Raw genomic sequence first — 72,089 nt, forward strand, 5'->3', positions numbered from 1 at the left:
TTCATCTTGAGGCTGAGTTGGTTTAGGACCATTCCTTTGAGGATAAGACTTCTTAGGATTCTTTGAATTTGGTTGCTGCTGGGCGGCTAACGCTTTCGAGGAAGAGTTTCCAAGATTAAGAAGACCAAGGTGTAAGAGTTTTTCTTGTTCTCTTATTAAGGAATCACAAAAGGAGTCAAAGGAAGGGGGCTTGTAGTCTTTGCCTTGACAAATGAAAGCTTCCCTGGTAGAATGGAAAGTGGAAACAAATACAGAGTAGGCTGGTCCCAACTTAGTAAGGATGGAATAAATAAGGTTACCATCTTCTTTCTTAACTTTAACACCTTCCAAGAGATATCTAAGGGTCTTGAATTTGGACAAGAAATCTTCAATGCAAGAAAAATTATTAGGATCCAAAGTAAGCAACTCATTTTCAAGTTGATGGGCTCTAATTTCATTTTTAATCCCAAAAACTTTAGCAAGTTTTTCTAATGCTTCATGAGGAGTTTCAATTTCTGCAATGTGGAATCTAAGATCAGGAGAAACAGACATTCCTATCAAACCACGTGCTTGATCTTGTCTATTTTCCCATTTTTCGGCCTTGTCTTCATCTTTGGTTTCTTCTCTTGGTCTGTGGCTATTCTGAAGAGACCTTTACTTCTAAGTAAATCTCCCATGTAGGCTACCCATTGGAAGTAGTTAGTGCTGTCAAGAATGACTTGGCATGGACTTTCCATTTTTTGAAAAACAACTGAAGCTGAAGATGCTGAAAGTAAGTGGTCCAATGGATAGATCTCGAAAAAATAGGCGGTTTTAAAAAAAACGGCTCTGAAAAAGGCTTCCGGATGAAGAAGTTATGGCTTTTTGAAAAAAAATTGTTGACGTTGCCGGCAAAGTGCGCGAATGTGCGGGAATGAAAAAATCCGCCCCCACAAAATGGAGACTTGAACCCAAGACCTCTACTCTCTTAAAAGGTCTTTGAACCAATTGATCTATACAAAATATTTGAGAGAGAGAGAGAGAGGGGGGGGGGGGGGGGGGGCCTCGATTTGCGTGCTTGCCTTGGGAAGACTCTTTTCCCCTACAAAACACAAAACACAAAACCCAACACGAATATCCAAAGAAAAACGAACCTTACGGCTCGAAGTTAGCTTTAGCCAAAAAACTAGAAATTTTAAAAAAAATCTCAAAGTTAGCTTTTAGCCGAAAAACTAAATATTTTTCTCAATGTTTCTGATTTTCCGAGATCACACTAAGGTGCAGGGAAAAGAGCATACGCATGAGAAAAATCCTTTCTTTCTGTTTCTGATTTGCCCAGATCGCACAGAGTCGCAGGGCAAAGAGCATACGCAGAAATGAAAGGTATAGATCCGGAAAAAAAAGGCTAAATAAACCGAAACCGAAATAAGCAGAGAGAAAATGACAGTAAACTGCAAAAAAAAACACTGTATACCTCCCGATCTGAAAAATGACGCAGCTAGGGCTACCGGAAACCTTTTCGCGTGAAACGAAAGGGGTTCCTCACTGAAACAGATGCTCCGAACGCAACAGAGCAGTCCTCTCGGCCCGAAAGCAGTCAGAAACAGCAGATCTAGGAAACGACAGCCGCATGCAGTTCTACCGGCTTCAGATTTGGATCACCAACGGACGCGGCCCTCAAATAGCTCTGATACCATGTAGGAATTTACAGGGTAAGTTCCTCAGAAAGAATACCAAAAGGACACCGCTCACAACCAGATCTCAAATCAATACACCAGTATTTTTGACGTGGTTAAAACCCTCAGAGTGCAAGGAGGGAAACAGTCCACGGCCTGTCCCAACGTGGGTACAGACAATTTATTAATCAAAGAATGAAAATTTACATAAGCTTCTCTCATGCACGGATTACCCGAACAATGACCCTCCATGCGCTTTAAATAGAACTCATGGACCAATCGGGTGTCAAGCCACGGATCAAGTGTCGGTAATACCGAGGTGAGAGTGAACCGTCGGATCACTACATATCGTGACCGTCGGATTGTAAGTTACAAAATGTACAACGGTAAAGAAACACACTTTACCTAACTCTAACCTAACTCTATACTAGACCAAGTTGAACTTAACTATATCCTATGTGTCGGAATATCCTAACACTCAGACCTTTTCTTGATGATTTTGTTATTGTGTATCTGGATGACATTCTGATTTTTAGTAAAACGTGGGAAGAGCATTTCAAGCATGTTAAGCAGACATTAGATGTTTTGAAAAGAGAAAAACTTTATGTTAAACTCTCCAAATGTGAATTTGGAAAAACCTCTCTAAATTATTTGGGTCATATAGTAGGGGGAGGTGAATTGAAAATAGATCCCTCTAAAGTGGCAGTCATTGTAAACTGGCCTAAACCCAAGTCTGCTACAGAAGTAAGAAGCTTCTTAGGAGCAGCACAGTATTGGAGGAAGTTCATTTCAAATTTTTCCTCAATTGCAGCTGCCTTACATGCTTTGACAAGATTGAACAAGGTGTTTCAGTGGGGAGGCAAACAGCAGAAAGCCTTCGACACCTTGAAAGAAAAAATCAGTACAGCACCTGTACTAGCACTGCCAGATCTACAAAGACCATTTCAGATCCAAACTAATGCTAGTGACTATGCCATGGGAGCAGTGTTGACATAGCGTGGTAAAACCATATGTTATCATTCTGATACTTTTAATCTTGCAGTAGTTAACTATCCTACCTATGATAAAGAATTGTATGCATTAGTTCAGAGTGTGAAAAAGTGGAAACATTACTTAATGGGCAAAGAAACAGTAATACATACTGATCATCAGCCACTTCAATATCTACACTCCCAAACTAAGTTGCAACAGTCAAGACATTACAGATGGATGGGTTTTCTACAACATTTCATTTAGTCATCAGATATAAAAATGGCATACATAATAAGGTTTCAAACATGTTATCTAGAAAATTATGCTCAGGATATGGACTTTAAAGATGTATATGAAACTTTGAGTCAAGGAAAAAGAGTAGAAGAATTGGACTATCATGTGAAGGACCGACTCTTATATCATTGTGGGAAACTCTGCATTCCACAAACTGAGAGAGCAAAGATAATTAGGGAAGCACACACTTCTCTGATATTAGGTCACTTTGGGGTAAGTAAAACAGTTGCACAGCTGCAAAGGTTCTGTTATTGGCCGAGAATGAGTGAGACAGTTTCTAGATACGTAAAGGGATGTGCTATGTGTGCTAAAAGCAAGCCCAGCAACAGAAAACTAGGCTTGTACACTCCATTGCTAGTTCCTTCTCACCCTTGGGAAAGCATTTCCATGGATTTTGTTGGAGGACTGCCCAAATCTAGGAAAGTTCATGATTATCTATATGTTGTTGTTGATAGGTTCAGCGAAATGTGTATTTTGATACCCTGTAGTAAACAGATTACGGCTGAACAAACTGTAAAATTATTCTTTGAACATGTATGGGTTCATTTTGGATTACCCACTTCTATTATATCTGATCGAGACACCTGATTTGTGGGAAATTTTTGGTCCAGTCTGTGGGAACTAATGGACACCAAATTAAAGAAAAGCACAACTTTTCATCCACAAACAAATGGCCAGACAGAAGTAGTTAACAGGATAGTGATCCAGTTACTGAGAGGATATTGCAGCAAACACCCTAAGCTTTGGGATGAACACTTGTGTTATGTGCAACATGCTTACACTAGAGCCAAACACTCTTCTACCCAGAGATCTCCTATTGAGACCTGCTTTGGTTTCATACTAAGGTCTCCCTTGGATTTTGTCTTTGGTAAAGATACCATGGTTGATAAACACAGTGATGTGGATAGGGCAACTAGGTTCATTGAACAGATCCAGGAGATCCACCAGGCTGTACAGGAATAGTTGGAAAAGAGCCAGGCCAAGTACAAGGCTAGGCATGATAAGCATCGGATGGAGCATAGTTTTCAAGTTGGAGACCAGGTATGGTTGTATATCAGCAAGGACAGAATGCAAGATGAAGGTAAAAAACTAAAACCTATCAGGTATGGACCCTTCAGGATACTTGAGAAGATTGGTGAAAATGCTTTTCGCCTTGATCTGCCAGCTTACATGCACATCTACTCAGTCGTGAATGCAGATTGCTTGAGGTTATTTGAACCTTCAATGATTGAGGACCCTGAAGAGCAGAGTCAATTACCTTCTGTTGATGACCTGCTACCTGAATATATTAATGAGTTGCAGGAAGATACAGTGCTGGATAGGAAGGTAAGGACGACACGCAGTGGACAAGTGGAATACCTCAGGATTGGGCTTAAAGGTTCGAAGCCGAGCAGTGCGAAGTGGATTGAGATTGGACAAGTGAGACAACAGTTTCCTCACTTAGTCGATGCTTGAAGAAAACCAACTTTTGGTGGTCCAAAAGATTTTTAGTAGGGAGGCCACGATCCAAATTGGATCCATAAACGACTGTCAAAGAACCCTGACTGTATCGGGATGAAACAAATCCTTGAAGAATCCAAAACAACAATCGGAAACACCCTGAACCAATGGCCATGGCAGCTGGCACGGAACGACAAGGACCTCGGTCAAAGCACGCTTACCGAGGCCCATGGAGACTGCGCTGGAGGTCGATGTATCCCCTAGGAGCCTTGGAACGAGAAAAGGGGTTGATTTTCGATGCACTGGGCATACAGGGCCGAAATGGAGGGGCCTTAAGCCCTTGGTCACATTGGGAGCCGGAGAACCGCAGGTGGAGAAATGAAAAGCACCAACTTTCGAAGGTGGGATCCATGACGTGGAAACCAACAGTTTTGATCGGGGTGCCCTTGAACGGTAAGAGGTTTTGGAGGAGAGCAGAGCGATCCCACTCAGCGATCGACGCATGGCAGCAGAGGTGAGAGAAAAACCGCCATGATCGCACGTTATCGGTCGAGCAAGTCAACCACGCTCGATGTGCGTATGACGTTGGATCTTGAGGAGCCCAGATCGGACGGCTAAGATTGCGCCCGATAGACAGAAGCGGAATTGACAGGGAATTAAGCTGTGATTTAAGGGGATTTGGAATCCATTGACTGCCACGGTGGAGAAAGAACGTATCCACGACATAACCGAAGAAACGAATCGACAAGCAGGCTCGTGCTATTCTGATGGAGACGCGTGGCTACTTCCCACATGTTCATGATGATGCCGAATAGGGAACTCCAAGTACGTAGGTGATAGGCGAATCGACGTAGGTAGGAGAGGAACCAAACAGGCATGGAGATCGAATGGCTAAAGCCATGAATAGAGACAGTCGAATAGAGATTGAGAGAAGAGAGGAATAGAGAAGAGTCCAAGTGACCAAGAGAGACAGCGAACAATGAACCCTGAGATGAGGACTAACCACAAAGAGCAGTAAAGCCAAGCAGAGGAGACAGAGGGCCGAGCTGACCACAAGCAGCATCGAGCGCCAGAGAGCTTGAAGAATCAAACCTTCCCATAGAGGAATCTGTCTGGATTGAGCACCATAGTTGGCTCTTTCCACTGTAGACCAAGGGTCACAGAGCCGGTAGGAAGAATAAGAGTCTGTGTACTCCAAGTGGCTTGGGGAATCCAAGAACCACCCTACCAAGAAAAATCTACCTCAGGAGAACCCATATTGAGTCCCTGTATTGTAATTTCTCTGCTGAAAGACACAATAAAACAAGGCCACCACTGAAGCTGGACCGAAGACGTAGCCCTGGAGAATAGGGTGAACTCCTTATTAAAAACTGGTTGTGTCTTTGTGTTGCTTACAATATTTCTCTGTTGCCTTTCCATTTATTTTCTGTGTATTGGCAATCTGATCGATCCGTTGTTTCAATAACACAGAACACACACACCATCACATGAGTCTATAATACCTTTTTGTTTAATAAATATTTAACTGAGGTCACTCATAGGGTGATTATCAGATCATCCACTTAGTTTCTTCCAGCTTTGGAAGGATTTTATTTTACCTTAAAGGTATTTTAACCATTCATCCTCATTGTTAATGAAAATACCATTGTTATTTTAGTCAAAAAGTTCTTATGGCATTACATCCAAAACCTTCAAGTCTTCTTGGTATTCTTTTGCTTCTACTTTTTCCCATACTGTAGCCACCTTCTTAACTCTAATCAAGTTGTTAGAGAATTGAAGCATTGCAAATTTGCCAGTGAAAATTTTATACTTTATCTAATTTCTTAGAATTAGATGTCTAAGGCTTTCCTCCAAGAGCTAAGAGTGATTAAACGTAAATGGAAATGAGTCATTTTGATTCTCCACCTCAAATTAAAATAGGGTAGGTAGATGGTATCAAAACCTACCAAATGATTTTTATCTATAAATATCCTCAAGGGTCTTCTTAGAAATAAGAAAATGATTCAATTTTTCCAAAACACTAACCTTGCTACTTTTGGAATTTCACCAAGTTGAAACAGCCTTATGATGAGCCCCAATTTTTGGTACAATTTGGGCTCATTTGGCCTACTTGCTCTGCTCAAACCATTCATTTTTTATTGCTTATGCATTCATTTCTTGGTTTATTCGTGTTGTTTGTAGGAAGAAGGGTAGACATTCTATCTACGTGACTAATGCATGATGCTTTCAGGTTTTTGGCATTAAAAGGGAGAAAAGACCACGAGAAAGGAGACAAGGAGACAATGAGGTGGCACTGCTGGTTTTTAGGAGAGGATGTCCACGGTCTTGGGGACCTTCCTCGTGATTCCCACCATAGCTCCGAGCTCCAATCCATCTCCCCACCGAGCTTAGAAGCAGCCAGCTGTTCTACAGGAACAACAGTTATAACTGTTCTACAGGAACAGCAGTTATGACTATCCTACAGGATCAGCAGTTTAAACTTCAGTTGGACAACCGAGCTCCTCAAATCAAGGACACCTGTTGGATGATCATTTTGCATAAATACTGAGGCCGTAGCCTTGGATAGGAGCTTTTTTGAACTTTTGTATTACTCTTGTAATTGGGAAATACGAGCTACAGCTCGGTTTTTGTTCCTTTTGTAAGCCAATTTTGGCATGTCATCAGACTTCGTTTATGAATAAAGGCAGGCAGATTTTGATCTCATTCTGAGTTTCTAAGGGAGCTATAGCTCTCAGGTTAGGGCCCAACCTGAGAGCAATAGATCTCCTCGGTGTTGTAATGTTGTTGCATTTCGTTCCAGCACTTTGAGTTTTTACTTTAACATGCAATTCGAATTTACAGTTTGTTAATTTAGTCTTTTTCATGAGCTTAGATAGGATTAGTTTATGGTGAATTTGCTTTCAGTTGCTTAGATTCGATAGGAGGATAGTTATAAATTATTGGAGCTCCAGCAAAAGGTTGTTAAGGCTCACTGCCATCTCTCTTAGGGATTGGGGTGCAGTCCATAACCAACCACCAAAAAGAAACGCAGTTCTTCTCATTTCCATGCAAGCTGCAACATAGACATTTTCGTTGAAGATCCATCCCTGCATTTTTGACATTGAATCATACTTCTACATTCCACTTCCACGCATAAGTTTCATTTCTTGGTTTTCCATTGCTATTCATAGGTTTCATGGCACAGTTATCATAGGTTAATGAATTTCTCGTTTTTGGTGCATAAGTCATTTGTTTCATTTACGCTGCTCCTTATCATTCCACCTTCTTCTTCTTCTTCTTGATCTCTCCTCAATCCACCTACTCAGCCTCTGTCCAACTCATTCACCCTCCAACTCATCCATTATTCACTTAGCTCCATTTACTTCAACTTTCGTTGATCTCATCCTTCCAACCATCAAACCACTGCATACACTCTTCCTCCATCTGATTTCTCTGCTCCTGAGCCATCACCAGCTCCATCTCCATCTCACCTATCCTTCCACACCACTCCAACACTCCTCCATCTCCCAAAACCTCCACGGCCAAACATCCTGTAGAATTGCACAGACTTCCTGTAGAAACCCCTGAGTTTCCTGTAGGATCCCCTGCAGACTTCCTGTAGAAACCTGCAAACTCGGTTGCTGAGCATCCGAACGTGGTAGGCTTCTGTGGACTGATGCTGGAGACCCTCTGGGACCTCCCCTAGCCATCCTGACCTTGCCCATGCTTTCCTTCCATTCAAACCGCTCCTGCACCACCAAACCCTAATCAAAAGCATCATCACAATAAATCCAACCACTTAATGAAAAAGTACAAAAACATGACTTTTCAGATGCAAGTAGCTTAGATGCATGTATTTCAGTTCACTACAAGTAATGGCATTAGTGGTAGTAGTTTCATTCACAGTTTTTCATTGTAAGGGTCTAGCTAGTCAAATTAGGGTTTATTAGGGTTTTCATGCTTTATTGGCTTTCAGTTTCTTTCTGCAGATTAGACTAGTCTCCTTTGAGTTAGCTTTCGTCCATCATTCATAAAGCTTCTTCTGTGAGCCTATAGAAGTTGGCTTGAGCCCTAGTGGACTTGTGCCAGCTGACCAAGTGACAGCTGCGACAAGAGCTAGTACTTGTGCATACAGCACCGTCGCTTCCAAGTTTGTACGAACTACCGGGTTGATAAAATTAGAGATAGGAAGCTCCAGGAGTTGTAGCATTATTGCTACAATACTGGAGCCCACCATCTTTTTGGCGCCGTTGCCGGGGAAGCGTCAGAGTATTAGTAATTGTTGCTTTTCTTCTACTTCCTTACTCTTGCCTTCTGCTAAGTAGTTTACTTCATTTCCATTCTGCAAAAGTAGATTAGCATTTCCTGCTTTCGTAGATTAGCATTTCCTGCTTTCATAGACTAGCATTTCCTGCTTTCATAGATTAGCATTTCCTGCTTTCCTAGATTAACATTTCCTTTCTGCAAGCGTAGACTAGCATTTCCATTCTTGCAATTTCCTTTGAGCAACGTAGATTAGTTCTTTCCTGCTTTCAGTTAATTTTGCATCTTTCATAGTTAGTTGTAGATAAATCTGTCTCAGTTTTGCAGGTACCAAAAAGAAAAGCAAAGCAAAAGCAATCAAAAGAAAAAGAAAGTCTTTTCCATTTCATGCCTCGTAGGAACCGAGATAGATCAGGCAAATTCCTACCAAACACCCCCACCACATCACTGAGTCACCCTTCTCTCTTCTTTGGTGACAGTGACCCAGAAGAACCTATAGGTGAACAACCTGAGATATCCAAAGACCCTATAGTAGAAGAAGAGTTAGAGACCAATCCATCTGAAGCTATGGCTGACAATAGAAGAGAAGATGAGAGAATAGAAGGTGCCTTCCCCATCCGAGAGACCAATGGAGAGATGAAAATGAAGAACATTAGCCCCTCCGCCTTACCTCACTTCCATGGGCTGACCACTGAAGATCCAGACACCTTCCTATTTGAGTTTGCTGTCCTTTGTAGAACCTATGACTATACTGAAGATGAGCAAAAGTTGAAACTTTTCCCTTCCACTCTCAAGGATGCAGCACTACGCTGGTTCATGGGCTTACCTGGGAATAGTATCACCACTTGGGCTCAGATGCAGCAAGCTTTCAACACCAAGTACCGGGATTACTGTAGGTCCAAGGAAACAAAGGGGGAAATCTTTCGGATGTCCATGGGAAATGATGAGTCCTTAGAGGATTATGAGGAGAGGTTCCAACTAAGCTATAAGCGGGCCAGGTGCACACTTGACCCTGAATCCCTCAAGTTGGTCCTGTTCCGAGGAGTCCCTGAAGACCTCTTAGATACCCTGCACATGTTAGCTGGGGGGGACATTTACCAACTGCCTTATGAGGACATCAAGACTGTGTTTAGAAACCACTCCAGGGCAGCTCGGAAACGAGGTAGAGGAAACCACCTCGCAACTAGTGTCCCTTTCTCCAAACATGAGCTTGCAAATCAATTAGAAGATCTTAAGAGTGAGGTGAGACAAACCATTGCCATGCAGCTTGACACATTCAGGATTTAGCAAAAGAAAGAAGAGGCTGAGAGAGCCTTGGCTGTCTTCTGCCCTAGGTGCACAAGGAGGCACCCTAAGAACGAATGTCCATTATATTCGGTTGAAGTGTGTTTCGTTTGTGAGGAGGACCATCCCACAAATCAGTGTCCAACCTTACCTGGGTTTAAAGCCATGTACCAAGGGACAGAAGCTCCCACAGAGCCTCTCTATTACCTCAACCAAAGGAGGCCACAGGGATCTAGACCTTATCAGCAGGGGATGCAAGGGGCATCTCAAGCTTATTACAGCCCCAACCAATCGACTCCTATGCCTTCCTGGGGTCCCTCTGCTCATCCTTCATGGTCCATGCCTCCTCCATGGTCTTATCCACCTCAGTACCCCTCTCCACCTACTTCTCATTCATATCACTCACATACCCAGCCACAGCCTCAATGGAATGCACCTCAGTCGGGGTGGAGGCCCCAATACAACACTCCTCCTGCCATCTTGCCTCCACCACCAGTTCAACCTCAGCCATTACCTCCTGCTCCTCCAAGGCAACCTCAAATGCCTGCTCAACCGAACCCGAACCCCAACAATAGACAGGCCCATCAGGTATACACTGGGGAGACCTCATGCCCTACCTATGCTGTGGAGATCCAGGAGATCAATCTCCGATCTGGAAAGACTCTACCAGATCGCCAACCTCCTCCCCCAGAGGATGAGGAAGATAAACAGGAAAGTGAACCAAAGGTTATTCCACCCTTTCCTGAGAGACTAACAGCCACCACACAACCCAACCCAGAGGAGGATGAGCTTCTGGGTGAGCTCAAGCAGTTGTGTGTAAAAATACCACTTCTCCAAGCCATCAAGGATGTGCCAATATACAACAAGCTGGTTAAGGAGAAGTGTTTCAAACACCTAGGCAGACGGAAGAAAGATGCCTCAACTATCAATGTCATAGGACAACTGTCTGACCTTATGTTAGGACAAGTCATCTGCCCAAAGTACCTAGATCCTGGAAGTCCTGTAGTAGATGTTCACATCAATGGCACCATTATCCCTCACACCTTGATTGATCTGGGGGCTGCCATTAATGTGATGACCAGGGATACCATGCTTAAGCTTAATCTTCAGGGTTCCTTGAGGAAGACCTCGACAGTGCTGCAATTAGCAGATCGCTCCACCGTGACTCCCGAAGGGATTGTGGAGGATGTCTTGGTCTCTATTGACTCTTGGGAATACCCTGCAGACTTCCTGGTTCTGCAACCAAAGGCCAAGCTTACTGGATATCCTCTCATTTTGGGAAGGCCTTGGTTAGCTACTACAGATGCTTACATAAGTTGTCGTGCAGGAAACATGACCATCAAAAATGGTCCCATGTCCAAGCAGCTAATCCTATACCCTCCTGCCCAACCCTCCTTAGAGCATGACTTACCACTCTGGTTGGAAGAAGGAGAGGAAGACGAGGTGTACTCAGCACCTCTGTGCACCTTAGATACCACTAGAAGAGACCCCCCAACTGAGGATGACTTGATCGAGACCTTGATCCAGAATCCACCTTACAGTGCACTACCCTTAGAGAAGTTGGTGGAGGATGCCCAAGCTAGCACCTTAGTGGATCTTTGTACAACCAACCCTGTTACTCCCAGAGTCAAGAATGTGGAGTTCGGCCCTGAGAAAGCATTGAAGATCAGCTCCTCCCTATCTCCTTCCCAGGAAAAGGAGCTGTGTAGTCTGTTGGCCAACCACCTTGATGCTTTTGCTTGGAGCTATAAGGAAATGAAAGGAGTCCATCCTTCGGTCTGTACCCATCATATATACATCAAAGAGGATTGTAAACCGGTTAGGCAACCTCAGAGGAGAATGAATCCAGCCCTTAAGGACATTGTTAAGGAAGAATTGCAAAAACTGTTGGATGCCGGATTCATTTACCCCATCTCAGATAGTGAATGGGTGTCCCCTCTAGTGTTGGTTCCCAAGAAGAATGGGAAATGGAGAATCTGTGTGGACTACCGAGAACTGAACAAAGCTACCAAGAATGATTTCCCTCTACCTTTCATAGATCAAGTGTTGGATGGACTGGCAGGAAAGAAGTTCTTCTCTTTCCTGGATGGGTTTAACGGGTACAACCAAATCCAAATCAGCCCGGAAGACCAAGATAAGACCACCTTCACTTTTCCTTGGGGTACCTTTGCCTATCGAGTCCTTCCCTTTGGGCTATGCAATGCTCCTGCTACCTTTCAGAGAGCTGTCTTGAGCATCTTCTCAGAGCTGGTCCATGATGCAGTAGAAATCTATATGGATGACTTTACTCCTTATGGGGCCAACTTCCAGGAAGCATTGTCCAACCTGGGAAAAGTCCTAACCAAATGCACCGAGATGAACTTGTCCCTTAGTCCTGAAAAATGTGAATTCCTAATGACTGAAGGGACCGTGCTAGGCCATACCATTTCTTGCCAAGGATTGCAGGTGGATCCTAACAAAATTGCTCTCATCAAGAGGGTTCCACCTCCTCAAAAGGTCAGGGATGTCCGGAGTTTCTTGGGATTAGCAGGATACTACCGGAGATTCATTAAAGATTTCAGCAAGCTAGCCTCGCCATTGTTTGGCCTGTTGGCAAAAGATGTGGAGTTTAATTGGACTGACGATTGTCAGAGGGCTTTAAATGAATTGAAGGACAAGTTGGTGTCAGCCCCAATCCTGAGAGGTCCAAACTGGGCCCTACCTTTCCACATCCACACTGATGCCTCGAACAAAGCCATAGGTGCAGCTTTAGGACAAGTTGAGCAAAAACTTCCATATGCCATTTACTTTGTTAGGAAAAACTTGTCCAAAGCTGAGCTGAATTACACTGTAACCGAGAAAGAATTCTTGGCTGTGGTCCATGCATTGAACAAGTTCCGACATTATATTACTGGTTACCAGACCTTTGTACATACTGACCATGCTGCTATTAGATATTTAATGAATAAACCAGATGTGAATGCTCGTATTATTAGATGGTTACTTTTATTGCAGCAGTTTGATTTGACCATTGTTGACAAACCAGGTAGAGAAAATGTTGTTGCTGACTTTTTATCTAGATTGGATTTGTCTGCAGATGAGGATGGAATAGTGGACGACCAGATGCCTGATGAACATCTGTTTGCTATTTCAGTACTCTCTCCATGGTTTGCTGATATAGCAAACTATCTTGTTTCAGCACAGTTCCCTCCACACCTATCTTCCAGAGAGAAGAGCAGAATCATCAGAAAAAGTGCCTCATTCACTTGGATCGGGGGCAATCTGTTCAAGCTTGGCCCCGATCAGATCCTAAGGCGTTGTGTAAGGGAGGAGGAAGTCTTTGATATCCTCCTCACTTGTCATGATGGGCCTTGTGGAGGACATTTTGCAGCAAAGAGAACTGCCTTCAAGATCCTGCAGGGAGGCTACTATTGGCCCACACTTCATCAAGATGTCAGAAGATATGTCAGTCAGTGTGACCAATGCCAAATAATGGGGAAACCGACCCAAAGGGATGAGATGCCTCTCCAACCTCAAGTGACTCTTGAGCCATTTGAGAAGTGGGGCATGGACTTTGTGGGCCCCATCAACCCCTCTTCGAGGCAAAGGACTTACATCATTGTGTGTACTGACTATTTGACAAAGTGGGCAGAAACCAAAGCAATCAAAGCAGCAACAGAAGAAAAGGTGGCCCAGTTCCTAAGAGAGAACATCTTCTATAAGTTTGGCTATCCAAGAGAGCTGGTCACCGATCAAGGGAGCCAGTTCACCTCCAACCTGGTTGAAGATCTCCTAGCTCATCACAAGATCAAGCATAGGACTTCCACCCCTTATCACCCTCAAGCAAATGGGCAGGTGGAAGTCACCAATAGAGCATTAGAAGGGATCTTGACTAAAGTGGTGAGCAGCAGTAGAAAGGACTGGGCAGATCGCCTGGTTGAAGCCACATGGGCTTACAACACCACTTGGAAGACCACCACCGGCTTCACACCGTATGAGCTGGTCTATGGGAAGAGAGCTTTGCTGTCCATTGAGTTTGAATACAACACTTTGAGGATGGCAGCTCAGCTGGATCTAGATCCCAGCCATGCAAAACAAGAAAGGCTGCTGCAGCTGAATGGCCTGGATGAGCACCGAATGCAGGCCCTCCTTCACTCAGAAGTGGTTCAACTTCAGAGAAAGGTGTGGCATGACCAACATCTCCATGACAAGCAATTTCAGCCGGGAGATTGGGCTTTGTTGTATGACTCAAGATACAAAGATTTCAAGGGGAAGCTGAGAACCAGATGGCTAGGACCATATGCAGTGGAGAAATGCCATGACAATGGATCTGTCCTCATTCGAACCATTGATGAGGAAGCCATTCCCATGCTTGTCAATGGGCATCGTTTGAAGATCTACAGGAGACCTCTCTCAAGACAAGAGTTCATCAAAACTATGGAGAAATCTGTATTGGTCATAGAGGAGGGTTCTGCCTCTGCTTTTGGCATACCCTGAAAAGAAAATGAAAAAGAAAAAAAAAAAAAAAAAAAGAAAAAATAAATAAAGATCCGTGGGTGAAAACCTCTCTGAGGCGCCCAAGGCAGGTAGTAGGGGTGAAAACCTCATTGAGACGCCCCTATTGTCTTTCAAAAAAAAAAGGAGAAAAGGTTTGAAAAAGATCCTTGAGTGAAAACCTCTCTGAGGCGCTCAGGGCATATGGCACGGGTGAAAACCTCTTTGAGGCGCCCCTGTTATCTCTCAAAAAAAAAAAAAAAAAAAGAAAAAAAAAAAAAAAACAATAAGAAAAATATGGTAAAATTGCATGCAGGTTGCAGATGTTCTGTGGAGGAGAGGAAGCCCTCCAACTCAGCCAAGGGTCCTTATCATGCTCACAAGCACCTCCTCCAAGAGTACCCATGTTTTTTTCAAGGTATGTGCAATTTTATCATGGTTTGAATCTTCTACAGGAAGATGCTGTCTTTCTACAGGAAGGTGCAGTCTTTCTACAGGAAGGCGCGGATTTTCTACAGGAAAGTGCAGACTTTCTACAGGAAGGCCGAACTTCCTACAGGAAGCTCTGTGTTCTACAGGAAACCTCCTGTAGGAGTTTTGGACGGCCAGAATTCATCTTAAACAGAGATTTCGCGACTATGGATTGGTTTGGATGCATGCAAGCCTCTGTTGGCACCCTTGCACATTGCTGTCACCTTGCTCCACCATCCTTGTCGTCATGCGACCAAGTTCCCTGCACCAACAAGGAAGATCGATGAGTTCTCGCGGGAAAAGCCATTTTCAAAGTTAAACAAATGCTGGGATCTCATACCGCAGGCATCAAAAGCTCCGGGAACGTGATTGAAATGCCAGAACCTCCGTCGTGCAGCATGCACCCAAGGAGAAAGGACTGTTACGAGACACCTCGCGGGAATCCCATAACAGTTCAACCTGCTCGAGTGGATACCATTCACAGCACCGCCATCTGAAATGAAACGCGGGCGCATGCAAGCAAAACATCCACTCCATCATTGGCAGCCTGTAACCACGAGCCTCCGGGTTTGTGTAAGTCGCATGCAGCAGGTAGATCCACTCACCATCGTCCAAGAACTGGAAAAATCGTGTGCAGCCACGCAGGTAAGTGTCTCAACCCTTCCTTCCATCAAATCGCATGAATCTTACTTTGAAATTGTTTGCAAAGCGTAAAATTGAATGGTTGAGCGGCCGTATGGCCAGTCGACTGGCCACGTCGGCTAGTTAAAGTGTAATTGGATGTTTGGGTGGCGGCCACGACAAGAAGAATGAACGGCACGCACGTGAGAACACTCTCGTCAGAGCATGAGTTTAACAGAAAAAGGCGGCGGCAAATCTGTGGGAATGAATGCGGCAGCAAGTGAATACGCAGGCGGATGATGGATGACGTCGCCCAACGGTCCGGCGGGGAAAGCTCATCCCCCGCGCCACGGATTGCGCCGATTCAAAATCTAATCGGCTAGATCATGCGCATGCATTTATCATCCAACACTTCAAACTCGGGTGGCTATTCTGATCTCCTCTGCACTTTGATACGCTGAGCTATTGGCTACCAGAACGTCGGTAAAGCACACCTCGAGCGCGGGCCAACTACAGTCCTCCCTGAGAATTGCGCACTGCTTCTACAGGAACGCAGTTCTACAGGAACGCAGTTCTACAGGAACGCAGTCTACAAGAACGCAGTCTACAGGAACGCAGTCTTCTACAGGAAAGCGGGTGCCTCACGAAAAAGGTGGCCAATTAAAGAGGTAACCCTGAACTCTTCATGCAACTGGTTAGTAGAAGTGGCAAGACCATCGTCCACAGTCGGGTCATAAAGATATTGGTGGAATTGTTGTTTGTTGTGCCTATGCTGTCGTTCTACAGGATGTCAGTTTAGGTAGACTGTGTTGAATTTTGTGGATTATATGCATGCTCTGCCTTAATAGACCAAATCTCTTTTGCATTTGCCACCTTTAATTAAAACGACCGTGTTCATCATGCCGGGTGGGTTTATAAGACGGGAACCCACTGATTCAACTAAACTAAGGAGAAACCCGACAGTGGTAGAGCTCTTCACCAGAGCACAATGGATGCCTTTTTGTGATAAGCTGCAGGGCTACGATGATGAAGTGGCCGAAGAATTCTTGCAGGCTCTAAAGCCTAAATCTCAGACACTGGCCACAGTGAACTTCAGAGGTCTAAGCCTCAAGCTCACCCCAGAACATATCAGTCGGATCACAGAACTTCCTATGGGTCTGCCGTGGGATAAAGAGGAGAGAAAGCTGAGTCAGCAGGCAAAGAAAGAATTCTTTCCACCTGAGGAAGAATTCTCGGAGGACAAAAACGGGGTGCGAAGAACGAGCCTGTCGCCACCTTGGAACGAAGTCAGTTTGCAAATCATGAAATATATTACTTGTGAAGGTCGTTTTAGCATCGTGTATGCATATCACTTTCGGCTGCTCACTGAGTTGAGGCACCGAATTGACCTTCCTATAGAACAAAAACTGAGCATCCCCTATTACCTCCTGTAGTCTCTAATGGAGTGTGCTACAAAGCTGAAAGAGGGTATACCAGATCAGATAGCCCACCATGGGTTGATCAAGCTTCTTGTGGAAGATGCATTGCACTCATATAAGGTCCCCCTCTCATGGGAATCCTTCCGGAATTTAACAAAAGATGGGGACATTAAAATGTTGATCGAAGAAACGGGTTCCTCCAGCAGTGAGGAACACGAAGCAGTGGCCGAGGAACAGAGAGAAGAAGGCCAAGAGACCCCGACAACAGTACAGAAGGGAGAACAGAGGAAGAAGCATGAGGGAAAGGAGGACAAAGAAAAGGGTGGCACACCTATCCTGTCAGCAAGGGAAAAGAGGATGAAGAGCAGAATGGACAAAGCAGAGGTGGCCCACGTCAGCCCAAGTACCTCAACAGCACCTGCAACCAAAGTAAAAAGCAAAACTCAAGCAGGCAAGCAAGCAGAGGTGGAGACACCTGTGTCTACAGGAAAGCAAAAACAGGCTTCTACAGGAAGCCCGAAAACACAAACACAGGCTTCTACAGGAAGCCCGAAAATCATTGAAAAACAGGCTTCTACAGGAAGCCCAAAAACAAAAACAAAGGCTTCTACAGGAAGCCCGAAGATCAGTGAGAAGCAGGCTTCTACAGGAAGCCCAAAAGCAAAGACCAAGGCTTCTACAGGAAGCCCGAAAATCGTTGGAGAACAGGCTTCTACAGGAAGCCCAAAAACGGAGACAAAGGCTTCTACAGGAAGCCCGAAATTGCAAAAACAGGCTTCTACAGGAAGCCCGAAGACAGAGACAAGGGATTCTACAAGAAGCCCGAAATTGGAAAAAGGGGCTTCTACAAGAAGCCCGAAAGTCATTGAGACACAGCCTCCTACAGGAGGTCTGAAGACAGAGAGAGGGCCTTCTACAGGAAGCCCGGGAGTGGCTAAAGCCGGGTCTTCTACAGGAAGCCCGAAATCTGAAAAGGAGGGGCCCTCTACAAGGAGCTCTGAGAGAGAAAAACGCAAGAAAGAGAAGGCTGGCATTCTCGAAAAGGAGGCAGCAACGGCGCTGGCCGCCCTCAGTACACCTCCAAAACCGAAGGAGAAAAGGGAGAGGGAGACCCCTCTACCATCTGAAGCCAGGAGAAGCAAGAGGATGACCACGGGCAAGCCACAGCCTCCACCCAACAGCCAAACCATTTTAGAGGATGTCCCTACTTCACCCAGTACAAGAACCCCCTCTAAAACATCAGCCACCCCTGAGAAGGGAAGCCCAAAAATAACTTCCTGGACACGAAAAATAGGCCAGTCGCCTTCCGAAGCCCGGCTCAAGGAAATAGGAAAGGGGGAAGAAGCATCACCTTCGTCACCACCAGGGGCAGCAAAGGCAGGGCCGCCAAAAATAGGAAAGGAAGAAGCACCACCCTCGGTAGAAAAGGAAGGACCACCAAAAACAGGGAAGGAAAAGCATGCTCTGGGCTCTAGTTCTCGGCCAAAGACGAGGAGCCAGGGCAAAGTTGCTCAAGGATGAGCAAATAGTTTAGCTGGGGGGTGATGATGAGCCCCAATTTTTGGTACAATTTGGGCTCATTTGGCCTACTTGATCTGCTCAAACCATTCATTTTTTATTGCTTATGCATTCATTTCTTGGTTTATTCGTGTTGTTTGTAGGAAGAAGGGTAGACATTCTATCTACGTGACTAATGCATGATGCTTTCAGGTTTTTGGCATTAAAAGGGAGAAAAGACCACGAGAAAGGAGACAAGGAGACAATGAGGTGGCACTGCTGGTTTTTAGGAGAGGATGTCCACGGTCTTGGGGACCTTCCTCGTGATTCCCATCATAGCTCCGAGCTCCAATCCATCTCCCCACCAAGCTTAGAAGCAGCCAGCTGTTCTACAGGAACAACAGTTATAACTGTTCTACAGGAACATCAGTTATGACTATCCTACAGGATCAGCAGTTTAAACTTCAGTTGGACAGTCGAGCTCCTCAAATCAAGGACACCTGTTGGATGATCATTTTGCATAAATACTGAGGCCGTAGCCTTGGATAGGAGCTTTTTTGAACTTTTGTATTACTCTTGTAATTGGGAAATACGAGCTACAGCTCGGTTTTTGTTCCTTTTGTAAGCCAATTTTGGCATGTCATCAGACTTTCGTTTATGAATAAAGGCAGGCATATTTTGATCTCATTCTGAGTTTCTAAGGGAGCTATAGCTCTCAGGTTAGGGCCCAACCTGAGAGCAATAGATCTCCTCGGTGTTGTAATGTTGTTGCATTTCGTTCCAGCACTTTGAGTTTTTACTTTAACATGCAATTCGAATTTACAGTTTGTTAATTTAGTCTTTTTCATGAGCTTAGATAGGATTAGTTTATGGTGAATTTGCTTTCAGTTGCTTAGATTCGATAGGAGGATAGTTATAAATTATTGGAGCTCCAGCAAAAGGTTGTTAAGGCTCACTGCCATCTCTCTTAGGGATTGGGGTGCAGTCCATAACCAACCACCAAAAAGAAACGCAGTTCTTCTCATTTCCATGCAAGCTGCAACATAGACATTTTCGTTGAAGATCCATCCCTGCATTTTTGACATTGAATCATACTTCTACATTCCACTTCCACGCATAAGTTTCATTTCTTGGTTTTCCATTGCTGTTCATAGGTTTCATGGCACAGTTATCATAGGTTAATGAATTTCTCGTTTTTGGTGCATAAGTCATTTGTTTCATTTACGCTGCTCCTTATCATTCCACCTTCTTCTTCTTCTTCTTGATCTCTCATCAATCCACCTACTCAGCCTCTGTCCAACTCATTCACCCTCCAACTCATCCATTATTCACTTAGCTCCATTTACTTCAACTTTCGTTGATCTCATCCTTCCAACCATCAAACCACTGCATACACTCTTCCTCCATCTGATTTCTCTGCTCCTGAGCCATCACCAGCTCCATCTCCATCTCACCTATCCTTCCACACCACTCCAACACTCCTCCATCTCCCAAAACCTCCACGGCCAAACATCCTGTAGAATTGCACAAACTTCCTGTAGAAACCCCTGAGTTTCCTGTAGGATCCCCTACAGACTTCCTGTAGAAACCTGCAAACTCGGTTGCTGAGCATCCGAACGTGGTAGGCTTCTGTGGACTGATGCTGGAGACCCTCTGGGACCTCCCCTAGCCATCCTGACCTTGCCCATGCTTTCCTTCCATTCAAATCGCTCCTGCACCACCAAACCCTAATCAAAAGCATCATCACAATAAATCCAACCACTTAATGAAAAAGTACAAAAACATGACTTTTCAGATGCAAGTAGCTTAGATGCATGTATTTCAGTTCACTGCAAGTAATGGCATTAGTGGTAGTAGTTTCATTCACAGTTTTGCATTGTAAGGGTCTAGCTAGTCAAATTAGGGTTTACTAGGGTTTTCATGCTTTATTGGCTTTCAGTTTCTTTCTGCAGATTAGACTAGTCTCCTTTGAGTTAGCTTTCGTCCATCATTCATAAAGCTTCTTCTGTGAGCCTATAGAAGTTGGCTTGAGCCCTAGCGGACTTGTGCCAGCTGACCAAGTGACAGCTGCGACAAGAGCTAGTACTTGTGCATACAACACCGTCGCTTCCAAGTTTGTATGAACTACCGGGTTGATAAAATTAGAGATAGGAAGCTCCAGGAGTTGTAGCATTATTGCTACAATACTGGAGCCCACCACCTTAATTGGTTCAAAATCCATCAATATTAAGTCTTCAAATATATGAGTGAAATGTTTTTCTAGAGGATCGGATCTACCATCCTCACCCTAGTATTCTCTTGAATTCAGAGTAAGATTTAAGTCAACTCCTATTGATCCAAGTGGATATTGGTGGCCACCTCCCAAGTCCACCTGGACCCCCACCATTGTTTCTCTCAGCATTTTCAATTTCCTTAATTGTAGCACAACTTACTATTTTTGGCAGTTTTTCAGGTCCTGAACTTCCGGAGCCGTTTTGAGGCCCTAAACTACGTTTTTTGGGAAATCTGGGGCAACATGGGTCTATGGACCCATGTTGCCTCCCAAAGTGGTAGTGCTCGGATAGATCTTTCTAACGAGCTATTGTACGCGTCAAACGGAGATCGTATGCCAAAGTTACGACCCCGGGAAGTTGGTGTACCAATTTACCCAAACGAGGCCCACAGTTTGGTGTTTCATCTTCTAGGGTTAGGTTTTGGAATGTTAAGGGTTTTCCATTGTTTCTCAACAATAAATAGGCCTTCGAGCCTCATTGTAACACAGTTCAGAGGCATGTAGCCACCACATCTCTTCTCAGAGATAAGCTACCATCACCCTAGCTAGTTTATTTCCATTATTGTTTGTAAGCATATTTCAGTATTTTACATTAATGAAATGAAGTATTATTTCCGCTGCATATCTGTGTTCATGGTTATCTTTGTAATTTGTTGCGTTCCTGTTTAAGTCCAGATCAGTGGTATCAGAGCGGTCTGCTTTTTCTCTGTTTTTCTTTGCATGTCCCCAACAAGGTCGGGATATAAGGAGTTAGGGCTTGAACTGGTCAAACCTTTGCAAGACCAGCCTCGCAAATCCCGACAGCCTCCCATGGCAGATGAGAAGAAAGACAAGGGGGCAGGAGATCCTATCAAAATCTTGCTAGAAGAAGCCCTCGAGCGACGACGAAACGCGATGATGGACAACTTTTCCCAGATCCTTCAGCGGCTACCCAGAAGCGACGCATCGGCTTCCAACAGTTACTCTGGAAACGCCACGCCCTTTAAGGTACAAGTTAATTTTGAAATCCCCATATTTGAGGGTCAGATAGACGCAGATGCCGTAGATAAATGGTTAAATCTGCTAGAGGGTTATTTTTTTGTTCATGAATTTTCGAGTCGGGAAAAGATTGTTTTCGCTCTTCTCAAAGCAGCCCCCCACGTCAAGGACTGGTGGGAAAGCTACTGCGAGCAGAAGGATGAAAGTACTAGCTCACTATTTTCAGCCGCACCCACCTGGAATTCATTCCGAGAGGCCATCAAGGAGCAGTACTACCCTGTCGGAATCTATGAGGATGAATACATAAAGTGGACCACGCCGCGGCAACGAAGGGACCAAGACGTGCCGGAGTTCACCAATATTTTCCATACCCTTCGCACAAATTTGGGTATCAAGGATTCGGAGCAGCATTTGATACTCAAATACCGTGGCTGCCTGCACAAGTACATTCAGGAAGAAATACAATTCCTGAACATCTCCTCTCTCGGCACAGCATACTGATATGCTGTCAAGGTCGAGCAGAAGTTTAAACAAAAGAAGCGAGACTTTGGATCTGCGAATCCAAAGCAGGGGAAAGGTGCCCCTAAACCACCGAACAAAGGACAAAGCCAAGGTGGGGCAACCCAAGACAACCCGCTGAAGCTGCAAGCAAAGAACAGCGCCGCGAAGCCGAAAAAGGACATGGGAAAATGGTGTGTGTTCCATAAGAGCTCCACTCACAACACAAGTGAGTGTCGGGCCAAACAGTCACTGGTGGATGAGCTAAAGGTTTTAGAATCAGATGCATGTTCTGACTCTGAGTCAGAACCCGATAAGGGGAATGACAAGGGGAAGCAGATCATTGATGCGGATCCCAATGCCACTGTTGCTACCGCCAAGATCCAAAAAAATGAACCCGAAGATCCAGAGGAGGAGGAGTGTCTCTTCCACTCCCAGATGTGGGTAAAGGGCTCCCCGATACAGTTCATTGTTGATAGCGGGAGCCAAAAGAACCTCATTTCGGTAGAGGTCGTGAAGCAGTTGGGCTTACCGACCACAGCACATCCACAACCGTCCACCATTGGGTGGCTTTACCAAGGACGAGATCTTCGCGTGAGCCAGCAGTGTCGCCTTCCATACAACATCAAGCCCTTCAAGGATGAGGTATTGTGTGACATTGCTCCCCTTGAAGTTTGTGATGTATTATTAGGATAGCCATACTTGTGGAAGCGACATGCTATGTATGAATCAAGGCCCCGTGTTGTTATTATTACATTGGGAAATAAGTTGTACAGGATACCAGAGGTAGCACCACCTACCGCCATCTCTTTGATTACTGCAAAACAATGCAGTAAGCTCATTTCCAAAACCAGGAAATTTGTTTTCCTGATGATACGCCCTCAAGGAAAGAAGAAGACGGTGGCCGAGACCTCCAGACAGGGCCCCTCTGGATGACAACTACAGATGGATAAGGTCGTGGAGGAGTACGAGGACATCTTCACCTCCCCCGCAGGGGTTCCTCTGCACTGTCAGGTCAAGCACTCCATCGATCTGACCCCAGGTGCGCCGCTACCCAATGGACCAATTTATCGGCGCTCCGTTCTGGAGAACGATGAAATCAAGAGGTAGATTCAGGAGCTCCTGCAGGAAGGTCACATCCGTCCGAGTTCATCGCCTTGTGGGATCCCGATCGTGTTGGTACAGAAGAAGGATGGGACGTGGAGACTCTGCATTGACTATCGGGCACTGAACAAGATCACTGTCCGTAATAGGTACCCGATCCTGCGGATTGATGACCTCCTAGACCAACTAAAGGGGGTGAAATATTTCAGCAAGATTGATCTGAAGTCAGGATATCACCAAGTACCAATCGAACCCTCTGATGTGTGGAAGACTACCTTCAAATCCAAGGAGGGCCTTTTCGAATGGTTGTTTATGCCTTTCGGATTGACGAATGCTCCTACAACCTTCATGAGGCTAATGGATGACACCTTGTGGCCATTCACCAACTCATTTGTAGTAGTATACTTGGATGACATTCTGATCTTTAGCCAGAGTTGGGAAGAGCACCTCCACCACATCCGACAGGTTCTCCAAACACTGCGGCAACACAAGCTATGTGCCAATTTGGAGAAATGCACTTTTGGCATGACCCAGGTTTAGTATCTGGGATACATCATTGATGAACCGGGGGTGCATGTGGATCTAGCCAAGATTCAAGTCATTCAGGATTGGCCATCTCCAACCACTCTAACAGAGCTCCGCAGCTTTCTAGGTCTTGCCAACTTCTACCGCAGGTTTGTGTTGGGGTTTTCTCATATTACTTGGCCCTTGAGTCAAGTCACCAAGGGAGGGGCGAAAGCAAAATTCTTTTGGTCTGAATCTCAACAGAAGGCATTCATAAAGTTGAAAGATTGCCTCTGCACGGCACCAGTGCTCGCGTTACCAGATTTACAACAACCATTTGAGGTCGAGACAGATGCCTCTGACTATGCTATTGGGCCAGTCCTTATTCAACATGGACATCCTGTGGCATATCAAAATGAAACACTTTCAGACGCAGTCCGGAAGTACCCCACTTATGATAAAGAGATGCATTCCATTGTGCAGGCCTGCTGATAATGGAAGCATTACATTTTGGGGAAGGAAACGGTCATCCACACAGACCACCGACCCCTGCAGTTCATACAGACCCAAGGGAAATTGCAGAATGATCGCCATCAGAAGTGGTCTGCATACCTGCAACAGTTCCACTTGAATATCAAGCATAAGAAGGGCAGCACCAATAATGTTGCAGATTGCCTTAGTCGACCACCGATCATGGCGTTAACCACCGTGCTCAACTCTTGTGGGGACGAGACTTCTGATTGGCCACTTCTCTACAAAAGAAACCCAGAATTCGGCCACACATACCAGACACTCTTGGAGGGTCGGCATGTTCCAGATTTTCACCTCCAGGATACCCTGTTATGCCACCTGGGTCACCTTTGTGTTCCTTCAAGCGAGCGTACCAAGATGATTTGGGAAGCACACTACAGTCGGGCTGTTGGGCATTTCGTGGTTGAGAAAACAGTGGCAGTACTGCAAAATTATTTCTATTGGCCGAATCTTCGACAGGATGTTACGAAGTACATCAGATCATGTACTGCCTGTGCCATTGCCAAACCAACCATCAAGAAGCACGGCCTCTATACCCTGTTGCCTACCCCTAGTCGACCTTGGGAATCCATCTCCATGGATTACATGTCAGGCCTTACTTCCACTAAGCATGGAAATGACTGTGTTTTCGTGGTCGTCGACAGGTTCTCGAAGATGGCCATTATGGCGGCCTGCAAGAATAATATCACAACAGAAGCCACTGCTAAACTCTTCTTTGAACGAGTGTGGGTGCACTTTGGGATCCCACAGTCTATCATCTCAGATCGGGACAGTCGGTTCCTCAGCACATTTTGGTCCAGTCTCTGGTCAATGCTGGACACCAAACTCCCGAAGTCCACAGCCTTCCATCCTCAAACTGATGGCCAGACAGAGGTTGTCAATAGGATGATTGTGCACATTCTGTGCATGTATAACTCAAAGCATCCACGCACATGGGACAAGAGCCTCCCCTATGTTCAACACAGCTACAACCGAGCTCTTCACAGCTCCACTGGCCATAGCCCTTTTCAGGTGGGTTTGGGATTCCAGCCACTCTGCCCCATTGATGTGGCCATGCCACTTGCAGCTACTCACATAAATTCAGCTCATGTCCAGTCCGAAACAGATAAGGCCACCAGCTTCATTGAGCGCATCCAACATATTCGCCAGCAGGTCCATGAAATTCTGGAGAAATCAAATGCCAAGTACAAGCAGCGACATGATCAACATCGGGTGCCACGCAAGTTTCAGGTGGGCAATAAAGTCTGGTTGCATTTGCAAAAGGAACGCCTTACTGGAGCCTATCGGAAACTAAGACCACTTCGATATGGTCCTTACACCATTACTAAGGCTATGGGAGACAATGCATTTGAGCTCAGCATTCCCCCATTCCTTGGCCCACACCCAATGTTCAATGTGGACCACCTTTGGCCATACTTTCCACCATTACTAGACACATTCGACATTGCAGAACAACTCACACCCATAGAATTAAATCCAGATTGCATGGAACAAGCTGCAACTGATCGGATCATGGACACACAGATCAAGAACACTCGCCAACAGAATATCCAACTGTATCGAATTGTCAAAGCAGGCCAACTCCTTCACCAGGGAACAAGTTCAGCAAAAGTTTCCTCATCTCATGGAGGAACTCAACGCAATGGGGACCATTGCTTCCTAAGGGGGGAGGAATGATCCAGGTGGATATTCGTGGCCACCTGCCAAGTCCACCTGGACCCCCACCATTGTTTCTCTCAGCATTTTCAGTTTCCTTAATTGTAGCACAACTTACTATTTTTAGCAGTTTTTCAGGTCCTGAGCTTCCGGAGCCGTTTTGAGACCCTAAACGACGTTTTTTGGGAAATCTGGGGACCTATGTTGCCTCCCAAAGTGGTAGTGCTCGGATAGATATTTCTAACGAGCTATTGTACGCGTCAAACGGAGATCGCATGCCAAAGTTACGACCCCGGGAAGTTGGTGTACCAATTTACCCAAACGGGGCCCACAGTTTTGCGTTTCATCTTCTAGGGTTATGTTTTGGAATGTTAAGGGTTTTCCATTGTTTCTCAACAATAAATAGGCCTTCGAGCCTCATTGTAACACAGTTCAGAGGCATGTAGCCACCACATCTCTTCTAAGAGATAAGCTACCATCGCCCTAGCTAGTTTATTTCCATTACTGTTTGTAAGCATATTTCAGTATTTTACATTAATGAAATGAAGTATTATTTCCGCTGCATATCTGTGTTCATGGTTATCTCTGTAATTTGTTGCATTCCTGTTTATGTCCGGATCACCTATGATCACCAAGTCAAGGTTCATTGATATTTTAAATTGTTCTAGAATGTAACCAACCTTTATATGGTTCCTACAAGTTCACAAGTTTAAATATCTCATCTACACCCTTGGCCCTTCCTTCAATCATAATTCTAGAAATGAGAAAGATAAAACTAGTAGCCTCAAATCTATCATTCTAACTAGTTACTAGACGATTAGAGAATCCTTGTGTATTCATACCACAAAAATTTTTATCCTCTAAGATAGAGGAAAGAAACTCAGTTAATTTAGTTCCCTCATACATTGCCTCGTGGAACACAATCACATCCAACCTATACATAGAAAGAAACATTATGAGGGATAAATTCAGTAGGAAACCCCCCTAACCTGCTAATGTTAAAGGACAAATAAATCATGATGTAGCAACCTTCCTATGGTTTTTCACTCTAAGTATCCTTGTATGGTCAATTATTTTCGTACCTTTAACTCCCTTTAGGCCTTCATTTTTTTTTGAGATATATGATTTTTCCCCATTGGATCCAATTTATAATGCATCAAACCTAAAGCACTCTTGATCCTTCCCCCTTCATTTTCCGAGCTATATTTACTACAAGAAAAATGACATAGGAGATAAAATAATTATTATTTAAGTATCCACTACTTTTGTAACATTATTGAGTGGCCACCCTTAATGCAATTCTAGAGATGCATTCATAACCACATTAAAAAATCAACAATTCTCCAACTTCGATTAATGAAGTACCACTAGGTATAAAAACTATTTGAATCTTCCCCTCTTAAACCTCTCCTTTAGGTGATAAGGACTCTTCATTAAAAAGAATAGAGCTTGTGAATCCAAAGAAATAGACTCCTTTACTTTATATGCACCAATTTAAGTAGATCCTTATTAGACTCCCTTTTTTTAGTTGAGAAGTCTTGCCTCTACTTAGGGAGAGCTAGGTTGATGTCAGCCCCTTGAATGGGTGACATTATTCCTTTTGCTTCTTCTTGATCCAATGGAGTCTAATCGTTGAGAACATCTCATTTTCTAGTCCACCCCTTCTTCTTTGCCCACCATTAAGGTCTTTAGATGCTACACTCGCTCCAAAAAGGGTCTTCCCAATGATACATTAACCAATGAAATAACTTTAGTAGTATAATGATTAAATTAGTGTTGATTCCCCTCAAAATTCAATTTATGTTAACAAGCTATCTGTAATATCAACTTTAATGAGCACTTTCTCCATTCATTTGTCAGAGGATTCCTAGAGATTTTCCTCAACCATAATGCAACACCTAATGTTACCTCCAATTAGCTGTAAAACCTCTTCATTCCCTAATTTTAGTGCTATCACAAGGATAAGCATCCAAACATGTTGGATACTCATTAGTTCACAATTGGGGTCAAACCCTAGCTTCTAACTATGCAGTACCGAAGTTGAAGGCCCCTACAACTAATCATTTTTAAAGATTATTGTATTATCCTATGCTCTATAGAATTTGAAGGATGTCCATCCGTTGACAATCAACTTATGTTGGGGGGCATATCCAAGAATCTTCCACAATATTTCTTCTACCAAAAGTATCAAAGAGTCTTATTCTACCTGTTTCTCAATAATCTTGTTGATCAAGGGTTGGTCCATCAAGACTTTGACCTTATTCATATTACATAAAGTTTGAGAACTAGTTTCACCTTGTCACTTCTATATATAAAACATTTTTTTCATTTTCTAAATGTTAATGCATATTGGATTGACTTTGTCTCTAATATGCATACTTCATGATTTGATCTTAGCTCCATCCCTAATAATACCTCTCTCACTCTTTCCACAACCTTATTAGAGTTAAGGAATCTAAACTTCACAATATGGTCTATACTCAAAATTAAAGATATCATAGGCTCAAGCACATGTAGTACATCAATCCTTGTTTCATTGCCTTTATGCTTCGAGTGAGATGACCTTATCTCATGATCTCTATCACTAATCAATAGAATGCCTAGCTTGATCATTGGCTTTCCATTTGTCACTATATGTCTAGGAATTCAAGGTATCACCTAATAGACCAGGTCTTGCTCAAAATTTTGTGCGTTTATCTAGATTTTAACCAACTAATTATGCATCTAAAAGATGAATAAAAAATTCTATGAGTCATCCTTCTCATTAACTATTGTTTCTAGATTGTAAGCCATGACTTTGATGATAGAGTAGGCTAAAACTCTAGAGTTTAAAAATCTACAAAATAAATGATGCAAAAACCCTACGATGACCCATTACCTTTATTAGAAGGCTCCAAACATATCCCTGAGTCTTTCATTCTTAAAATGGTCACCTTCATATAATAGAATATACCCATACAAGATAACATAGTAAATGATATAATAATATATTTACTAGCATATTAAAGGATATAACATAATATTTACTATCAATGCAACATATAGATATCATTTAATACATTAATAATTTTTTAATTATATCTTTAGTAAAGTATCATAACTTCAGTTTTAATGATAATTTTAACATTTTCATTTTATTCTTAATGGACAACTCTTTTTAGTATTTTATAATTTATTGGTTTACTTAGTAAATGTAAGTATCTTCCATTCCAATGATAGATTTTCTTATTTATCAAATCCATTATCTTATTCTTTAACTCTCTTAATGATGAAGCTTGATATGGATTTGAAATGTCAAGACTATGGCTACCAATGTGGATAGATATGAAACTTTACATTCTAAAACAACTCACCTTTAAAATAATAAAACACATCATTAAACAATAAATATTTTTAAAATTTGTGAAATTTTGGAAAAACAACATTTGAAATAAAATTTGTTGATACATTATGACTAAGAAGATTCTAAATGTAAAAAAAATACCTTAAAAAATTCATGATTTTAGAGTACCACTTGTTAAATAAAAACAAAGGTAAAGAAAACCAATAAATATGATATTTCATCTCAAAAATCAAGAATTATATAAACTTCTAATCAAATAGATATCTATGTTATTCTCAACTTTTATATCTAAAAAACATATGTTTTTGCTAATAATTTTTTGATATATTCTTTTTCATATCAATTTTCATTTTTCAATTTTAATTTTATTTAGTGAATTCAATTTTATTCTTCATTTCTAATTTAGTAAGAAATATTTTGACACGATGCTTGTATTTTCATAAAAAAAAAATTATGATGACATAAATGTTCACTTTAATTTGGCTTGTGTTTATGTAATTTTATTCTTCGTTTTTAATTTAACAAGAAATATTTTGACAATATTCTTGTATTTAAAAAATATATAATTATGATGACATAAAATTTCACTTTAATTGTAACATCCTAACTATATATATATATATATATATATATTAGAAAAAAAAAAAAAACAAACAAACAAACTTTTACCTATCATACAATAATCATTATGTAAATTATTTCTTGCATTCACCTGGTCCATCACTTTAGGGATCCGTATGATTGAGCGATATTAACATAGTTTGATTGCATTGTGGTTTGGGGTTAGAGAATATGTTGTGGGGTTAGTATGTGGTCTGCACGCTATAAGTCTACGTGGTTCACTCCACAATTGCTTGTATTTATTTCGTGCACTTTTGTCGACCTCGGGTAAGCTTCCCTCCATTAATGCGAGAGAACCCTGAGGTCTCCTCCTGCCTAGTTCATGCATGCTTGAACTGGCCACCTGTGATGGTGTAATGACACTATTTACCATACCTTGGAAGAGTCTCAAAACTATGGATTTGGTTACTTCTCTGTCATTCGATATGATACGATTTATGGTCTTGATTTTTCAAATTTGGTTGGAGGGTTTATTGACTGTTTTGGTGGAAAAACTGGTTCATTTGTCCATGATTTGTCTCAGCATTCTACTATGTTATGGCAACCATGTGAATGGCTTCAACCAGTTCGCCTCTGAAGCTCTGGGTGCCTATCTTTGTTCCGCTTGCTGCTGACATTATTCGGTTAAGTCTTTTTCCACCACTGCGACAGTATGTTGTGATAGTCCTTCGAAATACTTGATGAGTTCTTGGTCATTTTGGAACAGCTATGAAGGGAACGACCTAGTCTTTAGCAGTCTCGAGGAAAAAGTTCTTCCACGACAACCTGGGGTAAACATTTCTCAACTAATAATTCAATGTCTTTAAAGTTTATACATTTTTCCTTTTCTACATTGGTTTGGATGGTCTAGTTCCATTGGGTCAAGGCTTCAATGGCTACCTAGCTCCCACTCAAGTAAGCCATCCCTATCTCCCATGGTTTTCATTATGAACCGAGCTATTACAGAGGTTTGGTTTCTCATAGTTGATTTGTTGTGTAGGTAAGGTCTTCAGAGCTAGTTCGAAATCCTTGTTTGATATGTGCATTTTCGAGGGTGACCTCCTTGCTAAACTTGACTCCATTCCTCGCTTTCCAGGTGTGTTAGAATCTACATTTGTGTGCCTTGGTTTTGCGAACTGGTTTCTCTGATAGAGAGTTTCATGAGTTGTAATAGTTGGTGTTTGAGGCTATGGCTAGGATATGTTGTTAATTATGATTTGTAGTAATCTTTGATGTTTTGGATGTTATCATCTTATATAAGCCATCCCAGGGTTTATTTGCTCAGGTATTTTCCTGTGTTCTTCTCTTCGAAAACTTCACAAAACTTATTGATGAATTATGTACAATGTTTAAAATCTGGATAGTTTCCAACGAGATACAGTTATAATTTGACCTGTTAATGAATTTTGAGTTTAATGTATTCCAGTTTTTTGTAGAATCAGTTAATGAGTTTGGAAATGGTTGATTGTAATTACCTGAAGGGTATTTGTTTTTATTATTTTCTCAGCCACTTTGATGAACTACGCCATTCGTTTTTAAGTGAATATAGAAGATAGTTTAATTGTAATTGTGATAGGAATGACTAGAAATCATGGGATTCGGTTAAAGGAAATGGGGTACATGGCTCTGAATGAGTCATTTCCAAACTCGTCCATGGCTACAAACCATAGGAAATGTGATGAAACTCTAGATTTAATCTGAATGTGTAAAGAAAGGTTCTCCATGTTGACTTTATTATACATTTTGAAGAAGGATTTCTTGAGCGTATTGAAGAACTGATATTTAGAGATATATTGCAATATGAATATTTTTGCAGTCTCATACAATTCATATATATATATAACCTACAGAGAAAAGATAGGTTTTTGCTTTACTGTTTTCCACTTATATGTTTTTGGGTTAAATCAACAAGCTCCTTTAATGCTATCATGCTTATTAAATCAGCGTTCTTACTAATTGGAAGTTTACATTTATATATATCAGTAAACATTAGTAATGCATATTATCATCCAGTTTTACTATTCTACTCAGGAATTAATAGATGTCATGTACTAATGCTAAATCATTTCTATACTTTCTACTTATAGTAAAAATTATATCTTCTCTAGTGATAATGATTAACATGATAGTATCACTTATCTGTCTTTAGTTATGCAGACACTAGTTATTTGGAAGATATCACCACCCAGCTTTGAAACTAGAAATTACATCTAGATTCCCCCTCTGAGCCCTTCCACTTCTGTCAATCAGGAACATCTTGGTACCTTGGGCATCGGGACTCTATCCAACCTCAAGTCTCATACCTCACAACTGTTACCAAAATTTTCTTTCCCACTGGTTAGGTTTACCATATCTATGAAGAATTCATTGCAGTCTTGATTCCTCAAGCCCTCCTAGCGTTCTTCCCTTTTTCCTCTTAAGGAAAAGGGCGAAGGAACAGTTTTAACTGTTTTCAGAAATTAATTCAACTGTTTCTTTGATCTTTTAACAAACTGGTCCAAATTCTTTTAATTGATAATTAACAGTATTTGTTATGGCTATTTAAGCCCAATAGTTTAAATAGTTTAAATAAAACATAAATGAAATTAAACTTGGTAAAAAACAATTTATGATGTCTCGCTGTATGTTACATCTCCCTCCCCTTGAGAGGAACACCGTCCCTGGTGTTCTTCCTCTACATAAACAATGCAGGATAGGCTTTTCGCATGGCCTCCTCTTCTTCCCAAGTAGCCTCGTCTGGGCCAAAGTACTTCCACTCCACTTTAACTTGGATGATGGCTCACCTCTACAAGGTTGTTTCTCTATGATTAAGGATACGAAGAGGCTCTGCCAAAAATTATCCCTTGGGTTCTACCTGCATATTCATAATTTGTTGTTAGAACATTCCAAAACAACAACTCTTTAACATATTGCTTTCTATTTTATCATTACATGAATGCTTTTGCAGTTAATAATATGTCGAGGGTCATAAATATACTTTTTAATAAGGACACTTGGAAGACATTGTGTACTTGGATGTGTCCTGGTAGAGCTAGTTTATATGCCACGAGCCTAATCCGTTTCAAAATTTTGAAAGGTTCATAGTATCGTGGTGCCAATTTTGCACAACCTTTCCATTGCAAGGTTCTCTTCTGAGGTTTCACCTTTATATACAAGTGATCGCCCAGCTAGAATTATTTATGAGTTCTCTTCTTGTATGGATACACTTTTTTCTTATCCTCCTGCGCCTTTAAGTTTTGGTGTAACTTCTTAACGGTAGCCTCCATCTTCGCTAGCATATTGGGACCCAATGCTAATTTATTATCCGAACTATTCTAGCCCGTGGGTACCTGAGACTTCCTTTCGTAAAGTAATTCGAAAGGAATCATACCCAAAGATTCAGGATTCCCATTATTGTAGGAAAATTCTACCAAGTGGAGGTAATCTTCCTACTTCTGCAATTGTTGCATTACAAACATTTGCAACATATCTTTTAGGACTTGATTTACTCGCTCTGTCTAACCATCTGTCTGTGAATGGTAAGCAGTGCTGAAATGGATCTGGGTACCCATTCCTACAAAGAGAGCTTTCCAGAAAGCAGATTTAAATTTTACATCCCTATAAGAGATCACCACTCGGGGTATCCCATGTAGATGGAAGATTTCGCTCATAAATATGTCTGCAATCTCCACCATTTTATAGGTGGATTTTATAGGAATGAAATGAGCAGCCTTGCTCAGCTTATCTACGACCACCATTATTGATTCGTGTTTCCTTTTGGTATGAGGCAATCCAGTGATAAAGTCTAGAGTGATGGTATCCCATTTCCATTCCGGAATGGGTAGTGGTTGCAGCAAACTCGCAGGATGCTGATGTTTTGCTTTCACCAATTAGCACTCTAAGCACTTAGATAAATACTCGGCCGCCTCTTTTCATAAACTGAGCCAGGAATAACTTTTCTTAATGGAAGAATACAATTTCCAGTATCCTGGGTGAGCGGCATAAGGTTTCCTATGAAACTCATCTAATAACATCTGCTTCACGGAAATTTGGTTAGGAATGTAAATCCTATTTTTGAATGTTAACATTTTATTAGAATTAATTGCATACTCACATTGTTTCCCTCTTTCTTGAGCTTCTGAAGCTTGCTGCCATAAGAATGCATATTCTAGATCATTGAGGGATGCCTCTCAGATAACCTCAGGTAGATTAGATTGTGCTTGACGAAAATGTACTTCATAGATGCAATGTGATTTTCTTCTTAAAGCATCAACCACTCAGTTTTATTTTCCTTCGATATGTGTCAAGTCAAAATAAAATTCACTCAGGATCACTGTCCACTTGGCCTGGCGTGAATTTAAATTAGATTGATTAAAGAAATTTGTCAGACTACTATGGCTAGTTGACAACAAAAATTTCTTCCCCAAAAGATGGTGCCACCACATCTTTAATACATGCACTATTGTGGTCAACTTCAAATCATAAGCAGAGTAGCGATGTTCATAATCCTTCAGTTTTTATGACTCATAGGAAATGACCTTTCCCTCCTGAGTTAATACTCCACCAAAGCTTTCTTCGCTTGCATTTGTACATACTAGAAAGGACTTTTCCTGATCTTCTACCTTTAGCACCGGAGTGGTTGTATGAAGTTGTTTTAGCTGCACAAAACTTTGTTGGCTTTCTGCTATCCAATGGAAATCTCATCCCTTTTTCTGAAGTGAAGTCATTGGAAAGGCTATTTTCGAAAAGCCCTTAATCAATCAGCAGTGAGACCCCGCCAAGAATAAGAAGGATCTTATGTCGGCCATGTTTTTCAGTGTGGTCCATTCCATAGTAGTTTTGACTTTCTCTGGATCAATTATTATCCCTTCTATTGATATAACATGGCCTAGGTACTGGATTTGATCTTTGTAAAAATCGCACTTACTCAACCTTGCGTATAGATGGTTTTCTCGCAAAATCTGTAGTACCATTCTTAAACGCTGCTCATGTTGCTCCAGGCTTTTAGAGTACATTAGGATATTGTTGATAAAAATTAGTACAAGTTTATCTAGAAATGGCTGGAAAATACCATGCATTGGGCTCATTAACGTGGCTAGTGCATTGGTAAGGCCAAAAGGCAGTACCGTGAACTTGTAATGTCTATAATGAGTTCAAAATGAAGCTTTATAGATGTCTTCATCCTTTATTCTGATTTGGTGGTATCCAGACCTTAAATCGATTTTCAAGAACATGCTAGCTCCCTACACTTGATCAAATAAGTCATCGATGTGAGGTAGCGGGAACTTTTTCTTGATGGTCAACTTATTTAGCTGACGATAGTTCATGCAAAATCATAAGGTTCTATCCTTTTTGTGTAAAAATCGCATAGGGACTCCCCAAGGAGACACACTTGGGAAAATGTACCCTTTATCTAACAACTCCTGTAGCTACAATTTAAGTTCAATAAACTCTGGAATACTCATATGATAAGGGACCTTTGAAACAGGGGCTGCTCCGGGCACTAGCTCAATGGTAAAATCGATATCTCACCTTGGTGGTAATCTAGGTATAGATTCAGGAAATACGTTTATGAAATCCTGGATTACAAGGATATTCTCTAAAGAGGTCATTTTATTTTTATCATTGTTGTACCATACTTGGATAGCATAAATCTAACATCCTTTCCTTATACATCTTCCGAGCTGATTGGCTATAATAGGGCGCAACTTGATATTTTTCTTGATTCCCTGAATTTCCTTCACATGTCCTGACTTAGTAAGATAACTTACAGACTTTCATTTGCAATCCACCAGGGACCAACGACCTTCTAACCAATCCATCCCTATTAATACATCATATGAGCCCAGGGGTAGAATATTTAGATTAACCTGGATAGACTATCCTAAAACTATTATAGAGTAGTTTTATGTTTTAGGTGACACCTTTCTTTTTCTTCTAGTAGCTAGTTGAATTAGCCATGATGGCTTATATTTAGTGCTTTTCAGTTGACATCTTTCTACCACTTTAATACTAATGTAACTTGGGCTAGCACCTGGATCAAATAAAACAGAAACAGATTGATTAGCAATCATACCTTCGCATTTGATCATGGTGGGATGATATTCCTCCTGATAATCATCCAAGGCAGCATTAATTCTTGGCATGCTCCTTGCGATATCACTTACCATAGAGGCTTCTTGCATGTTAGAAAGTTTCTCAGTTCGAGCTTTGAGCAGGAAGTATTTGTAATAATGCACTTCACCACATCCCCAATATTGTAGTGGTAGTTTTGGTGGCTATTCAGTAGCAGTTCTGCTAAATCCTTCAGGTTGTCTATTCTCAATGAATTTCTAAGTTCTGGGTGGATTTCTTGCAAATTTTCTGAATGTCCTTTGCTAATTGTTTCTACCATATATGGATTTTTGATGCCTTTTTGGTAGTAAATTCATCCTTTTCTTTGCAGTAGCTCCTTTAGATCCCTCATTTTTCTTATTCATCTGTAGATAACAGATGCGGGCCTTCCGAACTGCATCATCCATGGTTATGGGATAATCGAATTCTAGTTTTTCCTTCATGAAGTTGGGCAAACTGCTAATAAACTGTTGAATCTTAGCTTTCTCCTCTTGCATATATGGGGTGTATCGCAACAGGGAAGTACAACATGCTACATATTCAAACATGGTCAGGGTTCCCAGTCTTAACTCATGGAACTATTTTGCCTTTTCTTCATAATAACGTTCTGTTAAATATTTATCTTTAAAGTTTTTCTGGAATTCTTTCCATGTTACTTGTTCCTCATCAATATTTCTTATGGTTTTAATTTCATCGCACAAGAGGGTAGATTTTCCTTGTAATTGGTAAACTTCCAACCTTGATTTAAGTTTGTTAGTGTATTCATAAATCTAGATGTATTTACCCATGTCTATCAGTCAAGATTCTACTGTTTCTTCATACACTCCTTCGAATAGTGAGGGTTTTATTTTCTTGAACTCACCTTGTAACTCTATCTTCAGCCTTTTTTGCTTCCTTTGATAAAAAATGTTATATGAATTCCCTTGATCTTCTTCTTTATGACGTTCTGTGGATTTTGCATTATCTTCCTCATTATAAGCATTTGGGTTCTTTTCTCTATTTTCTATATTGGGATCTGGTCCTCTCTAATTTTTTTGATCTGACAAACTTTGAAGGATCTTCTCCTATTCCTGTCTTAACCGTTCATTGTCCGTTCTGAGGTTCATCGTCTCTACTCGAAGTTGTTCTACTATTTCTTGTAGGGTAGTGTTAGCCTATCTCGATTCTTCTCCCAATTGCACCCATAATTTTGGGTTGGCCTCTACATAAGGAACCTCCAGCTAGCTTGACAATCTGGGGCTCCTCCACATTTTACCCTTGGTCCTAATAACAATTCCCACTTTCACCTTCTGTGTTCATATTCAACCAAAACTCAGTTTATTGTATTGCATTTATATAGAAGTATTACAACTTAATCGACTGTTAAAATAACCTAGAAGTCTCAGTATGTGAGCTTGGGCTTTGATACTATTCGTAACATCCTAATTATATAGAAACAAAAAAATTATTCTTTTATCTATCATACAATAATCATTATGTAAATTATTTCTTGCATTCACCTCGTCCATCACTTCATGGACCCGTATGATTGAGCGGTATTAACATAGTTTGATTGCATTATGGTTTGGGGTTAGATAATATGTTGTGGGGTTGGTACGTGGTCTCCACACTGGAAGTCTACGTGGTTCACTCCACAACTGCTTGTATTTATTCTACGCACTTTGGTCAACCTCAGTAGGCTTCCCTCCATTAATGAGGGAGATCCCTGAGGTCCCCTCCTACTTGGTCCGTGCATGCTTGAACTCGCCACCTGTGATGGCGTTAATGACACTACTTACCATACCTTGGAAGAGTATAGAAACTATGCATATGGCTACCTATCTACTATTCGATCTGATACGATTTACGGTCTTGATTTTTCGAGTTTGGTTGGAGGGTTTATTGGCTATTTTGGTGGAAAAAATGGTTCATTTGTCCATGCTTTGTCTCGATGCTTTCCTCTGTTATGGCGACCCTGTGAATGGCTTTGACTAGTTCACCTCTGAAGCTTTAGGTGCCTATCTTTGTCTCACTTGCTACTGACATTATTCAGTTAATTCTTTTTCCACCGCTGCGAAAACATGCTGTGACAGTCCTTCGAATCACTTGATGGTTTCTTGGTCATTTTGGAACAAATATGAAGTGCACGACCTATTCTTTAGCAGTCTTGAGGAAAAATTTGTTACCAAGACAACTTGAGGTAAACATTTCTCAAATGATAAGTCAATGTCTTTAAAGTTTATATGTATTTCCTTTTCTACCTCTGTTGAGGTGGTCTGGTTCTGTTGCAGCCTTGGTCAAGGCTTTGATGGCTACCCATCTCCCGCTCAGGTAAGCCATCCCTATCTCCCATGGTTTTCATTATGGACTGAGCTATTACAAAGGTTTGGTTTCTCATAGTTGATTTGTTGTGCAGGTAAGGTCTTCGAAGCTGGTTTGAAACCCTTGTTTGATATGTGCATTTTTGGGGGCGACGTCCTTGCTAAACTCCGCTCCTTTCCTCACTTTCTAGGTGTGTTGGAATCTACATTTGTGTGCCTTGGTTTTGTGAAACGATTTCTATGGCAGAGGGTTTCATGAGTTGTAATAGTTGTTGTTTGAGGCTATGACTAAGATGTGCTGTTAATTATGATTTGTAGTAATCTTTGATGTTTTGGATATTATCGGCTTATATAAGACATCCCAGGGTTTATATTGCTCAGGTCTTTTCCTGTGTTGTTCTCTTGGAACACTTCACAAAACTTATTTATGAATTTTGTACAATGTTTCAAATCTAGATTGTTTACAACAAGTTACAGTTATAATTTGATCCGTTAATGAATTTTGAGTTTAATGTATTCCATTTTTCTGTAGAATCAGTGAATGAGTTTGGAAATGGTTCATTGTAAATACCTGAAGGGTATTTATTTTTATGATTTTCTCAACTGCTTTGGTGAACTACACCATTCGTTTTTAAGTGAATTTAGCAGATAATTTAATTGTAATTGTGATAGGCATGATTAGAGATCATGGGATTATGTTAAAGGAACCGAGGTACACGGCTCTAGATGAGTTCTTTCTGAACTCGTCCGAGGCTAAAAACCCTAGGTGTCTGTTGAAATGCGATGCAACTATAGATTTAATCTGAATGCGTAGAGAAAGGTTCTCTGTGTTCACTTTATTATACAGTTTGAAGAAGGATTTACTGAGTGTATTGAAGAACTGATATTTAGACATATATTTCAATATGAATATTTTGCAGTCTCACATAATTCATATATATATATATATATATATATATATATATATATATATATATATATATATATATATATATCTACGGAGAACATATAGGGCATGTTATTTACTATTTTCCACATATTTTTTTGGGTTAAATCAGCAATTGTCTTTAACACTATCTTTCCTATTAAATCAACGCTCTTGCTAATTGGTAGTTTACATATATATATATATATATATATATATATATATATATATATATATATATATATCAGTAAACACTAGTAATGCATATTACCATCTAGTTTTACTATTCTACTCAGGAATTAATAGATGTCATGTACTAATGTTAAATAATTTCTATACTTTCTACTTATAGTAAATATTCTCTCTTCTTTAGTGATAATGATTAACATGATAGTATCACTTATCTGTCTTTAGTTATGCACACACTAGTTATTTGGAAGATCACACCAACTAGCCTTGGAACTGGCAATTACGTCGAGATTCCCCCTCCGTGCCCTTCCACTTTTGTCAATCAGGAACATTTGGGTACCTTGGGCATGAGCACTCTGTCGAGCCTCAAGTCTCATAACCCACAACCTTTACCACGATTTTCTTTCCCACTGGTTAGGTTTGCCAAATCTAAGAAGAATTCATCACAGTCCTAATTCCTCAACACCCCCCCCCCCCCCGCCCCTCAGGGTTCTGCCCTTTTTCCTCTTAAGGAAAAGGGTGAAGGAATAGTTGTAATTGTTCTCAAAAGTTAATTCAATTATTTCTTTGATCTTTTAACAAACTGGTCCAAAGTTTTAAATTAATAATTAATAATATTTGTTCTAGATATTTAAGCCCAATATTCTTAATAGTTTAAATAAAACATAAATGAAATTAAACTTGGTAAAAAACAATTTATGATGTCGCGTTGTATGTTACATTAATATTGTTTTTATTTATGTATGTTGACACTACTTGTTATTGGTACAAGGAATTTGTTTGAGGAAGGCTCACCACCACAAAGACTTGAAGCCATTTTACATAATAAGAGGTTGTGGTAAGGGTAGATGGATTAGCGTAGTGTACATGCACACAATATAAATCAACATATATATAATAAAAAGTTACAAGTTTAAGTATTGGGGGATTTTCATAGTGCATTATATTAGATATCATTTTTGGGATTCAACTGGTTAAGTAAGTCATTCACTATGACCATTTCCATGAGAGGTAGTCGTAACTGACTAATTTCTCATAATTTTTTAATATTCCACTTAGCACTCATTGCATCGGGTGATGCTCACAGGGGTGAAGAAGTGGGATTGAAACTAGTGAAATGAATCACATAGCATCAATCATCACTTCCGGTGCTTGCACCCAGTAACCAGGACTTCCAGGTGAGGTCGCCCATCCCAGATCGCTTCTGGCTCAAGCACGCTTAACTGTGGAGTTTTCCCCACAATCAAGCCCACTTAGCTTGCTACCCCATTTGCAAAACCTTAGCAAGTATTGTGCCTCATGAACCATTCAAGTAGAGTTCCCCTCACTCGTTATATTATTTTTTATTCAAAAACATTCTAAAAAGTTAACTACATAATCTATATAAAAAAATAAACTATAATTAAAAAAAAAAAAATACAACATTATAAGAGAAAATCATTATCAATATTATTGTAAATATTTTTCCTATAATATTAAAATTGTAATTAGCTAAAAAGTATGTAAAAAAATATATATTTGACTTTATAATACACACACTTCATACTTTATAAGCATTAATTACACCTATAGACATGTTTATTTTGGAATAAGGCTTTCAGAATTTTAATTTAATTATCAATAATCATTAGGTGTGAATGGTAGAGATTTAATCTCCATAGAATATTCATGAATATTTATAGTAGTATACACGAATTAATTTTTGAAATTTATCTCCAAAGTAGTTATGTTCTTTTCACTCTTCTAATTAAATTGATTAATTAAAACAAAATGTCATATGAACAAGTGTCATGTGGAGTGAGTTATGGTTTTTTAGGCATGTGGTATTGATAAGCCATGATATTGTAACAAAGTTTATTTACAAATTAAAAATCTCCATGGTAAAGTGGAGGTAAATCTCCATGATAAAGAATATTGTTCTAATGTTTTTTAATTCTATATGTTTAACTTACATATTAATTCATTTCACAATTAATAATAATAATATAGTTAGGTTTTTATGAATTTTTTTATTTTTTATTTTATTTTAACAACGTGCGATGTATCATGAAGTAAGTGTTATTATGCAAGTGATTTGATGTTTTTAATAAAATCAATAAGGTTAAAGATATGGTAACAAAAAAAAAAAAAATGATTAAAAAAAATAGCTTTTTTCAAATGTAATACTTTAATTTTAAATATATTTTTTTATAAAAAAAAATTTACACAAGTAGCCACTAGCACAACCACATTAATAAAGTGGTCGATATACTTTCACAATGTCATTTATCATATGTCAATTTCCATTTCCATATGAGAAATAAATTGTCAATCAACCACTTTATTAATGTAAGTAAGATTAATAAACCATAATAGATTATGATTAAATATGATCAAGCTATACTTAATAACCATTAACCATAATTAACTACAATTAACAAAAATTAAACTATAAAAAACTATAAATAATTGTCATTAACTATAATTAATAAAAGCTAAATTATAATAAATGAATACTTCTATCTAAATTGATATGCCAATTTTTTCCATTGACTTTGAGTTTAATATATAAAATATATAAAAATAATTAAAAAAATATAGCTAATGGTAACAGCGTCATTCACAAAGTTAATCTCCTTATACGACAATCAATTAATCTCCTTATACAACAATCAATAAAGTAAAAAACACGATAATTTATTTTAATTTCACATTAATTTTAAATTATACCTTCAGAATATATTTTTACTATTAACATTTCAGCACAAATATCAAGAAGGTTAAAGGCACAATAATGAACGAAATTAAATAGATTAACGGGTGAAAATTTGGACATGGTTTCCGGTTGCAAATTACCCTACGCTCAAAACATAATAATGATTGAAGTTTTGGAAGGTTTTAAAGTGGGTGCAAAATACATTTTAATTTTATAAACTTAATGTATCTCATACACGAATTTTTCAAGGGTAAAAAAATCCCTTTCGTGGAATATTTTGTGAGCCGCACGTATCTCATTTTGGTCGAAGTCCCCGGCGTCAATAAAAATCTCATCTATTGTGGCTACATTTCCTGTAAAATGATCGGACTACTGTTCCGCTTCTGCTTCAACAAAATTAGCGTCTGTCATAACAAAGTTTATGAGCTCAAAGTCATTTACACGAATGGAACGGTTTTCAAAGGTGGATGATTATTTAATAATTTCCCTTTCATATACCATTATTTTATTAATTTCATATACTTAAAAAATAAAGTAATTATGTTTTATAATAAAAATACTTAATAATTTTTAATTATAATATTTAAGATAAATCATAAATTATACAGTCTATCAAATTGTTAATTTTTGTTTTAGATATTCATTAAAAAAATACCACTTAATTTTATTTATAAAATATTAAATTTAATTCATAATATTTAATCTTTTAAATTAATTAATTTCAATTTCTAATTTTTTAATTATTCAAATTTCGTAATACTTCTTTAACCACCCTTAATTTTAAATTCACTATTAGTCCCAAATCTTAGATCTTCACTTCTTATTTCTTAATACTTAAATTGTGTTGTTAACCTCAAAATTTATGTTAATGTTGATTTTATTTCTTAAATATTTAATTAATTTATTAAAAACAAATTATAAAATTTATTATTATTATTGAGAAATCGCAAGATTGAACATACTAACGCACAGCAGCCGTTAGATCTGATCGATGAACGGCCTAGATCTAAGTGGCAAATCACAATCGGCGCTACACAGAGGAGGACTTAAGGTTGGGTGCAAGACACCCCGGATCAACGATCTTCGATGATCGTATCGAAGGGTCACAATTGACAAAGGCAGGTAGGTGGAGTAAGCGTGGACCATAGGGGACTTGCGACGGTGATCAGCGATGCAACATGGACCGTCGATCAAGTGACGTAGATCGACGACCCACATCATATCACAAGATCACTATCGGGGAAATACAAGGAGCGCGCTAACAATGGCCTTGGGCACGAGTGATATGCTATTGCGATCAGATTGCATCACTACATCGCAGCAGAGTAGCACCAAGGGGTAGGGCCTATACACATTCATATGTGCAATGCGATTAACTAGACCCGACAGTTATATACATGATATTGCATAATATTTCAGGTCCGCAGGAAAGGCCATTTTTAATGTATTTTGTGTATTTTCGTTATATAACGAAATACAAAGGGAACCTTGGACTTGCGATATGCGACAAGACCCAGACCCGAAAGGGTTCAGGAAGGGAAATATATGATATTTGAAGTCTAGAGGGAGCCATTTTCATGTGATTTTCATGATTTTTGTATTTCTAGAATACAAAGGAAATACACAGGGAACAGGCCGTCTGCAACATGCGATAGCGACCCTAAGGGTGGACCTGATAGATGAATAGGCCATATCTGAGGACTTTTGAAGTCCGAAATGTTGAGAGCTTGGCGGGATTTCTCACAATTGCAACATTTTCTATTTAAAACAGAAAATAGTCATTGTTCACATTTAAAAGATAACAAAGGCCCAAAGACCCATTCTATCACATAACAGAGACCGGGAAATAACTACCGTGAGACAGAAGGTGAGGAGCGATCATGGAGTAGACATCGCAGCTCATCCAAAACAACAGAAGTGATTGTGGGGCATCTCTAGCATGAGAGAGCTCCTAGACAGCGCAACAAACTAACAGAATGCAGTTACTCTGTTGTCAGAAGAAGAATCCTCTAAGCCCACACTTGCCTAGTCCGGGCATTATATAGTTAAAGGGACAAAGAGGATAGATTAAGACTCCGAGCCTTTAAGAGCTCAAGAGAATTGGAAAAGGCCTATAAAAGGTTCAAAGCTAAATGTATGAAGGGTTCAACTTTTGGAGATTGTGGAGACTCTACTCCTCTAGCTTCTCATCTTCACTCCAACAATATAAGCTTTTTTTGCAGTTACATGCTCAATTCCCATTTTCTATGTTGTTCTATGCTTGCACTTGAATAGGTTATTCATGTTTTCTGTTGTTTCTAATGCCAGATAACTGTCATCTTATCTCTACATTGATAAATTAGATTTGAAAGCTTCATTTACTTCCTGTAGCTAGCCATTCATATGTGTTTATGTATGCTTCTGCTGGTATAGTTAGTATTCTCCATCTATCCATTGAATCTATAAACTATTGAGCATTAGTGGTCTAAAGCATTGTATTGTTGAGGGTGTTCATGCATGTCTTGAGTGAGAATAGAGCCGAAATGGTTATATGACTTGATCCAAACCATCATCCATTTCAATAGTTCAGAGAACAATATTGAAGACTATATGTTACCTGGCATCTTCGAGCTACAACCTAGGAGAGTTTCCTGGAGTGATAATAGTTAGTAATCCCAAGACGATCAAGTGGAAGAGAGAGTTATCCTCTGAATTCGAGATGAGGGACCTTGGACTCATGCACTACTTTCTAGGCCTTGAGGTGTGGCAAAGGCTCCATGAGATTTTCGATTCACAAGGAAAATATGTCATGAAGCTAATGGAGAGTTTCAGAATGGAAGAATGAAAATCCTTTCCCACATTGATGGAAATGAATTTCACGAAGTTATGGCGAGAAGCCACAGGACCTGATTTTGCGAAACCATCCGAGTATAGAAAATTGATTGGGGCTCTGATGTTCTTAGTGAACACCCATCAAGACATATGCTATGCAGCGAACACGTTGAGACAATTCATGCCTGAGCCTCTCCATACACATTGGATCACTGCCAAACAGATTTTGAGATATTTGCATGGGATGATCACCCTTGGTTTGAGATATTATGTTGGAGATGTTTGACTTCATTGATATACTAATGTTGGCTGGGAAGGAAACATTATCGACAGGAAGAGTATGTTTAGATGTTTTATTAGTCTTAGGTCTTCCATGAAGGAAAATATGTCATGAAGCTAATCGAGAGTTTCATAATGGAAGAATGAAAATCCTTTCCCACATCGATGTAAATGAATTTTAAGAAGTTATGGGGAGAAGATGTAGGACCTGAATTTACGAATCCATTCGAGTATAGACAATTGATTGGGGCTCTAATGTTCTTAGTGAACACCCATTGAGACAAATGCTATGCAGTGAACATGTTGAGTCAATTCATGACTAGGCCTCTCCATGCACATTGGATCACTGCCAAACAAATTTTGGGATATTTTCATGTATGATGGGATGATCACCCTTGGTTTGATATATTATGTTAGATATTTTTAACTTCATCGATATACTAATTATGGCAGGCAGGAAACATTGTCGACAGGAAGAGTATATCTATATGCTTTATTAGTCTCAGATCTGCCATGAAAGAAAATATGTCATGAAGCTAATGGAGAGTTTCAAAATGGAAGAATACAAATGATTTCCCACATCGATGGAAATTAATTTCAAGAAGTTATGGGGAGAAGCTATAGGACCCGATTTTGCAAATAAATCTGAGTATAGAAAATTGATTGGGGCTTTGATTTTTAGTGAACACCCATCGAGATATATTCTATGCAACGAACATGTTGTGTCAATTCATGATTTTGAGATATTGACAAACAGATTTTGAGATATTTGCATGGGACGATCACCCTTGGTTTGAGATATTTCATTAGAGATGTTTCAATTCATGGATATACTGATGCTGGCTAGGCAGGAAACATTGTTGACATGAAGAGTATATCTATATGTTTTATTAATCTCAAATCTGCCATGATATCTTGGATTAGCAGGAAGAAGAAGTTTGTAGCACTAAGTATCATCAAGGTGGAATACAATGTCTCTAGCGTGGCTAGCTGTGAAGAAGTTTGGTTGAGGAATCTCTCTAAAGAGTTATTTGAGCAGGTCCTAAACACTACAGTGATATATTGCAACAAAAAGAGTGGGATATGTCTGGTAAAGAATCTCATATTTCATGACAAGTCCAAGAAAATAAAGATGAGATATCATTACATTTGAGACATGGTGCAGAGAGGAGTCGTTAGACTCCATCATATATCGACAAATGAGAAGATTGCATATATACTCACCAAGGATTTACCAAAAGGAAAGTTCTTGGTCTTTAGAGAAAAATTTGGACTCATGGATGTGACCCCTTTTGATAACGGGCATCATTGATTGAGAACACTAAGCCAACTCTTCCCCTCATGTCTGAGCTCCCAGGGTGAGGAATTGAGATAGAGGGCTCCTCGGGTTGATGGATCTATTGAATATAAGGTCATAGATGTTGCTCCCCTATCTATTACCCATAGGGTTGGAGATGTTTCTCCCTTATCTTGGTCTTTGTAGAGTATAACCGAGTTGGCATCATACCCACAAGATGGACTTGTTGGGAATATCGCTTCGTGTCTGGTCAACGGCTTGAGAGTGTACTTGGGGATGTACAACCCAAGCTTACTATGATGCAGGTGTTCTTCCACATGAATCTTGAGGGTCATTGTTGGGAATATAAGTGGGAAATAGGATGGGTTTAGATGTTCCCCTATATCACCTATTACTTGATATGGAGTTGAAGATGTTTAGCTCCTCCATGAGATTTTGATTTGAGATGTGCTCCCCGATGTAGTTTTAGGTTGAGATGTGCTCCTTGATATTATTTCAGATTGAGATGTGCTCTCTGACATTATAGAGGGTGGTGGTTAATGCTCCCCGATGATTCTTCTTCTTTAGATTCGAGAATGCTTCAACAGATGATCAGAGATGGGAGTCAATGATATGATGACATGATGCACATGATTATTACATGATGTAGTTGGAATTTCTCCCTAGCTGAGAGGCAGTGTTAATTTGGAAAATTAGTGACAACTTCGAATCATGGGACTAGATTGCTCTTTTTGAGAGGACCAATTTTGACTATTGGAGCACCCAATTTGGACAAGGGAAAGTGTACTTATGAAGAAAAGTCCAGATATGCACATTTGGAGAGGTCGACCCTAACAGGAATCAACCTTGGAAGTATATAAGTAAAGGTGACCTCAAGCTAATTTGGACATCACCAAGCATCATCTTCTTCTATTCTTCATTGATTGGTTCACATAGGTCTGAGGTTGGGTCGAGGAAAGTAGTTCATACAGGTCCAAAAATACAGGGTTTGAAGCTCGCACATCATCTTGGATTTTTGGGTCTCAGCCACAAGCTCATCAAAGGAAAATTTTAGCTATAGTCGTAGGCTTTCAGGCTTAAGGGTGCAACTAGAAGCTCTTAGCCACACACGTCCTTATTCCTCCATGCTGTTGAGCTATAGGACAAAAATTTGATAGTTGACCATAATTGACCAAAGACAGAATAAGTTGATTCTGATCTAGATTGATACTTGGAACATATTTCTAAATGTTTTTGGGTTAATTTTGTTGGATGATTTTGTATTGGCCTCATTGTACTCTCTGTTGAACATTTTATGACAATCTAATAAGGGAAGAATTTTCAAATGGTTTTCCTCCTTGTGGTGTTTTTCCTTGGTCTTTGACCAAATATGGCGTCCCTTGTTGATGTGTTGATTGTCTCCTTTATCATTGCATTTACTGTTTTATATTCAATTACTGTTGATGATTGAAAATATTTATTTTTATTGAAAATATTTATAATTCAAGAATTGAATTAGGCTACAGTAATTGAAACAACATAGAGAAATGTTAAGTTTAACACAACCTTTGAGTAGAAGAAGGAATCTCGTATTCGTTAAGTTTCAAGAAAATATGCAAGAATGAAATCTTATGCCCAATTACAGATATTGAAGGTAAGGTTCATCTATCGACATTCCACATTCATGAAATAAATAAACAAAAAGTACACATGCAAGACAACAAATGGTCAACATATTGGCATCCAATGGTGTTTCGAGCACCAAACTGACATCATACAGACTGGAAACAGTGGTCTCTTCTCTTCTATGTGCTTTCTAGAATCATGGATTCTCCCTTTCTTTGTTTCCCCAGCAATACAATTAACACCTTTTTTTTTCCATAGAGTGATTCAAGATGAATGATAGTATGCATATGGAAACAAATTCATGTCCGCCCATAAAATTATTGCACCCTTTATCATGATTCTATCTTAGTAAAAATTTTAAGGTAAATTATAACATTAACTAATTTTGGCATTAACTAATTTTGGTCACCCCACACACTTGTGCAAAATCCCCTCTAATACTAGCCACCATCATAGAGAATTGATAGGGTCAAGAAACTCATCAAGTTCGTTGTCAACTTCTTGCAACTATTCTGGACAGGAATAATGAAAAAAATATTAAATTAAGAATATTTAACGTTGAATTGTAAATGCACATGTTAAATTGGGTAATATCTCCCAAATAAGGTTTTACGGGAGTTTTATCGGTGGGGATATTACAAAGTCCCCCCTAAAGAAAACATTGTCCTTGGTGTTTGTTGTCAATTTTACTCATGATATAATAATCTAAACAAACAAAAGAGATTCCTTCTCCTTAGAAAGGAATGATTTTATTTCCAAAAAATACTCATAAGAAAAGTAATAATGTTTTATCAATAGTCATCAACATTTATAGCTACAAAAATATGCAAGTTCTGCTTTCCATCACTAAGCCATTATTCAAATTTTCAGAGATAAAAACAAAATCTCTATACAAACTTACCATTACTCTTGAAATCATGGTTATCTTATGTAATTATTTCAACTGCAGGTGGTTTAACAACCTCCATGTCAAGAACCCTATATTATATGATCAAGAAATTCAACATAATCACATTAGCGACAACATTTTCAATCAAATGAAACTTTTTTAACCATCAATCATTCATGCAATGTCAAATGATATTTTAACCACAATACTTCCACAAGTACTTAGAGAGAATCATTAAAATGCTAAATCATTGCACTGCATGTAGATTGTCTTTATCTCTCTAAAGACATCTACACAATACTTCTAAAATTATTTAGAGAGAACCTATCTCTCTAATCATCGAAATTATCATTCATAGTATCATGTGCAAACTATCTTATCCCCTGTTAAAGACATTCACAAGATTGGTAATAAAATAAAGGAACCTACACTTCCAGTAATTCCTTTCTAAGCACTAGGCTCCTTTCCTCTCAATATGTACATAAAATTCTTACACTTGTATAAAAAAAATCATTTTTAACACAACGCATAATTGATTAGTTATTTTGTTCTGTTATGAGAACCATAGTGTAAAAACAATGCTCCTCCCAAACAATGGGAACTTTCTCATTTACAGTTGCAATTCACATTCCAACGTTTTTCCCTCAAAGTTTCTCACTTTTCCATTAAGCCACCCCTACTTAATCCCATCAGCAAAATTAGTCATAATTGTTTTTAATAAAACCATACCTTTTGCAAAATATTGTTATACATAAAACATTTTATCAATGTTCTCAATAATTCAATATGTAGAAATGTGTCGATCCTGTTACTTTTCATAAACTACTTTCATGCATTATAGCAATCATAACACGTAAGGATACATCTTCCTGATGTTACATCCAAGAAACATTAAATCGAAGTTTTCCATAAATTACTTTTTAATCAAAACAACAATTAAGGATATAGTACTTTAATTATTAGCATTCCCATAGCTTCTAACTCATGTCACATGTCATTTCATTTATGCACGTGCGTCTAATTAATAGCTATTTATGTATATAAGCAAACATCACCCTCGAATCATCAAGTCATAGAGTTGTGAGGCATAAACCACAAGGTAATCAACATCTGATCTAATTACTTTTATCATTAAGTTGATAGAACCATCTAGTTAATCAGTTTAATGACATTATTGTTTCATGATCCAAATTCTTGTCACCTTCAAGAAATTATAGTCATAAATATGTATTGTTTAAACAAGTATTCACTTTCACAATCGTTTTAGTTTCATACGTACAATATTATCATGCATAATAGTATATGCAAATATTCATTAATGCGTATATGTCAATAACGGTTAGGGTAAAAATCAAAACATTTACAATTTCCCACCATGTATTGCTACCAATAGAGCCACACATGAAGTAACTATGATAATCATTTGTTTACAACTTGTAATAAGCTTTAGTAAAAACCAATTCATGCATATAAGTGTTATTAGTTAGTCACACGACACTAACTAATCAATGATACCAACCATATTAATGGAACCATGACAAGAATCAATCAACAACTAACTATTATAGTCAAGTCTCACTACTTGACTCAATGTTTAACATCTGAAAGGGTTCTTTCAATTTCCTTTTAAAACATTCTATCGTCCTCTTCAAAGACATTCCCCATATTTTACATTCATGCATTCATTTGTTATAATCCATGCATTGTAACTTTAGACATGTTCATTAAATGCATCATTAATATTTTCATACTTACAAAGGCTAGTAGTCAACTTTCACTTTCAGTAATGAGTATTCAGGATTGTTTATATGTGCAACAAAGGTTTTATTGTCTTTTATCCTCATAGGAATTCAAATTTCATGAACACATTTTTGCAATAGATTTTATTACTTACTACTCTTTAATGCATTCATAAAAATGCATCATGCATCTCGTGTCAAAAGTAGTCTACTGCATATTTCTTTATATAGTTTGTTAGAATCATATCTGAGTTGATGCCCACTAGTTTCATACTTATACTTATTTTTAACTTACCAATTCCTAAAGGCACCAGTACTGCAACCTTCATCTTCGATACCACTTGTAACATCCCCCAGCAACTTCCCATGAAAATGCATAGAGTTAGAAACTTTTTACACAATTTACGCATGGGTAACTATCCAAATTACTATTGTAGATTCCTAATTAACCATTAGATAGAATCTTCATCATTACATAGAGTAACTTTATTAAAGAAATAGTAAGTTACATAGCCATTAACGACCACTATTGTAGCATATTAATATAAAATTTATGATGTAACCTTGCATCATTTTCATGATTCTTTTAACTGGGTTAATTAACAACATACTTCATAATGTAATCTCATGTCATGCAAGGAATCAACATCATCACAATTGCACAATAAACAATCACATCATTAGACATTGATATACACTGGAAACCCTGTAGGGTGAAAACCAACAAACATTTAATTTTATTATTAAATACCCACGAGGGTGTTCACCCCACTCAATGGATTTCAAGGGAGTCCATCCCTTCACCATTGTCATAAAATCTTGCAAATAAATATTGTTTGAAAACAACATATCTAGACAATAGCTATTACAATAATCATGATATCATTTACCAAAAAATCTCAATTTTTGTGTCATTATGGCCTAGATGTACGCATCAATGTATCTACAACTAGAATTACTCAATATGCATGGATCTTTTATGAGTCATAATGTTAAACATAATATATTATTTGCATATGTTACCATCCTTCCCTCCCATTCTTGTCGGCAACAAACTTTTATATCATGATTATTTAAGTATTAATTAACCAATAATTCATCTTTATCAGTTATGCTTCAACATCTATTCATGTGCATACATAAAACATTAAAAAAATATCATGACATGTGTTCTTTAGAAACACTGCACATGCACTACTATAAGCTTAAACTATCAAGCATGTCACATTAACTATTATTCCCCTTGCATAATGTCCATATTCTTTTCTCAAAGAAAACTCTTACAAATTTCGTTATTCATTTAAAAGAAAACTAGAACCTAAGCTATGGGTTTCCATGCAATACATAAACGGTTCATGATAGTTGTTAATACTTCATGCATATACATAATCTTTTCTCACAAGGAAGCTAACATAATCTTGCATGAAAATGCATAACCTTCCCAAAATAAAGTTAACATAATCTTGTATGTAAATGCATAATATTTCGAAAGGAAAGCTAACATAGAGATATTATCCTTATGCATGCAAATGCATAACAATATTTCAAGAGAACTAGCCCCTCATGTATTTCTTTTATATGAAATTATATAATTTTTTCTAAAAGAAATAATACAAAAGGTGTTATTCTTATACATGAAAATTGCATAATTGTTTACCAAAATAACTAACATAACTTAATGTTTTCCCAAAAGGAATTAACATGATAGCCATTCTTTTCATGCATGCAAACCACATTTCTTCCCATGAAGTCTATTTCAATAGGTTTGCTTTCCATGCATGTAAAATACATTTCTTTCCAAGAAATCTATCTCAATCTACTAATTTTTCGTGCATACAACACACATTTATTTCTCTAACATTCTACCATGATTAACTATTGGTTTTTGTAACCAATTACATGCTTCCTTTCCAAAAGGAAATTAAAAAAATGACTAATGTTTATATGCATAAAGATTCTTATTATTTTCACAATAGATATAGTTTTCTTGCATGCAATACAAGTCCCTATTCTCAAAATGATAACTTAAGCCTAATAGCCATTTAAAGAGACATATAAATTCCAATAATTTTAACATAAAGATTAATATTTACTTTTATATATATATATATATATATATATATCTTTGTTCTTGTAAATAATCCTTTTTCAAGGAAAACGACTTAGATAATTTAATTTTATTCCACACAAAATCCATTGAAACTACACAAGTCTTTTCAAGAAAATAAATATGTTAACCTATGTTCATGCACCCAAGAACCATGGAAGTTTTTCGAGAATTTTAACACAATTAGAATACGTGAACACATGTTTTATTTTCAAAGGGTTTAAATGAAAATAATCCATCTTCCACACTCATATCCCTACACTCTCTTACTCATATCCCTACACTCTCTTAAGGGAATAACTTAGTTTCTTCGTCTTTTCATAAACAAAGCTCACATGTATTTATTTTTCATGGAGAATATCATGATTCTTAAAATATTTTTATGTGTAAGGTTTGCAAGAATTTCTTTCAAGCAATAGTAAAGCTAGCTTATACATAATATTTTATGGAGTCTTCCCCAAATAATAAAGCTAACTATATTTTTTCTCACTAAAATAAAAAATTCATTTTAAAAAACATTAACATGATTAGCCATACCTTTCTACACATAGGAATAAATAAATTTTCCAAGAAGTTAACTTATCTCTCTTCAAACTAAAACACTTAATTATTCATCTCTAAAAATCTTGAATGAGTGACCGTTAATGTTCAATTTACCATTTCATTTTTGTAAAACGTTTCTCCTTTTTCTTCATTGTTCATATTGCACATTCCCTACGCGAGATTTCATCTAGAGTATTTAAGGCATTGCATTGAAAAGTTGATAAAAAATTATGAGTGTCTATTTCTTGATATGTGATTTTTGTCCAGTCAATTCTCTTCATGGACTTTCAAAATCTATCTATAAGTGAAAGGCCTGATTTTATCAATTGTTGCATATGGCAACATCATATAACAAGTTTTTGTAGGTCTCTAAATGACTCGATAGGTCTCCAACCAGGAAAAGATGTTCATGATCCACATCATGTGTTCATTCACTTGGCTTTGCTTTGCTCACTCACTGGCCCTTCATCCCAAGAAGGAATCTCATTTTCATTAAGTTTAAGGAAAATATGCAAACATGAAATCCTATGCACGGTAAGGTTAATCGTCGATGTCTGCATATCACATTCATGAAATAAATAAATAAAATGTACACATACAAGACAACAAGTGGCCAACATGTCCACAACTAGTGGTGTTTCGAGCACTAGACTAGCATCATCTCTTCTCTTCTAGGTGCTTTATAGAATCAGGGCTTCTACCTATATTTGTTTCCCGAGGAATATAATTAACCCCTTTTTTTCATAGAGTGATTCAAGATAGATGATAGTATGCATATGGAAATAAATTCATGCCCGCCAACAAAACTATTGCACCCTTCCTCATACCCGCCGGCAAAATTATTACACCCTTCCTCTCGATTCTAACAATAACAAATCGTAAGGTAAATTATAACAATAACAAATTTTAGTGTTAATTGATTTTGGTCACCCTAGGAACTTGTACCGAATCCCCTCTAATACTAGCCACCATTATAGAGAACTGATAGGGGCAAGAAACTCATCAAGTTTGTTTCCAACTGCTCGCAACTGTTCTTGATGGGAATGGTGAAAATTTTATTAAATTAAGAATATTTAATGTTGAATTGTAAATATACATGTTAAATTCGGTAATATTTCCTAAATAACGTTTTATCGATGGAGATATTACAATTGAAAATACAATATATAATTTATAAGGAAAATTTGGATGGAGTAATTATCCTTTTCTTATTATATTATAAATGGTAAAATAAATAAAACTCAATAATTATATGTCATAAATTCCTATGACATTTAATTAATTAATTAAAATATATATATATATATATATATATATGTTTGCAATACTTGGGACCAAATACTCATTAGGAGTTTAGATTTGTTACACTAACCTGTTTACTAAGAATAAAACTAAAGTGGAGGCGAAATTAAAGTCATTATCTCACTCGACCTATTGTTTCTTTGACATCGATTTTTTTTTTTTTAATTTATAATTACTTTGATATATTAGAAAATAGAATATTAAATTTGAAAATTTTATATTTAATTCAAAAAAATATATTTAATAATTTTTTAATATTGGAAAACTTTATAAAAAATATATTTTGATAAAGGTGTAATTTTTTTTTTATTATATTCAAGTTTATTATTTGAAATTTTTTTACTCAAATCATAATGAAAAATTCATATGTATCTTATTTCATTTTTTAAGATAGTGTATAAGATTTTGTTGATGTTGGTTTAATGCACCGTAGTCAACAAGAGGGTAATGATCTAGAACATAGATTTTCAAATAGAAAGGCTCCGACAACCTTGAGATTCCTCCTCTTGCGAAGAAAAAGCCACGGGTTCAAGTTTATCCTAAGTAACCATGGTTAACCTAAAATTAATCTCAAACTAATATATACAAACTAATGATAACATTCCTAAGACTGTAATTAGGTGATCAATTATATATAACACATCAAAGATTAAGTCAATAATATAAATGAAATAAAATAATCAAGATAGGGTAGAATTTTTAAAAGTTCAAGGTTGTACATTTCTTCATACTAACTCACTCTAATAAATAAATGCTATGAATTAAGATATTATACAACAATATTCTATAGAAATAAGATTTTTAAAATAATGTAAGAGAAACTAAATAAAATTGTTGTAATATAAAAAAATGTACCAAATATGATACAGGTATTATTTCCAAGACAAACTGTAACTGGACTGAAAGAAATGAAATATAACTATTTGACAAGACAATAAAAGGTACAATTCCTAATTTTGATTATATATGAAATTATAAATTAAAAACTAAAGGAAACAAAAATAATAATCATTGAGGCAGAAAAAAAGGAAGACGATTGCTAAAACACAAGTCTCTTATCATTTGGATGGATGGAAATCAAACTCTATATATTCTTATAATTAACACCAAGAATCAATGCATAAGTATCTAACAAATGCAACCTACCTACTACTACATGGATGAGATACAGAGAGTCACTGCAATAGTTATATAGAAGGGAGGATCATCAAATTATTTATTTTCGAATCAAACCAACAAAAGAATCATCAAACTAAAAATATATTTTCCATATTTGCTACAACACATTAATTAAATTTATATGTAAAGATGATATAATCTAAATTCTAAATCCCTAGAATAAAACCACATAAATTTGAACCAGATTTATATGCCCAGATCAGTTATCTACCTCAAGACTCAAGTCACTGGAGGTGATATTAATTTTATAACAACGTATACAAACTAAATCAATGTAAGGCAGAAAAGAAACATAATAAGTTTCCAACTATTTATGTGATAAAACCACAAAAACAATAACTTTTATCTATTGTATTCTAAGAAATAAGTTACACAAAAGCCATTACATGCTAATATTAATGATTATGAAATGATGAAGACACTATAAGAAGTTAACTGAATAAAATCAAGCTTACAACTCTCTGTGTAATTCAAAAATATTTCATAATCATATGTAGTTCAATAAGATTTTATTTTTTGCAAAAAATCCTCTCTCTAATACTATAGGTACCCCTTTTCATCACAAAATAGGAGGTTTTATATAAGATTATTTTTATTTACTATGTCTAAAAATAAGTTGAAAATTGAAACTATCTATGTACAAACAATAGACATTGTTTGTTTAGCCTACAGTCGTATCCCAACGGATAAAAGAAAATAAAAATGATACCTAATAAGAATCATTTTTCTATTATTTGTAGGTTATCGACATGTATTCGTTCCACAAAAGGTGAGAAATTATTCAACTAACACGAGACATGTGACAAATTAAGAAATCGAGATTAGTATCTAACATAATTAAGAAAGTGGGTTGTTACAAAATCTTTGATTTTGTAACACCCTTCTAATTTTAACAAATAAATTAAAAAATACAACATGTCTTAACATATCCAAAGGTTGGGAAATACAAAACAATGAAAACCTTTATTTAGCATCATTTAGATCATCAAGATCTAGAGAAATTATGACTTTGACCTATGATGACTTTACTACAATGTGCATGTTAGAAATCTCTGATTTATTTACTGAGCTGGAACATTCTTGTTCTTGGTGTGTTTCCTTAGCTCAAATGGATTCCCTTAGTTTTTCATTTTCTTTCATAAGATGATTAATTCGACCTTTCAAGTGTGGTTCAATGAATAGGAATTGTTGACGCCAGTATAGATCTAACAAAGCTTCAGAAGAATCTTTCTGAGAGTCACTATCAATTTTAGGTGTATCATTTTGATTATCAGAAAAACCCAAGCTTTCTCGATTCTTGGGCTTGGTCTTTTTAGGCACATGCTATATACTAGCATTAAGATCAACACACATTTCTTTATCTGGAGGACTCGTTCGCTTATTTTTTGTTAGGCCCCTATACTACTAGTGTAACCACTTATTGTTATTAGTACAACCCCCTTATTATATTTTTGTACACATGTAGTCCCCATATTGTTACTATTGTGCCCCGTAGAAGCCCACTATTGTTATTATTGGCCTTTATATTATTATTGTTAGGTCAACTTGATTATATTGTGACCCCTTAGACTCCTATATATAGAAAGGAGGTTTTGTCATTTGAATCATCTAAGATTTTTTCATTTGTGTAATGTAAAGGAGGTTTCCCCTCGAAGAGGCTAAATTCTAAGGCGTTGATCTATCTTTTCTATCTTTCTGTGAGCTAGTTTCCTAACATTTGGTATCAAAGCTTTGGATTCTAGGGTTTCGTTGCTCCAAATAGGCCATCGTGGAATTTTCGCTATAACTATTTTTCGGCGATGTTTTAGAAGCTAACAAGAAAACCTATTTGTGATGAAATCTCGCTGAACCTTGGGTTTGAATTTCAGAGCTCGTCTCGCCATATTTTCGGCGATATGATCTGTGGAAGTTATAGTTTTTGCAAGCTCTAGAAGTTCAACTAAAACAAGTCATCGTGAGATTTTTGCTATCTCTTTCACTACGAAGTTTCAGAAGCTAAAATAAAGACCAATTTGAGAAAAAATCAGTCTAAACCTTGGCTCTGAATTTCATATCTTTTCTCACTATATTTTTGGATAAATGATCTGAGGAAGTTAGAGCTTTTGCAGACTCCTGAATTACATCTTAAACAAGTGACCTTGGAAAAATCGTCATAACTTTCTCTATAAGAATAGGATTGACATTTAGTAAGAAATTACAGAAAGAGGATGGACTGTAGTTTGTTGTGTGTATTTTTTAGATCCAAAGGTCAAAATAGTGACATGCGAGACGTCATACAAGTTTGATATTCTGAAAAGGGTATAATCAGGTCATCTTGGGAGATTGTGCATAACTCTTTCTTGGAGAATCCAATTTTGATCAGATTGGTGGCATTGGAAAGAGGACATAGAGGACTACTACAAGTCGTGATTTTAGAATTGGAAGATCTGAAATTATAGAGTTACAGTTGTTTCAATATCGAGCTCCTAAAATCAAGAAAGGAAATATGAGGAAGTTTGATGGCAAGGATCTGGTAAATTGGATACTACAGATGGAGCAATATTTTGATCTACATGAGGTGTAACTGTTACAAAAGGTACGTATTGCATCTTCATATTTAGAACCAAATCAATTTTTACGGTATAAAGGGTTTTGTTCTCGTAAAGCACTTGTTATGTGGTCAATTTTCATGGAGGAAATGAAGCACATTATGAGGATACAAAGAGAAACGCCTTCTTTAGCAAATTGATAAATCTAAAACAAAAGTGTTCAATGGCAGAGCACATTGAGGACTTTCAAAAATTGAATATAAGGGTAAATGATATTCCAAAGAGGCAAAGGATTGATGTCTTCATAGGTACTTTAAAGGATAACATTGAACATGAGGTTTGTCTTTGGGAACCTAATTCATTGGAGAAGGCATTTAGGTGGGCAATAAAAATTGAAAGAGAAATTATGGAAACAAGGAATCCCACCCCTCACCACTATAATTATGGAAGTGTTTCTTCTCATGTTCTTCCAAAACCTACAAGGTTTACACCACAACAATTGGAAGAAAAAAGAGAAAAAGGGCTTTGTTACAGTTGTGATAGCAAATGCACTAAAGGTCATAAGTGTGCTGAGAAGAAATTATTTTACATAGAGTATGAAGAGGATGAAGAAAAGGATCAATAAACATCAAAAGAAGAGGATATATGCAAGGACCCAACCCTAGAGAAAGAAGAAATGAATCCGACCATATCTTGTAAATCATTGGCAAGAATGACCACTCCTCAAACACTCAAGATAGAAGGACATATCAAGAAGAAAAATGTTCAAGAAGTGAAATATCACATCGAGAAAGAAGAAATGAATCCAACCATATCTTGTAATGCATTGGCTGGAATTACCACTCCTCAAACTATCAAGATAGAAGGACATATCAAGAAGAAAAATGTTCAAGAAGTGAAATCTCACATCGAGAATCAAGAAATAAATCCGACCATTTCTTGTAAAGCATTGGCAGAAATTACCACTCCTCAAACTCTCAAGATAGAAGGACATATCAAGAAGAAAAAGGTTCAAGCAATGAAAGATCACATCGAGCATCAACAACAAGTTCTCCAACTTTTAAAGGATAATGCCACTTTGGTGTAGAATCGAATGAAACAACAGGTAGATCAACATCGCAGTGAAAAAAGTTTTGATGTAGGTGATTGGGTATTTTTACACCTACATCTCAAGCAAGCCATTTATGAGAAGGAAATGTTGGCAATACGACATGCACTTAAGAAATGGCGACCTTACCCAATGGGAAGACACTTCAAGGTAAAAATGGATCATGATAGTCTTAAATACTTTTTAGAACAAATATTATCTTCAGAAGAACAAAAAAAATGGGTCACAAAGATGTTGGGTTATGACTTCGACATCATCTATAAAAAAAGGGAAGAAAAATTTCGTTGCAGATGCACTCTCAAGAAAGATGAGGATGTTGAAGCATTGTTTTGTGTTATTTTTATTATCCAACTAGATTGGGCAAATGAAGCAAGGAACGAATGGACGAAGAATGAAGAAGTGTGGCCACTCATTCAAAAGTTTCAGAAGATCCCAATTCAAACAATATTGTGAGAACTTGAAGAGGAAGGAAAAATCATATTGGAACGTGGAGTAGTCACAAAAACAAGAACTCAACAACTACAAAATCGATCAATTTTAGAGTATCTCATCAACTGGAAGAACTTACCCGCTCAAGATTCCACAAGGGAGGACAAGAATTTTATACAGAAGTATCAAGAACTACTCAAGCGTTGATGACAACACTTTTTGAAGGAGAGGGGCATGTTAGGCCCCTATACTACTAGAGTAACCCTTTATTTTTATTAGTACACCTCCCTTATTATATTGTTGTACCCATGTAGTCCCATATTGTTACTATTGTGACCCATAGAAGCCCACTATTGTTATTATTGGCCTTTATATTCTTATTGTTAGGTAGGATTGGTTATATTGTGACCCCTTAGACTCCTATATATAGAAAGGAGGTTTTGTCATTTGAATCATCTAAGAATTTTTCATTTGTGTAATGTAAAGGAGGTTGCCCCCTCGAAGAGAGTGAATTCTAAGGCGTTGATCTATCTTTCTATCTTTTTGTGAGCTAGTTTCATAACAATTTTCCTTAGCCTAGATATTTTTGTTTCTCTTTATTTAACCTTTTCATTAGACTTGAGATTATTTTTACACTAACCATGTGTTTCTTGACATGTAGGTTCTATATGAGGGTCAATATCTATCTCCTTAAATATGATGAAACAATGTGTCCTTTACCATGCTTTTGGCGACATGAGCCAATGGAGATTCTGGGATTTCACACCTGTAATAATTGAAGGAATTGAAGTACTATTAAAGGCCAAAATGTTCAAAAATATCCACCTCATTGATATAGGCATCAGGTAGAGCTGAAACTAGAGAGGAAGGGTTAAGTAGAGTCTTTGTTGTGACCTCTCGTTGACTCGATTATAGGGTTTCATGAAAACTATTTCAGAGGAGAGAACTTTCCCAATATTGTTTGACTTCAGAGGAGAGAACTCTTGTGCAAGAAATAGGGTAAATTAAGGTCACGATCGAGAAAAATCATCAGTAGACAAATGTGATACAAAAACACCAAGGTGTATTGACCCTCGCAAGTTATATAACAATGTATGAAATACAATAAATCTCTTGAATTTGATTTTAGATAGTTCATATGCATGCCCTTATCTTTATGCTCAATAAGATTTTTCCATGGTATCTCTTGATTAGGATTGTTCTTAGACCATTGTTCTCCTTTCGTGGGGAGGAATGTAGATTCAGATATAAAATTGACATCAAACGTAATTTCTAAGTCATAAAGCTTAGCTCTCTTTCCATTAAAAGTAGAAGCAAAGTGTTTTACAAGACCATTTTTAAACCCTCAGAACTATTGTATAAAATGCCACCAGCCCACCATCTTGAAAAGGGATTGGTATTCATCATAAACTTTGACAAGGTCAGACCCTACCAGTTTTAGCTTAATCATAGGCATGGGTGTTTACAAAGAGGAAATTAGAGCTAGGCTTTAGCTCAATAGACTAAAAACAGACATATAAAAGGGTTACGTCTTCGAAATTTCCAGAGATACTGGGAAAAACCCAAAGAGAAATGGAAATTGGAGACAAAATTGAGATGAAATCCATACAAAGAAAATTCGATATATCACAATGTGCGATGTACCTTAAGTCAATCATGACTAAGGATTATTTTAATGTTTTATAGGTTGAGTTATCGCGGTGGGTTACAACGTATATAGGTGTTGAAAGATGAGAGTGCCTGTAGGTTTTAACTTTGTACAAAATTACCTGCAAATGAGTTCTTAAAATAGGAAAATATACAATGGCAAGAACATAAAACAAATATACACAAATTTCATAAGGGTAATTTTGAGCTCTAAAATGGGCCTCCAAAGGAAATAATAAAATAATATTTATGAATTTGGAATTTGATTTTTGCACTACAGTCGACCATGGTTAAATTCAATTGAAAAGTTGTACCAAAATAAAATTAATAAAAGAATTATATTTATGTGACTATAAATAAAAAAAGAGTTTTTTAAGAAAAAACATTAACAACTAATGCATTTGTCCTTTGTACTCAAATAACTTAAAATAAATTATAAATATGAATTCATAAATTCTTAGCTGTATAATATACTATTAATTAAAATTCATATTATTTAAATTATATAATGACATGTAGTTAAGATACTATATAAAAATCAATAAATATAATATAATATATGTAATATATTATTATATCTATTAATTTTATATTACATATTGAATTGATTTGATTTATAACATAAGAAGAAATAATATATAATATAAAAATGAATATAATATATATTCTATTACATTTAGATTATTTTCATAATATTATATATAATAATAGATAATATTAATATAATCATAATGAGTTGAATTGAGTTGTATTTAAAAATAAAGAAAAAAAGTATTGAAATAGATTTACTTTATATTTATGAGTAGGTATTTATTTATATATGTTTAGGTATTAACTTATAATTAATTTGAAATTGTAATATTAAATAAAATAAGATGGAATGAATATATAATTTAAAAAATAATATATGAAAATATATAAATATAATATTTATTTAAAGACATGAAGATTTTATAGGGATATGCATTGTTTCTTTCAAAAAAATATGAAATAACAATAATAATATTTTATTCAAAAAGTGTGAAATGCCTTTTATTATGAGTACTTTATTTTATGACTTTAAAATATTTAAAACACTACCATGGTTAATCATGAGTTTTTATCCACCATTGAGAATGTGACAAGTAATACCTATAACTCAAGCAATGCCACCTCAACCATGGGGGACGATGTCATCCCATAAAAGGTGATTGGTTCTCATTAAGTGAATTTTGATTGTACATTTTCTTTAAGAGGCCCATTTTTTACCTCAAAATTCCTCTAATGTCCCCTAGATCCCAAAACTGAGACAACTAGATTGATTTTTTATTATATTCCTTTCAATGTTACAATATATATATATATATGTTGAAGCATTCACAAACCCCAATCGATTAATTCTACTTTAGAACATAATCATAGTTCAATTGACCTGATCTACAAATACCGTGGGGAGAATACCATCATGCCCAAAACCGCCTGCAAAAAACCATACACAAAACCATGGGTAGGACCACCAACCATATTTGGGTCTGACCTCCATCCTTAGGTCTGCCCAACTATCCGTGGAAATGATATAACACACACCCAATAGTGCCAAATACAAAACACAACATCTAAAGTTAATCATACCCAATCTATGTCACATCACCATATATCACTCAGGATATGGAAATGATAAGCATTTTAATCATGAAAAAACCATTATATTATCACATAGATCTTACCTTTGCCCAAAATGATATAAGCATAGCTTCACCAAAAACCCAAAGCCATATATCCGATGAACCATATAGACCATGACCAGTGTAGCAATACAATGAAACATGCATCGAAAGATATACCTATCAAATAATTAGAAGATAGCACAAAGGTGATACATAAGTGTCTTTAAAAATCATGCACTAGAAGTTATACTCCAATATAAATATACAATATCCACTCATAGTAATATATAACAAATCTGTTAATCAAATAAAAACTATACCAATGATCAAGTACAAGATCAATGAGAATCTTAGGAATAAAATGACATCAAAGCAGAGGTTACATGGTCAATAGAGAATCAAAATGGGAGGACTAAGTGTTAGTAAGAGATATCAAATTTTGATTATGACCACATAACTAGATTCACCATGATCCACATGATAAGAAAAACTAAAAATGCTCCTCTAAAAGAGTAAATGCAAACAAGAGGGAGGGGCCCATATCATTTCAAAATGATAAGGGAGTTGGTCAAGATGCCAAAAATTATCGACTAATTAGGCTAACCAATTAACTTTGTACTGAAATAAATTATATGAAGGATAATGGTTGAATTCTCTATGAAAATAAATGTCTTTCATAATCTGAAAATGGTTGTTATAACCCTACTTGAATACAATTAATTTGTTCATACAAACATTTTATAGTAAAGGTAGTAAATAAAAGCTTTACATGTAAAACCCATATGAATTTTCAGAGAGTCTTTTAATCAACTGAGTTAAGATAGAATGAAACCAAGATGGTGATATAGTTATGGCTATTTCCAGGGCATGCAGTAACTCATCACAGCGAATTATGTCCTTGCATTAAGATTGATCATATATATATACATGGAGGGAGAGAATCTTCGGTTTCACCTCCTAGTCTCTATTCATCTTCTAATTCTCCTTATTTTCTATTTACAATATTTACATGGATTTACCTAATCCCAAATATTAGGTGTCAACATTTCCCCCCTTAATCTGAAGGGATGATGGTGAGTCGAAGCATCATTCTAAATCTTTCAAACTTTTCTCTTTCAAGCTCTTCAGTGAAGATGTCTACAACCTGCTCATTTGTGGAACATCGATGCAGGTGAATTGTCTTGGCCTCAACGTGACGTCAAATCAGATGGTGTTTTGTATTGATTCTCTTCGTTTGATCAGGTAACTTTGGGTTCTTGGCCAATTTTATTGCATAAGTGTTGTCAATCATGAGAGGAGTTGAATGCACTTGTTTCTCCTACAAATATTTCAAAATTTTCCTAAGCCACACAATTTCCTTTTTTGGTTCAGTTGTTGCCACATATTTTACCTTAGTTGTGGAATTCGCTAGAACTGATTATTTGTGTGACCTCCAGGAGACAACTCTTGATCCAAGACTCATAACATAACCTGAAGTAGATACCCTAGTTTCTTTATCTCCATTGAAGTTTGAATGAAAGTATTCAATCAAGATGAATTCGCCCACTTATGTATATTTAAGTTGAAAGTGTTAAGTTCCTTTCAAGTACTTTAGAACTCTTTTTGCAGCAGAACAATGTTCCTCACAAGGCTTTTACATAAACCTGGAGAGGATTCCAAAAGAAAATGAAATGTTTGGCCTAGTAGTAGTGAGGTAGTTGAGACTTCCTACGAGCTGTCTATATTTTGTTTCATTCACAAATTCTTTTCCTTCAGTGGATGTGAGCTTTACTTTTCTTTTCCATTGGAGAGGTTAAAGGATTGCACCTAGTCATGCCAAACCTTCAATAGATCTCCAATGTACTTATTTTTGGAGAGGAATATAAACTTCAGATGTTGAGTTACTTCAATACCAAGATAGTAGTGAATTAAATAGATCAAGTCATTTATTTCAAAACCTTTCCTCAATTCCTTCCTTATGGATGCAGTATGGCTCTCATTGTTCCCTGTCATGAAAATATCATCTATATACACCACAATATACACAACATCTTTTTCAACTTTCTTGACAAAGAAAGTTGCATCATCAAGATCATAATGTTTGAAGTTGAGTTACATAAGATGCTCAGTTAACTTCTCGTACCAGGATATCGGAGCTTGCTTGAGGCCATACAAGTATTTTACACTCTTGCATACCTTATGTTCTTGAACCTTAACAACAAATCCTTCTGTTTGGGACATACAAACATTCGCTTTTAGATCTCCATTTAAGAAATAAGTTTCATACATTTGGTGGAATTTTCAACCATTCTGTGCTGCCAAGGAAAAGAGTGTCTAGATGGTAGCCCATTTTGATGTGGGGTGAAAAGTCTCCTCATAATCAACCCCTTCCTTTTGTGAAAAACCTTTAGCCACAAGCCTGTCTTTGTGCTTGTCAAGTGAGCCATCAGCTTTCTAATTTTTCTTGTAGACCCACTTGTAGCCTATTGGTTTGGCTCCTAATGGAGGATCAACCAGCTTCTATGTGCCATTATTTATTAAGGCATCATATTCTTTCAGCACCACTTCTTTCCATTCATCATGAGAAGTTGCTTCTTTAATGGAAATTGGTTCAAATTTTGTAGACAAATTCAGTTCACAATCATAAGAAACATCCATATCAACAAGTGAATCATAATCATCTACATCACCTTCATTTTTCTCTAATTGAGCTTCTTGTTCCTGTCTTTCCAACCTCATCAGGATGGACACTTTCAAGTGTCTTTTTCAGCCATGTAGGAGGACCTTTTTGAGATGGCCCAAGTTTCTCAGTTGACTGAGGTGGGGATTAATCAAGATTTAGTCTCCAAATTATGTTCACTCAAAGTGTCATCATTAGTTGGAGCTTCATGCAGGGGAGAGAGTATTTCAGAAGAAGATTCCACAGATTGATCTAGTGCAGGTATCACCCTTCAAGATGTGGAATCTCATTATCAAACTCTTGAAAATATTTTACATGTATGAATCTATCCAAGCAATCAAGGTGTCACTCAACAACATTTTCAACCTTGGAAGATTCAAGAAAGATCACATATCTAGATATTATAAACTTCTTATTGACTTCATCATAGAGATGGTATGCTTTGGAGGTATTTGAATACCCCAAGAAGATACACTTGAAACTCCTTGCATCGAATTTGTTTCTTTATTCCTTAGGTATCAAGGCATAACAGGTGGAACCGAAAACCCTCATATGCCTCACCGAAGGAATGTGGTCATACCACATTTCATATGAAGTCTTCATTTTGATAGCATAAGATGGACACCTTTTCTTTATATACAAATCACATAGAACTGCATCAGACCAAAACATCAAATTAACATTCTTAAAAAACATCATGGAATGTAGCATATTTAAGATTGTCATATTCATCCTTTCATCTACTTCATTCTATAGTAGATTATAAGGCAAAAAATTTTGATGTTTGATCCCATGTTTGCGAAGATAGTTTTCAAATTCATTTGAAGTGTATTCTTTTCCATTATCAGTGCAAATAGATCCAATATGATATTGTGCATCATTTTCAATCCATATATTTATTATGTGTAGTCATCAATAAATGCCATCATATATTTATTATCATTTTCAAAAGGAAAAAGCATTGGACCACCTAAATATGAATGAATGAGTTCAATTTTTCTGTGTGCTCGGGAATGAGAATGATGCCAGCCTAAGCCAACAATACCCAAATTATGCAAATAAAATTGCATGTCACTAGTCCCAAGACTTAATCCCTTGATCAATGGTGAAAATATTCTTAAACCAAGGTTTAATGTTCTTAATTAAGTTTTATTTAATCTCACGTGGAAAAATTTTATTTGACTAATCATAGTCTGACCCTTAATAATCATTTCCATCAGAACTTTATTCACCCTCATAAACTTTGATTAATCCTTACACCTTAGTACTTAACCCTCTGGTTGACTTCACTACCCGCTTGTCTTAATAATACCATGGCTAGACTTTGGTTTAACCCGATTTAAACCAAAATACATTAACCCTATTTATTTCTATTATAACCCTCATATAATAGAAATACACATAAACTCACGTAAATGTTACCATTTCACCTTTCCACGGCCTTTACACATTTATCGATCTTACCTTTATTGTGTTCACTCTCCACCATTGATTTCACCCCATCAGATCAACGACTATTGTGCGATCTCCATTCATCCTCCAAAACTCAAATAACTTTAACTAGCATCCATAAACTTCTCGGGTTAGCACTTTCCCAATCCTTATCAGCTTCAACCTCCATTGTTGATCTACCTTTCAATCCGACGGTTGTTAATTGAACATTCGCCCAATCAACAAAAATGATCAGTGATCCTTCACCGTTTGATCAAAACTCATTTGATCCAATGGTTAACAACGATATCGAGTGAGCCACTTGCACGATGATTACCCGCCCTACAAAGCAGTTTCCTCTCTCCTCCGATGTGCTACATGTCAGTCGATAAATGGAATAGGGTGGCTTCCTCCTATTACCACTTACCACTTTTTCTCCATCCGATAACCCGCTTTCACTTATAAACCCACCTTTCTTCCTTGACTAATGCACAAGCTTATTAGTGCTCAATGACCGTAGATCTTCTACCATTGAAGGCTACCACAACTCCTCCAGATTCCTCTTCCCTAACACTTAATCTCCGCCATTCATTTATTTTACTCCATTCTACACGACTTAATCTTGACCTCTTATCGCAAACAATATTGTCCATTGATCTATCTAATCTAATGACTCCTATGCATCGACACCTCACTTCTTTGTTCTTCCCTTTACTTCATTTTTATGTCGTTTCTTCAGTGTTTTTGTGGTTTTGGGTTTCTTCAGGGTTTAGGCCTTTTAGTTGTCCTGCATCACAACTTCATCCTGAGCTTAACTACGTTTGTGCCTTTCTGCTTCCTTCACCTTCACTGTAACATTAAAAGCTTCCTCCAGTACTGTCAGTGTGATTAAATCCATAACACCTCTCTATTACTCTTCTCTGTATTTCACCTCTGATTCTTCACCTGCAACCTATGTTGCATAGAATAACTCAAGATCATACACAATTTATATCTCAATTACTCAATACACACACATGAACTCAAAATCGAGTTGTTTGTATTAATAAATAGATAATTACGTAAGAGCCTCTCTCTCTCTCTGGCTTGATCTTCTGTATCAGTGGCCTCTGTTTTCCTACATGCCTGTAGGCTTACAATAAAACCTCTAACTCACAACCTTTGACTACTAAATTGACTAACTATCTAACTTGACTTAACTAACTCTTTCTCTACCTTTGTGGCTTACATTTATACAAAAGGATTCTACAAACAATTCCTGGTTTAGATCCATAGACTTCACAACAAAATTCTAAAATATCTTCCTTATCTCTAATGATCCTCTTTAATCCACAAATCATGAACTAACAACTAATCTAAGTTTTACAATTAATTATCAAATCTTTCAACTATCCTAAATCTCTCATGTTCCCCTACATTCGAGAACATTTACAAATATGCCTACAATACTTAATTAAATCCCTATTCTAGATTTTCTCATTAAAATCACTCAAAACCTTAATAATTACATTAATAAAACACTTAGGAAACCAACTTCCTTAAAACACAAGACCCCCCTATGTCTACTAAAATACAATGATTTTCTTGAGCTAAATGCTCCTGCATCAGAGAATCATGAAAATATTGTTTAATGTGCTTTCCTAGAATACAAGCATCACATTGTTTAAGGTTCCTAGGAATTGTAGGAAAACCAGTAACGCCATTTTTTTCAACAAACGAAGGTTGTCATAGTTCAAGTGTCCAAATCTAGAATTCCATAAAATACTTGATGGAAATGTACCTTCATCATAGTGAGAACTGTATGAATTTTTTTTGCAGAAGCAGAGGTACCTTACATCTTTAGAAGTATTTCTTCTTCTATCCATGTCATGACAAGTGAGTGATATGATGCTTTTTTTACCTCAACTTTGCCATCAAACATATAAATGGAGTTTCCTTACTGGAAAATGTGGACCAAATATAGTGATTTTATCCTTAGCTCTAGGAGATATAGAACATCGTGTAGAAGAATGTTTGGCAGACCAGGGAATTTGAGCTTGATGGTGCTAAGCCCTAATGGTTTGAGTTTTGACTTGTTTGCAAAATATACTTCTCCATTAGAATGGTCAGTGAATTATTCAAAAAAAAATTCTCTTAAAAGTGTTTTTCTCTTGAATGAAGGAACCAATCATCTTTCCATGAAGCAATTGATGCATTAAAAAATTCTTCAATTACTCCATTGTTATAATGTGCCGCAACATATTGAGTGGATTCAGGTGCTTTACCTTTCCCTTTGTCATTTGTTTTAACTTTACCTTCATTTTTTTCCTGATCAATTCTGTCCCAAGGAAACTTACATGTGGATGCATCATGTCGATCTCTATTGCATCGTATGTAATGAAGATCAGAATTTTCTTCTTGGAATTTTTTTCCTCCCTGTCTCTAAAATTCCTCCTTCCTCTTCCTCTTCGGCCACCTCTTCCTTTAGAATAATCCCGCGCATGATTATTCTCCTTTTGTACAAGGCATACAACTTCTTCAGTATATTGATGAGTTTTCTTCTTCCCAAAATCCTTCTCTGTCTTAGCAAACTTCTTTTCAAGGGAGTCAAAGGTAATCTCCTTAAGGTTTCCACTTGCTTAAAATGACTCAAGATAATGTGAATAGGTGAGATATAGGCCTTTGACATAAGCTATGAAAGGAATATCTATCTCAACACCAATGTATTTTATATAATTCATAATGGATCTTACTTATGATGCTAAGGCAAGAGGGTCATCATTTTTCAACTCAAGGCTGGACAATTTAATCATCAATTGAACAACTTCAATTTCAGAGCGTGAGTCATAGAATTCCTTCAACTTCTTTAAGGCTTCGAAAGCATTTGAAAATGGAGAAATATGCTGACTCACCTCTTCATTCACTGACATTTCAATCGAGGCATAGGCCTTGTGTTCTTGTTTTCCCAAATGGAAAGCTCCTTATCTGAAGTGGGATTTGTAGGTGCATTGTCTCCTTCTCATTAATAAACCCGTTTCCACAAATCATGAAAAATGAGGGCGTGTTTTAACTTCTAGGACCACTCAGGATTGTTCTCCTTACTAGTGAGAGCCACTCCTACAATAGAGATGAGGTAATGCATCATAAAATTTAAACTGGGCCGCCCAAAAAATCCTTGCAATAAAACTAATGCATCTCTGCAAATAATTAATTGACATATAATTATATCTTTAAAAAATGCAAGCTCTCAAACATATCTTCAAATTTATATCCTCCAACATATATCATATAACACCATACCACTCACACCTCTAAAAATAATACGTCATTCACTTTATAATTTCTTTTAAAAAGAGGCACAAGGCATATATCAATGTTCACTTAAGAACCATACGACCTTCAAAAAAAGAGTATTTCGAGGGAGTTGATGTGGGATTGCCTTTGTTTCCTTTGGGAAGAAATACTCATTAGAATATCCTCTCATACTCTAGACTGAAACCTTGCACAATCCACATAAAACTAGCAATATATCCATGTACTTCATAACTACGGAAACATGGTTTCTTGGTACTGGGCTCGTCGTTTGTATCAACAAATCCAATTTATCATTCAATGGGAAGAGCCACACAGGCTCATGGAACATTTTTTAGCCTTTCAAATGCATATGCACTGTACCTCACTTAGAATAAATGAAGCATTAAATATCCTAGAATAGTTTATAGCTTCCACCTCGCTCAATAGACTATATGTATATCGCCAAACACTATATAGCACTTATGTGTGAACTCTTGACGTCAACCTACAATGATCTCACGAGAAGGCATTGACTATGGGCCACTAGCTCAAGGCTAAAGGAAAAAGAGGTATGGTTGGTTGGAAGGCAGAGGATGAGGCAGAGCCATGGGAGAGTGTGTCGCCAAGCGAAGACAAAGAAGGTGAATCATCTGCCGAATAATAGACTGAGGACATGTGGTGATTCAAAAAATTGGAAGGATGCAATAGGTTGTTGCAAGGCTCTTGTTATGGGGTTCAAGGCACACTTTGATATTCAAAAGGTGGTTATCGAAGAGTGGGAGAGTGGAGAGACTTTGAACTATATGATAGAGGTGTTACTTCAGAGGTGTCAATTCTACAAAATATGCAGAATAAAGGTAGGATGGAGTTACAAGGGAATAAAGGAAACCGAAAAATGGGTTGGCTCTAATACCCTATCATGCAGGAGGTAATTCCTCAAAGCGAATTGTTTCCTTGAATTAAGATTGATCATAGATATATACATGGAAGGAGAGACTCTTTGGTTTCATCTCCGAGTGTCTCTTTATATTCCAATTCTCCTTATTTTATATTTACAATATTTACATGGATTTACCTAATCCCAAAGATTAGGTGTCAACAAATATAATACAAACAGTGTTTCCTCTGTTGTTCACATGCATCCATAGCCTTGTCAAGGATAATGTTTAATCTAACTTAGATGCCAAGATCCCATCGAGCTGCTATGAACTCAGGGTTCAGCTTTCTAGTTTTTGAATTGTAGGGGAAGCATGCTCAAAATCCCCTTAAAGGCATGGATGGCATGTAGATCTTAGATAATTTGATTACAACTTGAGTAAAAAATTAATTTTTAATATCAAATATCATAGATGGAGCCAATGTTTCCAACATGCATATATAGTCTCAGATAGGACATATTTCTAACCACTCTTACCTAAGTGATTTTATTTATTCCTTGTTATGTATATGTAATTAAAATTGTGGTTCACTATCATTTATTTCCATATTGTTTATTTGGTACAAATAATGATCTAATTATTTCGCTAATTTAATCATTTCTCTATATACTTAATTTTATTTTTTGTTAAGCTTGGTAGGACCAT

This window comes from Pinus tabuliformis, chromosome 8 (assembly GCF_031772625.1).
Source record: "Pinus tabuliformis cultivar Carrire ecotype Pingquan chromosome 8, CPIR1, whole genome shotgun sequence".
Classification (NCBI taxonomy): domain Eukaryota; kingdom Viridiplantae; phylum Streptophyta; class Pinopsida; order Pinales; family Pinaceae; genus Pinus; species Pinus tabuliformis.